The sequence below is a fragment of the Myripristis murdjan genome, chromosome 8, assembly GCF_902150065.1.
Source record: "Myripristis murdjan chromosome 8, fMyrMur1.1, whole genome shotgun sequence".
NCBI classification, from domain to species: Eukaryota; Metazoa; Chordata; class Actinopteri; order Holocentriformes; family Holocentridae; genus Myripristis; species Myripristis murdjan.
In genome coordinates this window covers 30049658-30119897 of record NC_043987.1, presented here as the reverse complement: position 1 = coordinate 30119897, position 70240 = coordinate 30049658, and the positions used below count along the sequence as shown (strand labels likewise).

General features: G+C 42.1%; 4 protein-coding genes across 9 annotated transcripts; 3 read left to right on the top strand and 1 right to left on the bottom strand.

Annotated features, from left to right (window-relative positions):
- Positions 1-12214: 12214 nt before the first annotated feature.
- Positions 12215-13818, bottom strand: nupr1b (nuclear protein 1b). The gene is made up of 3 exons (XM_030058279.1): positions 13543-13818; positions 13175-13310; positions 12215-12633 (listed from the first exon to the last, which is right to left on the bottom strand). The coding sequence occupies exons 1-2, from the start codon at positions 13637-13639 to the stop codon at positions 13183-13185; spliced, it is 225 nt and encodes a 74-aa protein (XP_029914139.1). The 5' UTR covers positions 13640-13818; the 3' UTR covers positions 12215-12633; positions 13175-13182.
- Positions 13819-19243: 5425 nt separating this feature from the next.
- On the top strand, positions 19244-35112 carry sgf29 (SAGA complex associated factor 29). Of its 4 annotated transcripts, none has more exons than XM_030058968.1 (10): positions 19244-19361; positions 20223-20296; positions 20445-20520; positions 21156-21228; positions 22696-22760; positions 23358-23487; positions 27336-27482; positions 31207-31242; positions 32250-32412; positions 34858-35112. In XM_030058968.1, exons 2-10 carry the CDS (start codon positions 20231-20233, stop codon positions 34972-34974), a joined length of 873 nt encoding a protein of 290 aa, XP_029914828.1. In that variant the 5' UTR covers positions 19244-19361; positions 20223-20230; the 3' UTR covers positions 34975-35112. The 4 variants fall into 4 exon arrangements, with proteins under 4 accessions (XP_029914828.1, XP_029914831.1, XP_029914830.1 ...); XM_030058970.1 differs by having other exon boundaries at positions 19292-19361; positions 20229-20296; XM_030058969.1 differs by lacking the exon at positions 19244-19361 and adding an exon at positions 19430-19615.
- A 1225-nt stretch (positions 35113-36337) lies between these two features.
- nfatc2ip (nuclear factor of activated T cells 2 interacting protein) lies at positions 36338-49253 on the top strand. Of its 2 annotated transcripts, none has more exons than XM_030058832.1 (9): positions 36338-36432; positions 40267-40380; positions 40986-41046; positions 42023-42149; positions 43751-43834; positions 44072-44345; positions 45121-45265; positions 47812-47930; positions 48021-49253. In XM_030058832.1, exons 1-9 carry the CDS (start codon positions 36421-36423, stop codon positions 48180-48182), a joined length of 1098 nt encoding a protein of 365 aa, XP_029914692.1. In that variant the 5' UTR covers positions 36338-36420; the 3' UTR covers positions 48183-49253. The 2 variants fall into 2 exon arrangements, with proteins under 2 accessions (XP_029914692.1, XP_029914693.1); XM_030058833.1 differs by lacking the exon at positions 36338-36432 and adding an exon at positions 37144-37412.
- Positions 49254-50467: 1214 nt separating this feature from the next.
- spns1 (SPNS lysolipid transporter 1, lysophospholipid) lies at positions 50468-67258 on the top strand. Of its 2 annotated transcripts, none has more exons than XM_030058728.1 (13): positions 50468-50697; positions 53580-53792; positions 54713-54778; positions 55083-55219; positions 56112-56263; positions 58114-58180; positions 59268-59410; positions 60150-60302; positions 60852-61041; positions 62260-62325; positions 62742-62840; positions 64653-64821; positions 65758-67258. In XM_030058728.1, the coding sequence occupies exons 2-13, from the start codon at positions 53585-53587 to the stop codon at positions 65826-65828; spliced, it is 1521 nt and encodes a 506-aa protein (XP_029914588.1). In that variant the 5' UTR covers positions 50468-50697; positions 53580-53584; the 3' UTR covers positions 65829-67258. The 2 variants fall into 2 exon arrangements, with proteins under 2 accessions (XP_029914588.1, XP_029914587.1); XM_030058727.1 differs by having other exon boundaries at positions 53577-53792.
- The last annotated feature ends 2982 nt before the right edge of the window (positions 67259-70240 follow it).

The window sequence follows — 70240 nt, the reverse complement described above, 5'->3', positions numbered from 1 at the left end:
AAAGGCAGAAAAAATACCTAGAACTGTTGTCAGCCAGAACCCACATACATCCACATGTACTGTAACACTATTACAGAAGCAATTGCATTATACACTTACCGGCCACTTTATTAGGCACACCTGTTCAACTGCTCGTTAACACAAATATCTCATCAGCCAATCACATGGCAGCAACTCAGTGCGTTTAGGCATGTAGACATGGTCATGAAGATCTGCTGAAGTTCAAACCAAGCATCAGAGCGGGGAGGAAAAGTGATTTAAATGACTTTGAACATGACATGGTTGTTGGTGCAAGACAGGGTGGTCTGAATATTTCAGAAATTGGTGATCCACTGGGATTTTCACACACAACCATCTCTAAGGTTTACAGAGAACGGTCTGAAAAAGAGACGATCGCCAGCGACTGGTGGTTCTCTGAGCGAAAATGCCCTGCTGATGACGCCAGAGGTCACAGGAGAATGGCCAGACTGATTCGAGCTGACAGAAAGACAACTGTAACTCAAAACACCACTTGTTACAAATGAGGTCAGCAGAAGAGCATCTCTTTGCTTTTGAACGTACAACACGTCCAATCTTGAAGCAGATGGGATACAGCAGCAGAAGACCACACCGGCTGCCACTCCTGTCAGCTGAGAACAGGAAACTGAGGCTACAGGTCACATGGGTTCATCAATCCTGGACAACTGAAGACTGGACAAACATCACTTGGTCTCATGAGTCTTGATTTCTGATGCGACATTCGGATGTTCGGGTCAGACTTTGGGCTCTAGTTTCCCGGCGCAGCGCGGGGTGGCGCAGTGAGGCGAACCCCGCGCAGAGCTAGTTTCGACCGGCGAAACGGCAGACGCGGCAGACAGTTTCCAAGTTTCGCAGGCGGAGGTTCGCCGAGATGGGAGTGGCGGCGCATCGGGGGGAGGTGCCGACAGATTCAACTTGGCGCAGTGACAGTTTCGTGCCAAAAGGCTTCGCCGAGGTGCGCCAAAAGCTCGCCATCTGAAACCACGTCTACTTTCAGCGCAAGGCGGAGCGGAGCCGGCGCAGTGGAAGTTTGGCTGGCTGGCGCACATCACCAAAACCTCACAATCAGCATAAACGGTGCCAATCTCCTTTGATCTGACATCAGCTGTGACGGGACAGTTGATATGGAGATATATGTATGTGCTGATTGTGATCGTAGCATTGAATTGTGTTTTTTTCGGTATTTATTGCATCGTTCATCTGCCTGACATCCCGGAAGCCTGCCTGTGAGGTTTTGGTGACGTGTCCGCACTGCTCGCTGGTCTCCGCTCCACGCCTGTCTCCTGAGCTCCGCTCCGCCTGCGGCAATAGACCTCCATGTCAGCTGTGTAAACTTTCATTACGCCGTGATTCACGCAGCGCATTTTAAAGGCAAGGACAGGGGCTCATTTGATTGGTTACATGTGAATCGGCTGTGTCAAACCCACTCCACGCCTTCTCTCCTCCCCTCCGCCGGTAGGAGGGACGGCGGAGTACTTGCGCCACCGAGAACTGCGTGCCAAACTTGGAAAATCCGCCTGGCCACACCCAGTTGGCGAAGCGCATCTGCGCTACGCCCCCGCCTCGCCAGGTCTGCGAAACTAGAGCCCTTTGGCTTAAACAACATGAAAGCATGGATCCATCCTGCCTTGTACCAATGGTTCAGGCTGCTGCTGGTGGTGTAACGGTGTGGGGGAGATTTTCTTGGCACACATTAGGCCCCTCAGTACCAACTGAGCATAGTTTAAACACCACAGCTTACCTGAGTATTGTTGTTGACCATGTTTTTTTTTTTTTGACCATGTTGACAGCTACCTCCATGTCTCAAAGCTCAGATCACCTCAAACTGGCCTCTAGAACATGACAGAGAATTCACTGCACTCAAATGGCCTCTGCAGTCACCAGATGTCAGTCCAGTAGATCACCTTTGGGATGTGGTGGAGCGGGAGAATGGCATCATGGATGTGCAGCTGACAAATCTGCAGCATCTGCGTGATGCTGTCATGTCAATATGGACCAAAATCTCTGAGGAATGTCTCCAGCAGCTATTTGAATCTATGCCACGAAGAATTAAGGCGGTTCTGAAGGTAAAATGTTGTCCAACCCAGTCCTAGCAAGGTATACCTAACAAAGGCCAGTAAGTGTATATTTTAATTTTTAAGTTAATCATTAAGGTCCCAGGGAGCCAACAGAGGGACAGCAGCAACTCTGGGACCTCAAGCCAAAGAATCTTTGATTTCACACATGAATCCTTTGATATGGTCAACCCAAAGTGCAAAACATACTAGATCACCGGAGGTTCTGGAGACATCATCAATGTCTGTCAGCTTTCCCTCCTCAAGCTCAAGACCACATCCTCCAGTCAGAACTGACACCAGTAAGAAGCAGCCTAAGAGGCAACATGATGACAAGGACGATGAAAAATTGAGGAACTCCAAAGAAGGACCAACTTCTAATGCTGTCAAGAAAACTACAAGGGCCTCAAGCTTCTGAAAAATCATCCTGTGACCTCTCCTTCAGGAGCTGAACAATATCCTGCTGTTGAGTTGCGCCTCAAAGGCCTCAGGGCAGAGGACGAGCCCAGCTGCAAAACTAAAAGTGACCAAAGACAGATGACTTCTGTCACTTTGCAGCTGGGGTCTTGCTTCTAAAAATGCAGGTGGTCTTCAGCAGCCCATGGCCAAAAGTAAATATACTTTAAGACCAAAAAAAAAAGAGAGAGAGAGAGAGAGAGAGAGGTTGCATAAAAAAACAGTGACAGCTCACAGACATACCAAGGCTAGTTTCAGCTGCCAGGCGCTCAGAGGAGCTCTGGGTAATTGACACAGGTGCTGTCAAGAAAGCAGGTGTGTTCATAAATAGGTAAATTCTATGACATCAATAATCACCTGTTTTTGATAGCTGCATTTGTGAAGTAACGTGAATTTGCTCTTGGTATATTTTTTTCCCACAGATGTGTATGTGTGTGTCTCAAAAACAAACTATTTCAATATTTCTGATCAATATAAGTGCAATAATATCTATCATCATGTCTGTCATAGAGTGTCATGTGCATGTCAATCAAATGTCAGGAGGCGCCTCACAGCTACGCGAGGCAAGTGTCAGATATAAGGCGAGTTTGACAGAGTGAGAAGGAGCATTTTCTCAAACAAACAAACAAACAAACAAACAAACAAACAAACAAAAAATAGAGGATGATCAGACTACCGTTCCTCCAAAAGACTTCAAAAACTATCATGCAGAGACAATCCAGATGGATTTGCAAGGAAATGTGGTCATTTTGCATAAACTACGTTGTGTGCTAAACGGACTTGGGCTTTTTTTTTTTCCTTTCACATTGAAATGTCCTTTGTATGGTTAAATTGTGTGGGGTTTGTTTCATTTATTTTGTTTTATTAACCTATCAGAACACATTCTAATTTAGCGCGCCAGCCTGGCAAATGTTGGCACTGGCACTTTTTCATTAATCTCAGGAGAAATTCATCTCGTTAGCCCTGACTAATTTCCTAGAGAAAAAAAGTGGACATTGATCTGGTAAAGGTTAAGAAACCCTGTTCTAATGTTCTCATATTTTAATACACAAACTTGACCTGGAATGACTATTATGAATGAATGTTGTGATTTTCAGTGACTGTTAAATAGGATGAAGTGACATCACTTAATTACTGAACCACAGGACATTATTAGTTGTCAGCACTGTAATTCATCATTAATTTCTCCAGCACCGTGTTACTGGGAGGTGAATAACGAAAGCCGTGCAGAGAAAAACGTCTTTTTTCTCCAAGTGGTCACGATTCAGATGAGTGATGTTTCTGAAATCCCACTGTATCCCAGCATATGGGGATTCCTCTTTTATTCCTTATCCCTGCACATTTTATTCATGTATCACTGTGTATTTCATTGTGTTTAATGTGCTTGCTGTAAAGCACTTTGATTTTGATAAATGTTCTAAAAATAAACTGTACTATTATCGTTACTATTAGAGCTGAAAGAGTTTGGGGCGCTCAAATTATTTTAAAAAGACTTCTGTACAGCATCACTAAGGGTGTTAAATTATCCAATTATGGGCTTCAGTTTGCTAAGTGTCTGCATCTAACTGTTGTGGGATGCAGACACTTTTTCATACTGACTCAATATGCGTGAGCAAAGTGGAGTAATGACTATTGATAGAAAAAATATTATTTAGTTAGTGTGATAAATTACTGGAGATAAATCACCATGCCACAAGCTTAGAGATGAGATTTGGTCCACAAAGCTCCCTGATGACATGTTGTCCCCCTTGCGCTTTTTTCTTTTAATTTTCCACTTGAGAAGCTTCAACGTTAGAATTTTTTTTTTTTTTTTTTTTTTTTTTTTCATATAACCAGCAGATACATATTCTTTATCTGCTGGTTGCAGCGCTTTGTGAGCGAAATATTGAAAGCCACTGTGCCATTGTTTTATGGCTGCAGCATTACATGGAATAGAAAACGCCTAATATCCTTTGCATCACTTTACACACATTCTCCCAGTTATGCAGCATGGAAATATTTTGGTGTCTTTGGAAACCATGTGATCTCCACTAGAATTTAAAATAATGTTCCGTGGGTTGAAACAAAGCTCAGCCTTGCAGCATGCATTTTTAATGACAACCGCAACCAGTGGCACTGGTGAGGCTGAGAAGGTTTTGCCTCTGAATAGATTGCTGGCTTTTTTTTTGTTTTGTTTTGTTTTTCTTTAGCCTTTCTATCAGTAAAAACTACACAATCGACACGTCTGCGCTCACTCGTGGCACCTTATTATACCCAACTGATGTCGGTATCATACAGTGCACTTGTCTATCTGAAAGCCTCAGTTGCTCTGACCGGCTGAGTGATGACAGAAATGGCGAGTGTTAGTGAGTAATAGTGTGTTCGTGTCCAGCTGACTGGCTGTGGATCATCCCCCAGGGGCGGACCGGTGACAAGAAAGTGTTACTGGAGGAACGGCTGAGAGGTCAGCTGGAGGGTCTTTAATAAGCGACCTCAGAGTCTGCGAGCAAGCACTGACCCCTGTGGGACATTCCACATGAACACACACACACACACACACACACTAAAAGTCATAATACAGAGTCTGATACTGTAGGTATTGGTTGACCTGTGGGGCACATAATAAAAAATAGCAAAATATCTACACACAGGTTGTGCTGTCCAGCTTTAAAACAGCCAGCAGCAGCTATCAAATAGCAGCAGCTGTATTATCATCATCATCATCAGCTCTTCATCGCCTTCAATCAGCAGTTGTCATGCTATAAACAACTAAAATTATGTTTAGTGAAAGCATTATACAGCATGGAGACAAATTTAAAGCAAAACGCACGTTGATAGATTTAAAAGTAACAGTATTTGTTTCTGTATTTATGGTACTTGGTCACATTTTGAAGCTCAGAATCCAAGAACTGTACCTTGAACGTCCCGGGTCACCTGGTTCTGTGCAACATGATCTCAACACACACACACACACACACACACACACACACACACACACACACAAACACTCACTCAGAAAGCAACACCAACGACAAGCTCCAGGGTAGTGTGTGTAGCCATGTTGGATAATGATGTTCTTCTGGGATTTGTCGACTTGTTGCTTATTCACTGAATATTTTGTTTGGATGCCACCTTGCGATTTTTGCAGAACGTTGAACGTAAACGCCTCAGTGCGTGTTCGGATGCCTGCACGCACAAGTTTAAACAAAGCTTTAGAGAACAGCTGCTGGTTGCCATGTCTGGATGGTTTCCACTCCCATCTCACAGGCTACCCCTATCTTGTTTTTGGCTGCAAATGTAAAAAAAAAACAAAAAAACGCTCCAGTTTATAATTCTGATAACCAGATGTGAAGGCAGCTCTGTGGCACTTCATCTGAAACCTCACATGATGTGTGGACCGACTCCTCGATGCTCGCTGTATATGCTATTTATATCTCCTGAGGAGGAGCTGTTCATTTTATTGAAGAAAAATGAACACGCATGAACACACACTCTGATTGGCTGATCATATGGATCATTATGGGGACATCTGTTTATAAGAATTCAACAACACACATCAATGCAGACATATAAAAGCCTCAATGTAAGCAAACTTTAAATTAGAATTACATCATGTATTACAGTAAAATGCAAACCAATCAATATCAATGTTCATATGATGTTGAGTGAATGAGAGTTTTGAATTGAATTGTTTTGATTCAGTTTGTCACCTAGTTTATTATATAATGTTTCATATCTTATTAGTTCATCCAGCTGTAATGCTGCAGGTTGGACTTTTAGCTCTACATACATATTTCCAGTCAGTTCTGTTGAGCATTGCAATACGTTGTGATACTGACTGTATGTACCATGACCCATGTATAGTGATGCATGTTGTATCGGGACATGCCTACCTATATATACTCATTTTCTCCAACTTACCCAAACTTACACAGGATGTTTGATACCGTTTTCACCTCAACCATTTTCGCTTCCTATGGGTAGCATTTCTATTTAGCTTAGCATAAAGACTTGAAGTCTATGGGAGTCGTTAGCCTGGGTGAAAAAAATAAACCTTGCAGCTACTCCAGAGACTTATTTACACAGCATACTATGTGTTTTTGAAATGCACACTGTGGAATTAAGAAAGAAAGAAAGAAAGAAAGAAAGAAAGAAAGAAAGAAAGAAAGAGGTTAAAGTTAATTTGTGCCAGATCCTCCTATACCTTCAAATGCATTCAGCGGTTACCCAGATTTCATTGTGCAACTTGTACAATGACAATAAAGGCTATTTGATTCACAGTTCCACCATGTAACTCTTCTTAAAACGACTTTAATTTTACTTTAAAAATCACAAGAAGTACAGATACAAAAATTCCTCGGTGTGTCCCCAGCAGGGTATTGTCTCCAGTTTTCCATGCTGACACTCTGTGGACAGTAATAGCACTTGACGAGCAGGGTCTAAAATTAAGGCATGTAAAAACAGGCTATAAAATTGTCTTAGCCAAATGTGGGTAAAAAAAAAAAAAAAAGAAATAACTGTAGCAGTTATCAGAGAGACCACCAGCCGAGTCAGCGGGTGAACTTGATCAATCAGCTTCTGTACGGGCTGTAAATACGACTGCATCCCCTCGGGTCAGGGTGAAGCCACTTCTTAATTAGCAATTACCCACTCTGGTCATTAGTATTATTATTATGAACCAACTTATGACAAAATGAAGACAAAATTAGTCGTTTTCCTTAATGAGGACCATCGAAAATGTCTTCACAAGGACAGTGCTTTCTCAGAGGTTGGTGCACACAAGTATAGCCAAACAAATACACACACACACACATACACAGTAAATCATACCAGACACTCACAGGAAAAGAGGTCTGTGGTCTCTTTTGGAATTCCTGAGGACTAGTTGCTAGGCAACCAGGGGAGTTTCTAAAAGCACTGTACCACCACTGCAGAGGGGAGGGTGGGGCATGATGGGATGTGTGTGTGTGTGTGTGTGTGTGTGTGTGTGTGTGTGTGTGTGTGTGTGTGTGTGTGTGTTGGGGTTGTGGAGGTTGTTGGCAACATTGAGACAGATTAAAAAATAAATTAAAAAAAAAAAAAAAAAGAACTAATACTGTAAGCAAACCATATGGCAAAGATGATTATGTAACCGAATCCTGAGGCTGGCATGTAACATCATCTCTATAAATATGCCCAAATCCCTGCTTTCACATGGCAGCCAAATCCGATTGGCTACAGGTGTGGGGGAATACATTTGTAAAGCAGCATAACTTACATTTGGCACCGGGTTTGCTCACCAGCGCTCTGCCAAACACGGATGGGATGACATAAATGGGAGGAATAAACAAAAATAGACACGCATTCGCAGTGTTCACCTAATGGGCGTTTGTTTAAACACGACCGCGCATCAACAGTGTGAAGCATCGAAGCATCGGCGAGCGCTTGGCTGCAATCCCTGGTCCTCACTATGTGTGTATTGATTGGGCATGCCTCCAAATGTGTATGAATGTGTGTGTGTATATGTGTATGTGTGTGTGTGCGGTCGTCTCAGTAATTGGTTTTATATCAGGACTGTCTGGGGTGATCTCGAGAGGTTAATGTCCCCAAACTTCTTCCAACTAAACTCAGATGGCCCAGACGCGCTCACCACTGACCCTGAACACATCTCCAGACAAACTCCGGCGTCCATTGCATCCCTCACTTCTGAACAAGTGAAGGCTGAAGCTTGCATCTGAGAACGAGACGGCTGCCTTTGTGCGCCGGAGCCTTGAGCAGCGGCGCTGAAAAGCTATTCAGACGAGTTACCTCGTCTGCACAAAAACGCTGCAAAGATCGGCTCTGTTTAGTGTTTTGTGACTGCAGCGTTAGTCTAACTCTGAGGGTGTAAAAGTCAACTCTGTGAGTGTTTTTTTTTTTTGCACGTTCGCACCCATCAGAGTTAATTTAACACTCGGAGGATGCTCTGAGCAAAGCTGGATCGGCTCTACGAGAGGACAATTATCTAATCAGCACTTAATGTATCTGTCACTGGAAAAATCCTAACTGTGCGGACGATTTACTGTGCAAGAGCCTTATGCACATTTTTTTAATATTTATATATGTATATAATATGATCGCGCCTTCTGTAATGTATAATGTTCTCTCATCTCAAGCAACAGGACACAGCATGGCACCAGATTGCTCTCAAAACTTGCCTGTCTGGCCCACTGCTACAGCTCTAATCTTTTTAACCCTACGTGTGCTGCAGCTCTGCTTGTGATTCTTATGCAGGCCCTTCTGTTATGAATATATTACAATGTGTGTGTCTGCGTGTGTTCTTGATGCGCAATAACAGGCTGAATTTTATAATGACATTAACCCGGGCACTACAGGAAGTTTCACAGGACAGTGTGTGCTTAAAATCATGGGAGTAAAGATCTGCGTGTTCTATACATGGCTTCGTATCTTTGCAGCTCTCAATATCAATTCAGAACATTTATCTTATCTTATTTTTTGTTTTACTGTTGAGGGCTTTTTATGACAGCAAGTATCTGTCAGTTCAAAGAACAGCCAAGGCTGCTCCTTGAACTTGAGATAGAGAGACTGGGATTCAAAAGTCTCTCTCTTTCTCTCTCTTTCTCTTTCTCTGGGTGTTTTTCAGGAGGCACAGCTCCTCCACAGGCCTCCAGGTCTGTGGAGGAGGTCTGTGTAATCTGCATTGTAAATATGAATGGCATGGACGTGTCTGATAGGATCAGTCAAGGCAAAGGAGAAACAAGCAGTGCTATAAGGCTGCAGTGTGCTAGCCAGGGGTATCAAGATGGTGCAAACTACTAACCACATGGAATGCTATAATATATAATATGTTTTTCACAAAAAAGAAAGAGATTTGTGGTTTCCATGCTGTGTTTTTTGGAATGCTTAGTGGGGATTTTTGCATTGTTATTTGATGTTGGCGTGTTCGGGGCTGAGTGATGAACACAGGTTTTGTCAGGGCTGAGTGAGGGGAAGCCCCGAGGGAGACAGACCGGGCCGTCTCGAATCCTGATTGACTAAAGAAAATACAGTTTAGAGGGGGGAAAAAAATCTATAAAGTCTTATGATTTGGAAATGCAGATTTAACCTTCTGTAAATAAATGTAAAGATGTGCATTTTGCACTTTGCAGATGTGGAATTGTTTCACCGTCATCAAGACGATGGGTGGGATGATGCTGGTGGCATTTCTTTGTTCGCTGAGTCTTATTTGGTCCATTTCTGAATGTATTACATATTCCTGATTTCATAAAAGCCTGTATATGCCACTGTTCTGCATTTTCCACTGTTTTTGTTTTATTTCGTTTATTTATTCATTGAGTCTTTCATTCATTCCTGAGGCTTTATAAAGTTTTGATCTGCTCACATCAAACAGCATAGCACTGGCGGCTCCACTGTCAAAAAAACATAAATATGTAGTTAATGTATACGGATTAGACATGTAGGAATCATTTTAAACAGATATCCATATCATTTAAGAGTGATAATGGACCACTTTCTTGTTCCCATATTTTTGGATGGAAGCTGCTGGGATTTCTATCTCTTCTTCAGAAAATTTCACAACTTTTACACCAGAAAAATTCAGTGCTCCCCCTACAATTGAATTCTTGCTCGGGTGGAAAGCCCCAGGACACAATCAGACATCAGAAATCCACTGAAATCCTTTATAAAGCAGTTCAGTTGAGTAAAATCCTCTCCCACTGCACTGAAACAACGCCTCTGGTCAGACACCTGATGTAAAAAATAATAATAACATAATGATTAGCTGCAGCGAGGAGGGATCTTCTGTCATATCAGCAGCGGGTGACATGACGAGCTGGTATCTGTCAGTATATCGGTCTTCCTCTAACAAGGTCCTGTTGGAATAGTTCAAAGAGGTTTCCTGTGTGTGTGCGTGTGTGTGCGTGTGTGTGCGTGCGTGCATGTGTGTGTGTGTGTGTGTGATATGAGAGATGATTCAGTCAGGATCTTTCCAAGCTCAGCTCAGCCTCTCCTAATAAAAGCTAGCAGAACCTGTCACCTTGGGTCTCGTCACTGATGTTCACTTGGTGTGAGCTGGTCGATGAACCGGGCTTCAGGTTTACACAGCCGTCCTGAACGCTGGAATCGCAGCGCATTTAAATTCTGTCAGTGTCTGGCTGTTTATCCCGAGGGGCTGAGCGGAGGTCTTGCAGAGTGAAATGATGGGATCAGCCAGGGAACCCTCACTGGTTTGTTCATTCATACATTTTCAAATAAACACGTGAATCACATCTATCATTACACCAGCCAGTATCAATGAATGAAGCATAATGGGTGAGTTTTTGTTTTCTTGCAATCTGTTTCAGGTGCTACTTGAATCTTTTTTTACATCAATGAATTGTCATTGATTTTTCAGCACTTGAATAATCCCCGGAAACAAACGTGCCCATTCTTCAGAGGCTGCCAATTGTCTTCACCATGGGCTCCTCTGTTTACGTAATTATAGCAAGTTATCACAGTTAATTTGACATTTGTCTTTCTGTCAAATGCTGAACAAAGCGCCTTAATATGGGAACCCGAGACATTTTGAAAAGGCTTTGACAAAACTATGTCAAAGGAGCTGAGAGACTAGATTATATTCAAGAGTCTAATCTGTGACATAACACTGGACTTGCTCCATTCATAGTGGCTAATATGATTTTTTTTTTTTATGCCAAAATATGGCAGGTAGTGCAAAGAAATGTGCTATTAAGTCTTAAAGATCGTATAGTTGCAGTTTCCTTTTTCACAACAACACTAGCAGAAAGGAATGGCATTAGAGCGCTTAGGATTTAGTCATTTTCCTCTTTAAAATCTCATAATTTACTCGTATGCTTTGATTAGACCTTTCAGTTTTATCTACTCACAGAATCATGAGGAAATCTCTTGGCTCTGCAATAAGGGCTTGGTTTACAGTTATATAATAACCAGCTGCATAATTCAATTTGAAAAACTGACGTCAGTTGACAGCAAAGTATAAACTTTGCTATTATAAAACCAAAACCAACACCCCTTTAAGTCAAATATTCAGGGAAGGTTTGAAGCGCTCGGGGTTTCCAGGCTGCAGCCTGAAGGAGCAGATTGTCAAGCTGACATGAGCCTCTGTTCTTTTCATCTTGTCACATTGTGCTCTGTAAGTGCAAATATTCAAACACTATAATCCCTTAATGCCTCTAAGTCTCTTCACACTGCAGTGCTTCTGCAGACACGAATGACTTATTTTAGGAAGTCGCTGCCACCTACTGGCAGACCTGCAGCTGTGAATTTCACAAGTACAGCAAGAGCCTGAGAGCTGATATGTAGGAGCAAGGTTGTGGACTAACAGTGCTGACCAAGACCTTGCATTACAGCAGGGAACAAAGTCAGACAAATGTATTTAGGCAGTGATAGAATAGCTGCAGGTCACAAATTTAGACTCATGATAAGGGAATGTATGCCAAGTGCCAGTTTAAAGTCAGGAATATTTTTGTTGATCTCCAAGAGGACACTGAGTCCATTTGGAGTTGCTCAAATTCTCAGGAGAATATATAAGCATGAGTTAAATTACATGAAAAACTATACATATGTGCATAAAGTTTGTTTTAAACTGTGTATTAGTCCCACTTTGTAGAAAAAGGAGGTGCATTATGTAGAAATGTGCATGTGCAGTAATAAACACAAATAAGATATTGATTACCCAGTTGAGTCCAGTAAGTAAAGACAAGACCACAGACTCAGTCTTAATTTGTTTTGTTTTTATTTCAAACAATACTCTTTGCTTTAAAAAAAATCTATTGAAAAGCATGTCATCTAAGACTTAAAACATGGAGAGACAAGAGCTGCCACCATCACCAGTCAAGGTGCGCCACACGTGCTTTAAAAAGGCCATCAAGACCGCTGACAAACACACCACAGGTGAGGGGGTTTACATTGTGGTTTAAAAAAAAAACACCTCAGGCAGCGGAGCCGCACAGTGTGCTGTCCCAAACACCCCGGCCGGGTCCTGGGACGGTGCTGTCCCTCTCTGGAGCCGCAGCGTCACACCGGCGAGGCCGCGTGCCTCCTCCTCAACGTTAACCTCGTGCCGTCTGCCCATCTCGTTCTGTCGCCAAGGCGGCCATGGTCGGTTTCCAGGTTAGCCGTCCGATTTGCCCTAAAATCAGAAAGATAAAAATATTAAAAAAAAAAAAAAAAAAAAAAAAAAAAAAAAAAAAATCCTTTATTGCTTTAAGGTGATAGGTTAATAATAATAATAAATAAAAAGTTGAAAAAGTTAAAGGGAAGTTGTTGGGAGAATTGAAAGCGTGCCAATATTTGCAGTTACAAACAGAACTCTACCAAACTCCATTCAAAAATTTGGCAATTTAATGAAAACTCGTATATAGTGAAATCTCATAAAGGTATTTCACAAATTCCCTGAATCGTTAGGAGCCGTTCTTTAAATCGGCGTAACCTACAGGCCAATAAAACACACCAGGTTGCAGTTATTTTAATAAAATGATGTATTTTGCCCTGTGACTGGCTGGGTAAATAACAGGCGAACCACACTGACTGCTGAACTCAAGGACTGGCTCCTGGGGAATCCCCTATTGTTTTAAGTCATGCCTTACGATTTATTTATTTTGCCTTGGGCCTAAACTCGATAATTTGGCTAAAAACCTTGACGGTGAGGCACAAACTATCGTCAGATTTACCTCAGCTCTCATTCCTTGGCTTTCTTCTCGCTGTTTTGGAGTTTCTCCACTATCTTGCGCTCATGTCCAGCGGGGTTTGGTCTGTTGGTGTTTTCACTGGCCTCCTTCTTTGTCCTGCCTTTCCGAGCAGCGCCACCTGTACACAACACAACCATTAAAAAATATATATATATTTATTTGTTACCCAGAAAACAAAGTTTCCCACTGCCTGTTCAAGGTCTAGTTAGCGCATTTCTGAGTTTACTGACATTTATTTAGTCGAAACTGGCAGTAGGCAGCTCTAGTGAAGCATGTTCATCATGTTAAATAAAGAACCAATAAAAATACAAACATATATATATAAACATAGAAAACGCATTGTTTCTTACTTGTATATTTGTCCGACAGGTTGTAATATTCGTATTCATCGTAATACTGGTTTTCAAAACTAGTTGGCTCCAGGTTTTTCACGTCAACGAAACTCATGTCTGCTTCAAGTCGGTGGAAGTTTGCAAAGCTTTTTAAAAAAGTGTAGAAACTCAGGAGAGAGTCGGAGCAAAGTCTGAACTTTCCGTCGAGTAAAAACAGCTGGAGCAGGAGAGCCCTCTGCTGAGTGTGTGTCTGCAGGAGAAACAAAAAGCGGTGTGTGTTTTTCTCCTCAAGTTCACCGAGTGTTTTTATAGCAGATGGCCGCTCCGCCTCCGGACACTCCCCGTCAGCTCCCTGCTCTCTCCCGGCGGAAAAGTTGCATCATTTTCAGTCAACGTTTAATCAAGGCCATCCCGAAATGTCGCTGGAGCTGCAGCCCGGGGTCACATCTGTTTGCTCTGACTGCTGTTTTCCTGCATACATAATGAATCTGTCGAGCTACTTTGAGAGCATGTTTTGTATTTTTCCACCTCCGCATTTCTGCTATCACTTTCCACCAAACTTTACAAACTTAAACTGACACTTGAGGAGAGAGTGAAGGAAAAACTGCAGACTACTAACATTATCTAGTGATTAGATTTGATTTTCATTCATTTTTTTATTATTATTATTAAATTTTGGAGAGTGTTGCTTCATCAATTTTGTGCTTTAACCGTGCTCCTGTTGTTGGAGCCCACTCCTGTGTTTTATTTCACCCTGACATAAAATTAAAAGAGTCATCATCTGGGAACAATTAAATATGGAAATTTTAAACCAAATCACAACTTAACCGCCTTATTTTTTTGTTTGTGATCAGTTTGGTGTCACTCAGACCTGTAAAGTGAAGTCCTGCATTTCACGCTTTCATCGGACATTCATAATTCCAGGTCTTTCTATCTGAAACAGATTAGATTAGATTAGGGCTAATTTAGTTATTCCCCTCCTTATCACCACCTGGAGCTCACAGCTCACCCTTCTCACGTTCACCTCACCACGCGCAGCCTTGACCTGATTTACTGCCCCCCTTTTCCAAATGACCTCATTTGGACAACCCTGCTCCCTAAAATGAGACCAGAGAAGTGTGTGTGTGTGTGTGTGTGTGTGTGTGTGTGTGTGTGTGTGTGTGTGTGTGTGTGTGTGTGTGTGTGTGTGTGTGTGTGTGTGTGTGTGTGTGTGCGTGTGTGTGTGTGCATATGTGTGTGTGTGTGTGTGTGTGTGTGTGAGTGTGAGAGTGAGTGAGAGAGAGAGAGAGAGAGAGAGAGAGAGAGAGGGAGAGAGTGTGTCATTGCTGTTGATGTATCATTGCAAGTCACTTACTCATACAATCAACATGAAACATGTCATGTGATTGCTGTGTTGGACAAACTTTGTTCCAGGCCTAAACAATATGGTTTAAAAAATCAGTAGGAATGACTATTTTAGGGTCATCATTTTCATTTTCACTTAAAACTATTATAGTGATGATGATGTGATTTTTGCTAGTTTCTAAACCAAACAAACACCTGTCCTTACATCTGGAAAATATGAGTTATGGACCAAAGGGCATTTCTTCAGCACCACAACACTTTGTGATTTTATTGTACATTTTACTTTTTTTTTTTTTTATCAAAAACTGCAACTTCTACAGTTTGGATATTGCACTTGGCTCATATGGTGATGTATGAGTGCTACTTTGGATGTGCAATGTGCCAAACAAATGAGCCAAAGCTCTTTTGGTCTGTCACTAACTTAGCCATGGACCAAAATTGATGTAGGACAAAAACCTGTTTGATTTATATACAAGAGTTTCCTCAGTGGTTTCTTCAGTTAAAAGAGAATATGACCCAAAATATCACTGAGAGTAAAATGTGAAAGTAAAAGTTAGTTTGTGTACAAGAAACTGAAACTCAGCGTGACAGGAGCTTGGCCAGTGTTGCTCAAACAGAGCAATAGTCATTTTATGAGCAACTTTATTAACATTTCATTTTTGCATTGCATGACTTACATGTAGAAGCACAAAGTGTTTGCCTCGAGCACGACTGTGAAATCAAAACTGACTTTTTGGAGTGGTGAGTTGATACAACTGGAGCAGCTGCATCAGCCAAGAAAATGGGGAAGAATCACATAAAAACAGACATATTTCTGGTGTATATGTTAGTTATGGTATACATAATGATGAGTTATACACTGCCTAAACTCTGAGTCACTTTTTCACCATGTAATCCTACAATCATCTGGGGGGATTTCAAAATGTCTGAAGTCTGAGGTCACTGTAAATATGTACACATATTTGAAGAAAGTCTGACTGTGGTCGCCGCTCCACTCATTCTCACGTCACGCTGTAATTACAGGCTGCTCAAAATGTTTCCAGTGGCAGAATATAGCTCACAGGTCATCCAGTATGATCTTTTTTTTTTTTCCTTTTACTCCAAATGGCCAGGAAATTTAGGTTTTAGTGACGGGTTACAGCAGCAGCATAGTTTACAAATTTCCTAGAAACTGTGATGTTCACTGTGCTACACCTATCCAGACTGACACACACACATACCAGCTGCAGCTGAACAATAGGACAAGACATATTCAGCTGCCTGTGGCCCAGTGAGGCGCCATCATACACACTCAAAAACACTATGTATCCCCTAAAGCATCATAAGTAAATTATGAACACACTGTGATGTTTGGTATAGGCCATTATTATTATAATCCAAGTTTAATAATAGGTTTTTATCAGTTTTAGTCAATTTGACTCCAGTAATTTAAACCTCCAGAAAATAATTTTGATAAAAATTGTTACCTAAGTTTATGTGTAAGGTATTTTGTGTCTATTTGACTACCTAAATAGCTCTTAAAATAAAACATAATCTCCCCTCTGATACATAAAATTTCTGGTGGGACTCATGTTTTCCTTCCCAAATGTCACATTAACTCACTACTATGGGTGTGGTTATGTTTGTTTAGGGCCCTAAAGCAAAGAGAAGCATTTTCAAGATTATAAATGGCAGCATATAGCTCCTCAGTGTCTTCCAAAACAACTAAAACAAATTTGTGTAAAATAATTATGTTTCTAATATGTTTTATAAAGCTAAAAACAAAGCCTGGGATCAAATTGACACCAAAGAAACACTGATTAGTACCAAATGTGTTCAGGGCATTAAAAACACATCATCATGATAATTTCATTTTTACTCACTTGTTCCCATTATATTAAGAAAAGTCATGAAATATGAAGCCAAAAAAAAAAAAAAAAAGATGATATTTACACAGTTAGAGGTGTTAAACATTGAATGAGGTCAAAGATAAGGGTTAGCAAACAAAATGTGCAAAACTGTAGAGGCTTTATTACTCCTACTGCTACTATAATTGACCTATAAAGCATTAAAATGACATGCAGTTATTAGTATTGAACTGAATGTAATTTTATGATTTTATTGATAAGCATGTTGAAAGAAACGTTTATGTTTCTCATGGGTTTATGATGTGTTTATTATGATGCATTATAGCTGAGTTTGAGCTGTGTAACCATGTGCTCATACAGGGAGGGAGCACAGTGTTTTGTTTTGGAGCTGTGGCTTTCTCTTCCCAGAGTGACTCCTCCGGCAGGCTGGAATATTCCATGAGCGACCTCTGAGTTTACGTGACATCAGTGTGTGCAAGTGAGACGTGCTGGGAGCGGGCGTCCAGCGCCGAGGAAGAGTCCTGTCTCACTGACTCACCGCCTGCCACAAGCATGGCCTCCAGTCCCTCTGCCAGGCGGAGGCACAGCCAGCCAAGCACAAGGCGTTTTCAAAGCCACCTCAGTCACTGTTTCTCTGTCCTCCTCCAGGCAGTGAGTGTACTGTCATGTTGCACTGTGTTTTCCATCACTTCCTCTAGATTACCTTTGTTTTCTTAGGGATGTTTTCGTCTCTCTCTTCATCCCTCCTGGCTTTCGCCTCTCCCTCGATCTCTCTCTGGCCACACTCTCCACCACATGGGCCTCTGTACAGTAAATATTTGCTGAAATATGAGCCCGCCCTTCTGAGCTGTAACAGTGTGTTCTCAATACTGTCTGTAGCTGCACACACACACACACACACACACATACACACACACACGTTTCAAGGCTATAAAGCACCATGTACACACAACTATAAACCTGGCTGCAGATAAGAGCCATGTGTCTGTGAATATTGACCTCTGCTGTATCTCCAAGTAAACACCCTAGTCTTTGCCCTACCACACACACACACACACACACACACACACACACAAACACAACTTAGGCTTTATCTCTTCATTCATTCTTATCTGCAACCCCATTTGTAAAGTCACATTGCTTAATTTAAGATGATCAGTCTGTTTCCACATGCCTCAGCTCAATAACAACACAAAGCGATCTTACAGTCTGACTCAAGTTTATGTTTACAACAGAACTACATCCTGAATCTGCTTCCTCACAAATGTGCTGACTAGACGCCTCACTCCTAGCTCTGTTCCAGATGTGTGTTTGTGAAGTTCATCTGAGGACTGTCTTGGATGGTGAAACAGCTTTTACACGCCTTCACACTGCAGAACCACAGCTTATATCCTTGCATACAGTATTCTGAGAACTGGGCATGTTCAAAGCACAGCGGTTAATAATTAACACGCAGGATGTTTTCATTGTTAGCGGTGTCGTCTGGGTGTGTTGCAAACGCCATCCTGTTTGTGCAACTACAATGCTATTAAAACAACAGCAACGGTACCTAAATTAAGTACAAGTTGCTGGTTACATAATTATATTCTCTTTCTTCACTTCTGTATTTCATGTTAGTCCCAAATAGTCCAGTCATTTTATGAAAAAACCTAGGACAAATTGCAAGAGAAGCAAACTCAACTGATTTTGTATCCTCAGTTTGTCCTGAGTGAGGGGAAAAAAAGTCCCAGGAAATCCCATTGGTGGAAAGTTTTGAAAATCACCTATTTATGACCACATATTACAAAAAAACACTGTTTTTAACACACAGGGGAATGGGGTTCAAAATTTTACTTTCAGATATCACTATAAAAATTCATAAGTTGATTACACACACAAAGACAAGAAAAAAAGTCAATTACAAGTTCTTTGAATTATTCTGTTTACACATGCATATCACACATCATCTGATTTGATATGGGCTAATAAGGAATATAAGGAATAAATGCCAGAACAGATATTTAAACAGTGAATTAAAAGGTTACTATATATATAGTAACCTTTTAATTCACTGTTACATAGTAACCTTTTAATTCAAGGTTACTATATATATAGCAACCTTTTAATTCATTGTTTAAATGTCTCTTCTGGCATTTATTCCTTATATTCCTTATTAGCGCATATCAAATCAGATAATGTGTGATATGCATGTGTAAACAGAATAATTCAAAGAACTTGTAATTGACTTTTTTTCTTGTCTTTGTGTGTGTAATCAACTGGTGAATTTTCATAGTGATATCTGAAAATAAATTTTGAACCCTTTCCCCTGTGTGTTAAAAACAGTGTTTTTGGTATTATACGGTCATATAGAGGTGATTTTCAAAACTTTCCACCAATGGGATTTCTTGGGACTTTTTTTCCCTCACTCAGGACAAACTGAGGATACAAAATCAGTTGAGTTTGTTTCTCTTGCAATTTGTCCTAGGTTGACCCCAATTTTGGCCTAAAATTACTGGACTAAAAACACTGAAACGCGTTTCGTACCCAGGAGTTTATTTTGAAAGTTTTGACTGGAAACTCCATCGTCTTCTCCGGCTAACTTGACGCTTGTCAGTGGAAGCTAATCTAGTCTATGTAACTAGCCGACAATAAATCAAAACTTATACGGTAGGCACCTTTATGGAATATGTTTGGAGACAGACAAAGCATGTTAGTTAACGATACTAATATAGCTAATACACAGCTAACGGTTTAAGTCATACAAAAATCAGATCGGGTTCGCTAAACAAGCTAGCTAGCTAACATCCGCTAGCTGAGCGTACTGTTTGCTAACCCGCCATTCAGTTATTCATTTTTCTGGACATTTTGCGGCCTGATTTCTGCAGGAATCATAACCTTATAATAACTTAAACGACTTCAAGGTCAGTTATCCGAGAATATGCATCTCTCCTGCATCTAGCCAACTCAACGATATCTTTATTGTCGGCAGGTTGATGTAAAATTCGCGCTCCTCTCCAGCATGGAGAGAGCCTGACAACTGTTCCGTTTGAAAATCGATAATTTAAAGATTCTCTGTCTATCGCCAAATGTACATATCAGCTAGGACGTGACTTTAGACCTATCCCGAATTATTACAAGCCAGTCTTCAATTCGGCGTACACAGAGTACACCAAGCAGGTCTGTCTTCAATTAAATATCAATTTTTATATTTGGTCAGACTGCTATTTCTGTGGCGATCCTCCACCAGAATACACCACGAGGGGCGGGACCGGCCACTGTAAACAAATCCCAACATTGAGATTTTATAAGAATTTACCTGTTGCTTTGTGGACTATTTGTTGGCCGAACTCACCATTTTTTTCTAAACTTTCAGAAAAGGTTGTTAGTTGCGTTTTAGAGAGCATGCAGCTTTGCCAATAACCAGTTTAACTTTAAACTGATGGGTTTTTTAAGTAGACCAAGGCGATTGGGTATTGTAATAGGACAGAATATGAATGGCAAAACCAAACTTTGTTGCTTCATTCCTAGTTACAGACATGTCAGCTGATACCAAAATTGCAGAGCTACTGACAGAGCTGCATCAACTCATCAAACAAACTCAGGTGAGTACAGGGAAACCTTAAGGTGTCTCTGTAACTGACTAGGGTGGGTATCTACAGTATATTTAGTTTATTATTACCCAGGTATGACTTTGTACATAAATACAAAATAGACAACCAAATTCAAATAAACCCTGTTGCTCTCTTTCAGGAGGAGAGGTCACGCAGTGAACACAATCTGCTCAACATTCAGAAAACACATGAAAGGATGCAGACAGAAAACAAAAGTCAGTTGCTGTGTTTGTTACACTTTTATCTTCAAAAACTGTTGTTGCATTTGAAGTTGCATTTCTGGCCATTTGAGTGTGTGCATGGCATAGGTTTTTGATGTGACTGCCCAGCCTCACTCCAGACATTTTCCCCTCATCTCAACAGACAGACAGTTTTTTAAAGTTTGTAATATTCATTTTAATGTATTTTATCTATAATATTCTTGTTTCAACTGTTTTTCTCATCCTCTATTGTCTGTTTAGTGTATTTAGGTGAGACTCCTCTGTAAGACTCTTTTTAATTTCACTTACTTGTGTAAAACAGATGTGTTGCAGAAATTTCTGCTTCCTCAGTTATACTTTGCCTTTCCATACATTGTTATTGGGTGAACCTGTACCAAAATGCTGCATTATACAATTATCTTGCCATTTACAGTAGAGGTCAGTAGGTTTGATATTTCCAGGGTGTCTAGTGACCTTTACAACTCCACGAAATGATAATTACACCTGTAGAAAAACAAGTTCAGCACTGTTTTGCACATGTGCCTGAGTTCTATTCATTGTAACCCCCCAGTTATCACTATTATATGCCTCCAGATTTATTTATAATCACAGGTGCCTAATTACATGCACTGTTTTCGTGTTTCTTCCAGCCTCGCCGTACTACAGGACCAAGCTGAGGGGACTGTACACCACAGCTAAAGCAGATGCTGAAGCAGAGTGCAGGTGAGTGGCTGCAGAAGTCACATACAGACATTACCACTAGAGTGACATACTGTAAGCCCCGACTGAGCAGGAGTAGCGTGACTGGAGGCAGTCATGTAATAAAAATGTAACTGGTGTAATTCAGTGATTTAAATCCCCTGCAAAAGATCATTTGTATTCACTGCAGGGTGCACATCTCCAAAAGAGTTATATTTATAAGAAGAATAATGTACTGTCAACAAACCACTGAGTCCTCTGTCAGCTCCAGGGCAGTCTGGGTCGACAGTCAATGGGCCTCATTCACAAACTGTTCTTAAGGTGAAATGTCCTCTTAAAACTCACTCAAGAAGTTTTCACAAAGCTTCTGACACACCCCAGTGTTTCCTTATTTGGGATTTGGAAAAGAAAAGAATCGATGCACACTCAGGAGCACTCTTATACATCTTACATACATTTGAGTGCTGACATGTTTTTTTTTTTTTTTCAAAATAATTGGTGCATGCAGTTTCTTCACTTCTAAAGTTGTATAATATTACAGGATTTAAGTTCAAGTATTCTATTTTATAATTTATAATTTTTTAATTTTTTTTTTTTAAATCTTTATTTTACAAAGCATCATGGTTTTTACAATAAATTCAGAGATGTGAACTGCGTTAACACTTACATTCATTCAATATTTTTTTGCTTCAGATTTGAGATCAAACTTCTTTTTACTTTGTCAGTTGGGCACCATGCTCCGGATACAACATTCGCTGAATGACTAATAGCATCTCATGCATCTTATTCTTCCTGTTGCGTTATCTTCTGCTGACTCTGCCAGACATGACAGCTTGTTTGGTGTTCCCTTCCTGCAGCAGACCTCCGCATAACAACTGTTAGGTTTTTAACATTTGGAGTGTGTCTCTCTCCACTCCCGCTTTACACTTTCCTTTGGGCGTTCTTGACTTTTCGCAATCAATTCCTCTTTGCCCTGCAGTCTCATGCTCTTTTGTACTAATTAGGATCAACTGGCACGCTCGTTCAGTTTACGAGGACAGTGGATTCATCATTATAAGAACGCAAGTGCAAACATTTTATTCAGTTTTAGACCCTGTCATGAATCTTACGTGGACATTGCTCAACAGCAAATATAAGAAAATACCCATCATTAAGATGGCCTTGTGAGTTTTGTGTTTTAAAAATTTTGAAAGTGTATTTCCAAAAATGAATGGCATTGGCAATGGATGTTACTCTGGGGAATATCTGAGTATGAGATTCATCTTGTCCAGGTTGTTCACTGAAACTACTTGATGTTACATCATCCAGGCCGCTCTGTAACACTAATCCTGTCCAAACAGGGCTTTTACACCGGGGCCTCTTGTAGTCATCCCATAATCACAAAAATGTTTAGCATTTTCATTGTCGCCTGGAGCGCTGCAGCATGTTCAGGGCACCCAAGAAAAATCCCATTTGACATGTTGGCTGGTTTTTATTTCCCTGTTTTCACAGCATTCTGCGTCATGCTCTTGATAAAATCGCAGAGATCAAATCTTTATTGGAGGAGAGGCGAATAGGTACGTGTGTGTGTGTGTGTGTGTTGGTAAGGTGTTTCATATTTATGAAATCTGCCTTGTATAACTTGGTTGGGAATTGTTTTGTTGTTGTTTTTTCAAAATCTATCAAACAAGGAAAAAATGGATGGAAATAAAAAAAAAATGTACAGAAAAATGTTCCTCCTTCGTTATTGCAAAAAATAGTTGCAGTTGGTTTAGCAGATTTATTTAGATGAATTAACTATGATTCAAAAGACTCAAGATTCAACAATAAACAGCCGTGGAAATGCATCAAATGAATAATGTGTGATTGGCCCAGAAATGTCATAACTGCTGTCCCTCTCATGTATCTGGTGCCTGTTGTGGCTGTATGAAGATAAATATGACATAAGAGTTAATTATTGAGAGACTCTTTTTTTCTCTGATGAATGTTTCTCCGATATTCAAGATGCCTGTTTATTTGTTGACAGAAGTGCATTTGCATTTCCTTTTTTGTGACATTTCCAAAGTTTGTGACAAATTTGTGCATTGCAGTTGGATGGAAACAGTTTATGGTCCAATTTAAAGCGACTCCTGTGTTTTTTTTTTTCCCTCTTCTCATTGCCTGTCGTGCCCCAGCTGCTAAGATGGCAGGAGTTTACAGTGACAGCGATCCTCCCAGGAAGACGATGAGACGCGGTGTCCTGATGACTCTCCTGCAGCAGTCGGCCATGACGCTCCCTCTGTGGATCGGCAAGCCAGGGGACAGGTAGCCGTCAGGATTCATGTTTTCATGCTGAACGTCTTTAACCCCCCATGTTAGTGTTTTTGCATGCCGCTTTAAGGAAACTGCAGCTGTTAAAAGGTCATGTAAATAACAATGTATCTTTTATCAAAACACATTTAAGCAAATACTGACTGTGGCGCTTTCAAACTTTCTATATTCAACTAGGGATGCAAGATAATATCAGCACATAATCCTAATCAGCTGATATCAGCTTTGAAAATAAAAAATCTGTCGTGGCCTGAACTGAAAATCTCTGCTGAAAAATGTTACATTAAAATAAATATTACATGTTTTCGATAACCTAAGTATAAAGTAGTTTTCTTATTTTGCTCAGTTAGTGTGTACGTTTTGAAAAGCGTATTTAGGGCCCGAGCACTGGAACAGTGCGAAGCCCTATTGTTTTTGTAGTGTTTTTAGGGCCCGAGCACTGGAACAGTGCGAAGCCCTATTGTTATTGCTTCGTTTTTTTTTCTTCTTATTATTATCTCGTGTCATTAGGCCTTAATTTGACCCCCTAAACATGCTCAAAAACTCACCAAATTCGGCACGCAGGCCAGGTCTGGTGAAAAATTTGATAAAATGGACAAACGGACCCCCTAAGTGCAAAAATGGGCTCGGTAGCGCCACCTAGGCACACAAAGGCAGCCGCTGTGGCCCACAGGAATGTGATAGAAAGACCAAACCACTGCCGAAATGTAGGTCTCATCAACCCCTACAATTCACGCGCTGACACCCCCGACCTAAAACCAACAGGAAGTCCGCAATTTGCGTTTGAACATCACGTTCTCGCCCAAAATTCCGCTTTGAACAAAATCTATCTCCTCCCAGGCCGTAAATGTCAGCGGCTTGAAAATTGCACAGATGACAGAGGACAGAGTGCTGAACAAAAGTTCTGAAGGATTTCGTCATTACTCGATTCGTTTGGATGTGATAACACCTCCAAGTCGGAGGGGCCAGAACCAAAATCTCATTTTTTCCCATGGACTTTGGTGTGAAGAGGCTGACTTTTGGCACTAATTAGGCCCCTGCAGTGTAAAGTAAAAGTCTGACGGCTTTGAAAACTATGCAGATGGAAAGAGGACGGAAATTCCTACAAAAATATGAAGTTTTGATGTGGATTGGACCAAGTTTGTGGGAGCTATGAAGAGTTTTCAAACATTTTTGACTCTGGTGTGCTCTGCTCTGCACTCTGCCTGGACATGTGACTCACTCTAGCTGCCTCAGGAATGCGCAATACACACCCATTGTAAAAGCTCAGAGGGAGCAGAAAACACTCTCAAACTAAAACTGCCATAACTAAAAAACGGTAAAAGATAGCAAAATCATGTAAATGGGAGATTTATAGATCCGAGTCTCGTGACTCGTTTAAGCTTTGAATCAAGTCTGTAACTCAAACGGTGACCGAGCTGTGACACCTCAAACAGGGGTGGGTTTTCTGGATTTCTCCACTGGATTGAATGAGGATTTCTCTGTCTGCCTGCATTTTGGTGTGATCATGCCACAGCTGCCAGTACTCAAGTCAGTCACACACTAGGACATGCTAAGGGCGCCATCTGCTGGTGGGGCGCTGCTCGTGGCCAGAGGGACACCAGCAGCGAATGTACTACCAGTGGGTTTTTGTTGGCGTCGTGTGTGTGTGTGTGCACGTGTGTGTGTGTGTGCACGTGTGTGTGTGTGCACGTGTGTATGTGTGTGTGTGTGTGTGTTTGTGTGTGTTTGTGTGAGTGAGTGAGTGAGTGAGTGAGTGAGTGAGTGAGTGTGTGTGCCTGCATTTTGGTGTGATCATGCAGCAGCTGCCAGTAGTCCTGTCGGTCACACACTAGGACTTCCGCGGCCTTTCAAAATAAAAGCCCAAAACTCTTTCACAATAAAAGCACCGAAAAATACCCTTAAAACTGGAACACACGGACGAATTGTCTGCGCTTCGACACGCGCGGCGTCCCCGACGTGCAGGGGGGGGCGAGGGCCCGTCCAACGCTGCTTGCAGCTTTAATTTTCTTCTCCTTCTCCTTTCTTATTATTATTACGTCTAAGTAACCCTTAATTTGACCCCCTAAACATGCTCAAAAACTCACCAAATTCGGCACGCAGGCCAGGTCTGGCGAAAAATTTGATAAAATGGACAAACGGACCCCCTAAGTGCAAAAATGGGCTCGGTAGCGCCACCTAGGCACACAAAGGCAGCCGCTGCGGGCCACAGGAATGTGATACAAACACCAAACCAACGCCGAAATGTAGGTCTCATCAAGCCCTACAAATCACGCGCTGACACCCCCGACCTAAAACCAACAGGAAGTCCGCAATTTCCATTGGAATGTTCACGTTCACACCCAAAATTCCGCTTTGAACAAAATCTTTCTCCTCCCAGGGCGTAAATGTCAGCGGCTTGAAAATTTAACAGATGACAGAGGACACAGTGCTTAACAAAAGTTGCTAAAGACTTGTTATTAATTCAAATCGTTTGGATTTTATAAGCCCTCCAAGTCGGAGTGGCCAGAGCCAAAACCTCATTTTTTCCCATGGAGTTTGGTATGAACAGGCTGACTTTTGGCACTAATTAAGCCCCTGGAGTCTAAAGTAAAAGTCTGACGGCTTTGAAAACTATGCAGATGGAAAGAGGACAAAAATTCCTACAAAAATATATAGTTTTGATGTGGATTGGACCAAGTTTGTGGGAGCTGTGAAGAGTTTTCAAACATTTTTGACTCTGGTGTGCTCTGCTCTGCACTCTGCCTGGACATGTGACTCACTCTAGCTGCCTCAGGAATGCGCAATACACACCCATTGTAAGAGCTCAGAGGGAGCAGAAAACACTCTCAAACTAAAACTGCCATAACTCAAAAACGGTAAAAGATAGCAAAATCATGTCAATGGGAGATTTATAGATCCGAGTCTCGTGACTCGTTTAAGCTTTGAATCAAGTCTGTAACTCAAACGGTGACCGAGCTGTGACACCTCAAACAGGGGTGGGTTTTCTGGATTTCTCCACTGGATTGAATGAGGATTTCTCTGTCTGCCTGCATTTTGGTGTGATCATGCCACAGCTGCCAGTACTCAAGTCAGTCACACACTAGGACATGCTAAGGGCGCCATCTGCTGGAGGGGCGCTGCTAGTGGCCAGAGGGGCACCAGCAGTGAATGTACTACCAGTGGGTTTTTGTTGGCGTCGTGTGTGTGTGTGTGTGTGTGTGTGTGTGTGTGTGTGTGTGTGTGTGTGTGCGCACGTGTGTGTGTGTGTGTGCACGTGCGTATGTGTGTGTGTGTGTGTGTGTGTGTGTTTGTGTGAGTGAGTGAGTGACTGAGTGAGTGAGTGAGTGTGTGTGCCTGCATTTTGGTGTGATCATGCAGCAGCTGCCAGTAGTCCTGTCGGTCACACACTAGGACTTCCGCGGCCTTTCAAAATAAAAGCCCAAAACTCTTTCACAATAAAAGTACCGAAAAATACCCTTAAAACTGGCACAAACGGACGAATTGTCTATGCTTCGACACGCGCGCCGTCCCCGACGTGCACGGGGGGGCGAGGGCCCGTCCAACGCTGCTTGCAGCTTTAATTTATGTCTGCATCTGCCAGTGGGCCTTCACAATAAAGCATAATAATATGTTAATTTCACTACAGGAGAGACTTGATGTGGTGGAAAAAAATGAGCATATATTGCTATTGGCATTGGCAATCGACCAAAAGAGCTGGGAAATATCAGCATATCTCATATTGGGAAAAAAAAAAACAGTATTGTGCATTATCCTATTCTCAACCGTACAGCTATTTCTCTTTATCTTCTTCACTTTCTCCCTTATGATTCCTTCTGTTAAATGCTCTCTCTGACCCCCAGTCCTCCTCCCCTGTGCGGAGCGACGCCAGCCAGCAGCGACTATGTGGCCAAGCAGGGGGATAAGGTCGCGGCGAGAGTGAAGGCTGTGGACGGAGACGAGCAGTGGATCCTGGCTGAGGTCGTCAGCTACAGCCACTCCACCAACAAGTACGCTTTTAAAAATAACCACCAAAAAAACTCCTGTGGACTCGATTAGAATAAAAGAGTCAGAAAGTCCTGATTCAGACTTGGATTTTGAGATATTATTCTTTTTATCATGCAGAAAATAGGCCATTGTGGAAAAGACATAATGTGACACCAGTTTGGATTTGGTGGGAAATCTGCCGAATCGCTTTATAGCACAATACAGGAAGAGCGCACCATTCCTCCATAGCAAATGCAGAAAAAGTTTCAGAGTTTCTGGAAGCTTCTGGCTGAGGGTGGAAGGAGTGAAACATGCTGATCCTTTTCAGCAGAGACCAAGAGAAAACCTTTGACCACAAAAAAGCAAACTGAGCAACAGGAAGCACCAGGGTTTACTAGAAATGTGTTTATTTTGAGAAACAGTTGTACAAACACCACCGCTGACATGAAGTAGACGTCAGCAGACCTTTTTAGGGCCCGAGCACTGGAACAGTGCGAAGCCCTATTGTTATTGTAGTGTTTTTTTCTTTTTCTTTTTCTTCTCCTTTCTTATTAGGGCCCGAGCACTGGAACAGTGCGAAGCCCTATTGTTATTGTAGTGTTTTTTTCTTTTTCTTTTTCTTCTCCTTTCTTATTATTATTACGTCTAAATAACCCTTAATTTGACCCCCTAAACATGCTCCAAAACTCACCAAATTCGGCACGCAGGCCAGGTCTGGTGAAAAATTTGATAAAATGGACAAACGGACCCCCTAAGTGCAAAAATGGGCTCGGTAGCGCCACCTAGGCACACAAAGGCAGCCACTGCGGCCCACAGGAATGTGATAGAAACACCAAACCAATGCCGAAATGTAGGTCTCATCAAGCCCTACAAATCACGCGCTGACACCCCTGACCTAAAACCAACAGGAAGTCCAGAATTTGCGTTGGAATGTTCACGTTCTCGCCCAAAATTCCGCTTTGAACAAAATCTCTCTCCTCCCAGGCCGTAAATGTCAGCAGCTTGAAAATTTAACAGATGACAGAGGACACAGTGCTGAACAAAAGTTGCTAAAGACTCCGTCATTACTCGATTCGTTTGGATTTTATAAGCCCTCAAAGTCGGAGTGGCCAGAGCCAAAACCTCATTTTTTCCCATGGAGTTTGGTGTGAAGGGCTGACACTTGGCACTAATTAAGCCCCTGGAGTCTAAAGTAAAAGTCTGACGGCTTTGAAAACTATGCAGATGGAAAGAGGACAAAAATTCCTACAAAAATATGTAGTTTTGATGTGGATTGGACCAAGTTTGTGGAAGCTGTGAAGAGTTTTCAAACATTTTTGACTCTGGTGTGCTCTGCTCTGCACTCTGCCTGGACATGTGACTCACTCTAGCTGCCTCAGGAATGCGCAATACACACCCATTGTAAGAGCTCAGAGGGAGCAGAAAACACTCTCAAACTAAAACTGCCATAACTCAAAAACGGTAAAAGATAGCAAAATCATGTAAATGGGAGATTTATAGATCCAAGTCTCGTGCCTCGTTTAAACTTTGAATCAAGTCTGTCACTTAAACGGTGACCGAGCTGTGACACCTCAAAAAGGGGTGGGTTTTCTGGATTTCTCCACTGGATTGAATGAGGATTTCTCTGTCTGCCTGCATTTTGGTGTGATCATGCAGCAGCTGCCAGTACTCAAGTCAGTCACACACTAGGACATGCTAAGGGCGCCATCTGCTGGAGGGGCGCTGCTAGTGGCCAGAGGGGCACCAGCAGCGAATGTACTACCAGTGGGTTTTTTGTTGGCGTTGTGTGTTTGTGTGTGTGTGTGTGTGTGTGTGTGTGTGTGTGTGTGTGCACGTGTGCGTATGTGTGTGTGTGTGTGTGTTTCTGTGAGTGAGTGAGTGAGTGAGTGAGTGAGTGAGTGTGTGTGCCTGCATTTTGGTGTGATCATGCAGCAGCTGCCAGTAGTCCTGTCGGTCACACACTAGGACTTCCGCGGCCTTTCAAAATAAAAGTCCAAAACTCTTTCAAAATAAAAGCACCGAAAAATACCCTCAAAACTGGCACAAACGGACGAATTGTCTACACTTCGACACGCGCGCCGTCCCCGACGTGCACGGGGGGGCGAGGGCCCGTCCAACGCTGCTTGCAGCTTTAATTATTATTACGTCTAAATAACCCTTAATTTGACCCCCTAAACATGCTCCAAAACTCACCAAATTCGGCACGCAGGCCAGGTCTGGTGAAAAATTTGATAAAATGGACAAACGGACCCCCTAAGTGCAAAAATGGGCTCGGTAGCGCCACCTAGGCACACAAAGGCAGCCACTGCGGCCCACAGGAATGTGATAGAAACACCAAACCAATGCCGAAATGTAGGTCTCATCAAGCCCTACAAATCACGCGCTGACACCCCTGACCTAAAACCAACAGGAAGTCCAGAATTTGCGTTGGAATGTTCACGTTCTCGCCCAAAATTCCGCTTTGAACAAAATCTCTCTCCTCCCAGGCCGTAAATGTCAGCAGCTTGAAAATTTAACAGATGACAGAGGACACAGTGCTGAACAAAAGTTGCTAAAGACTCCGTCATTACTCGATTCGTTTGGATTTTATAAGCCCTCAAAGTCGGAGTGGCCAGAGCCAAAACCTCATTTTTTCCCATGGAGTTTGGTGTGAAGGGCTGACACTTGGCACTAATTAAGCCCCTGGAGTCTAAAGTAAAAGTCTGACGGCTTTGAAAACTATGCAGATGGAAAGAGGACAAAAATTCCTACAAAAATATGTAGTTTTGATGTGGATTGGACCAAGTTTGTGGAAGCTGTGAAGAGTTTTCAAACATTTTTGACTCTGGTGTGCTCTGCTCTGCACTCTGCCTGGACATGTGACTCACTCTAGCTGCCTCAGGAATGCGCAATACACACCCATTGTAAGAGCTCAGAGGGAGCAGAAAACACTCTCAAACTAAAACTGCCATAACTCAAAAACGGTAAAAGATAGCAAAATCATGTAAATGGGAGATTTATAGATCCAAGTCTCGTGCCTCGTTTAAACTTTGAATCAAGTCTGTCACTTAAACGGTGACCGAGCTGTGACACCTCAAAAAGGGGTGGGTTTTCTGGATTTCTCCACTGGATTGAATGAGGATTTCTCTGTCTGCCTGCATTTTGGTGTGATCATGCAGCAGCTGCCAGTACTCAAGTCAGTCACACACTAGGACATGCTAAGGGCGCCATCTGCTGGAGGGGCGCTGCTAGTGGCCAGAGGGGCACCAGCAGCGAATGTACTACCAGTGGGTTTTTTGTTGGCGTTGTGTGTTTGTGTGTGTGTGTGTGTGTGTGTGTGTGTGTGTGTGTGTGTGTGTGTGTGTGTGCACGTGTGCGTATGTGTGTGTGTGTGTGTGTTTCTGTGAGTGAGTGAGTGAGTGAGTGAGTGAGTGAGTGTGTGTGCCTGCATTTTGGTGTGATCATGCAGCAGCTGCCAGTAGTCCTGTCGGTCACACACTAGGACTTCCGCGGCCTTTCAAAATAAAAGTCCAAAACTCTTTCAAAATAAAAGCACCGAAAAATACCCTCAAAACTGGCACAAACGGACGAATTGTCTACACTTCGACACGCGCGCCGTCCCCGACGTGCACGGGGGGGCGAGGGCCCGTCCAACGCTGCTTGCAGCTTTAATTACCATTTGTTTTTGATAATTGCACCAAGGTGTCACAATTATTTTCATTGTCAGACAGTTTCAAAAATGACTTCTTGTGTCTTTCCTTCTTCTAGATATGAAGTGGATGATATTGATGAAGAAGGCAAAGAGTGAGTCAGCTTTAATCATTTCATATTCTCCATTTCCAACCGCTCATCATTACTGACATCTGTTCTGTACTCTTGATGTTCAGTCATTTCTTTTTTTCCCCTTTCTGTTTTCTGTCTCTCAGTGTTTATCCTCCTGCCTTTATCCACAACATCCTTTCTTCCAGTTTCCCACTCCCTCCTTCGTGTGGTTTCCCTCTCTGTCTCCGTTACCCTGTCAGTCTCTTTGGGTCACATTTTCAGTTAACCATTTCTTGTTGGAATAAACTGATGTATTTGCTGTTTGCTGCTGGCCTCTTAATTAGAAAGCTAAAAATGTCCAGTCGTCCACTTCTGATATGATGGAGGTTCCTCCTTCACCATAGCTCTGAAATAATGTATATTTTTATTTTTCTGTCAGACAGCTGACTAGAGAAGTCAGTCATGTGGTGTGGGAAAAGCCCACAGAGCTGCTCACTCTGTCTGAAAGAATTTGACTGCTCTGGGTTTCCATGAAGAGCTTTGGTATCCCATGGTGGTCTAAACCACTGATTCCCAAACCAGTCCTCAAGGACCTCTTGTCATGTAGGTTTTTGTTTCAGCTCTTCTCTGTCACACTTGATCCATTTAAGGGCTTCATGCTGATTGGTTGAAACAGATCTGTCTGAACAAGGCGTGTATGAAGGTGTGAGGGCCTTAACTGAATCAGGCGTGCAAGAGTAGAGCTGGAATAAAAAACCTGCAGGGAGTCCTTGAGGGCTGGTTTGGGAGCCACTGGTCTAAATGACGATACAGAGGCCTTTTTATTCTGGCAAAACTAAAATTGTCGGGAAACACTTGAAATTTGCAGAACAAAAATAGTCAAATGTAAAGATACTGAAAATTGGCACAAAATATTAGCACTGCTGTCAGCCTCCAAAAGCCCATATCAGTCAAACCTTTAACCCTCTGGTCTCACACTCAGGCTGAATAAACACTGTCGCTCCAGAAATATCTGTGGCTGAAATGTGTTTGTGGTTGTATTTGATCAGGAGACACACTCTGAGCAGGAGGCGCATCATCCCGCTCCCCCAGTGGAAGGCCAACCCAGAGACGGACCCCGAGGCCCTGTTCAGTAAAGACCAGCTGGTGCTGGCCCTCTACCCCCAGACCACCTGCTTCTACCGGGCCCTCATCCACACTCCGCCACACAGGGTGAGACCCACCAGCCCACATTACAGCAGTAAATTTAGCTGTGACGCCCAGCCGGAGCAGAGGCTCTGAGGTTGCATCACAAGTCTCCTAGCAACCACGTCTAGCGCCATCATGGAGGTCAGCTAGAGAACTGGCTCAGTGCAAAAAAAAATAAATACATGTATATCAGCCGAGCAAGGAAAGAGAGAGAGATTAAAAGTACTGTGGTGGTGAGGCTCTTTTCTGTTATGTAAATCAGATTTTACAGTAAGGCTGCGTTTCTAACTTGTGTTACTATTGAGAGACATACAGCAAAAAACAGGGTGTCTGCATGTCCTCAAAAAGTCTTAAAATGTCTTTAAGTCAATTTAGAAAATATTAGACCTTAAAAGTCATTAAACAGTCTTACATTTGAATTTATTAAGTCTTAAATTCCACTTAAACATGTTATCTAATTTAATTTATAATTATTTTTTCAGAAATTGTCAAGATTTCCTGCATGAAAATTAACATTTTTGATACTACCACTGAACTTTATTTTTACTTTCTTACTATTGACATGCTACACTTAACTTGCCTGTTGCAGATTACTCCCTTTATTCTTACTCTCGTACACTGCATTTATATGCACATAAGAAACCAAAATATTATATCTGTAGAGAGAAATCCACAGATATCCTTGGATTTACTGTTTGAAAAAAAATCCTAATTTCATTTTCTCTACCAGCTGCAGTTGACGTCACCTGAAAGAAAATGACCTCGGCACAAGACCAAATATATTGTACTTACCTTTACACTTACCTGAAGTGCTCATTTGAATAAGAAAAGGATGCTTTTTTTCCAGTTTGATCTTGGAATGGTCTTGACAAGCGTTAAATTTAATACTCTGATTCCTGTAGACTCCCTGAAAAATCAGGCTCCAGATGAACTCAGTGGTGTAACTGAGCCATCTTGGCAGAAAGATGCTTTTTGGGTTGAAAACACACTTTAGTCTATTAGCTTTGCTGCTACAGGTTGTGTTTTCTCTGCTCCTCTCTCCTCACTCCGTCCCTGTCCATCTGTTGCACTTACAAGTCGACTCTGGTTAATGAAGCCTAAATAAGGTCGGCTGGTGGAAGGAAAAAAAAAATCTGTTTCAGAATCACTCCACATCTCAAAATCTGGAAAATAGGTGGCTATTGCCAGTCGTTTTACGAATATAAGGCTAGAATCGGCAATAAATCATCTGTCACTTGTCCTCGCGTCCCTTTTGAAAACCGCCAGGGAACATTCATCAGTACAGAACAAATATTCACTTTCTTTTTGAATTTGAAACACTCAGACTTCAGTTCATTGTAAGATCATATAACACGTTACATGATTATAGCGGGCTACTTAGGGAAAAAAGCCCTTTTGTTGCGTTGATGAGCTCCTGGCCCAGAAAATTTGTTCTGTGTCGACTGCTGTTCCCTCAGGGTCTGCTTTCAAAAAGAGTTTCATCTTGTATTTCTTTCTTTTTTCTATTTTTTTTTTTTTTTAAATCTTGGTTAAATGACTCAGAATGGCTACCTATGCTCCAGATTTTGAAGTCAGTGCAGTCTATTATGATTTGGTTGGCCAACATGAAGTGGAGTCCAGCGATTTGGAACTGAGAGATGAGAGCAGACGAAGGAGAGAGAAGCAGAGGAGAGAGGACCTGCAGCAGTGAGGTCAGCGGACTAAGGACCACACATTTTGAATCCAGAAGGGACATTTATGGGCCTTTTTCAGTGCTGCTTTCTTAATGGGTCAGTTGCCCCTTATAGCTCAATTTTAGCCTGATTTTTAGCAGTACTTTTTTTTTCCAATACTAAAACACTGTTGTAGTCACTGATATAAACCATGGCAGTGAAGTCAGAAATACTGAAATTGTCCTGGTCAGATAAACACAAAATCAGTTCACACTTTAAATGCTGCTTAGGCAGTTGAGTCCTAATTTTAGAAACGGTGTCAGCCATTCTTAGCCGCTGTTGTCCAAATGCTGAGGACCTCCAATATGGCTTCCAGATGGTTTGGGTTGTGACTGAAAGCCTTGTGTTGTACTCTGTAGCTTTTTTATTTAGGACAGGGCAAGTGCAACACTGACTCGTCAAATTAAAGTAATCAGATGTGAGGTGTAGATGACTTACTAATTATGTTCTTACTGTTAGAAATCTCTGATTGCTCTCTAAGAACTGATGAGGTTTGAGTTTTGTTTGGAACTGGATACATGCAGAGGCGGTGGAAAATATACCTCTCTCTAAAACAGATTAAATACCAGTTGAGCCACTAGAGGAGGATGACAGAGTGACACACAGCAAAGCTAACAGTTTTGACTATCTTACTGTAGCATCTGCAGGTAAATCAGCTCTCTTCTAGCCATGTTCCTGTCGCCTCGGCAACTAATCCAGCAGTGATGCCACCAAACCTGTAGAGTATGATCTAACCAGAGCACCTGTGTGTTTGCAGCCTCAGGACGACTACTCGGTGCTATTTGAGGACACGTCGTATGCCGACGGCTACTCCCCTCCGCTCAACGTGGCCCAGCGCTACGTGGTGGCCTGCAAGGAGAACAAGAAGAAGTGACCAAAGAACGGAAACCGAGACCGGAGGAGACCAAGAGACAACGACAATGAAACCTGCTTTGGGAACATCCGCGCTTCAGAATAACACTAATTTCCATTTCATCTGAACAGGGTTAGAGGAACATCTGTCAAAAAAAAACTCAAACTGGTTGAAACACACATCAGACAATGCTGACAAAGCATTTGAACCCAAAGTTGAGACAGACTTTCCAGCTCCCGTCATGTTTTTTTTTGTTTTTTGTTTTTTTTTGGACACATTTTTGGAAATTATCTGCGCTGAAGGACACGATCAGTGAAGGTTTGCTGTATTTTGGAATCCAGGTGTGGGTTATTGATTTTTTTACATATTTCTTATGTCATTATAATGTCAGATGTTACACAGCTTTGCACTGCACCGCTGTGGTTGCATCTTTTGTTGACTAGTTGATGTTCTGCCTTGCGTGTTGATGTGACAGTCAAAACTGCCTTTTTTTTTTTTTAGATGTCAAAGATGTGAAAGATTTTGTAATAAATAAATAAATAAATAAAGCTTTGTCCCATGAGGAGTTTTGTATCAGTGACGTGGATCACATAACCCATGTTTATTCTTGTGGTCTGATCTCTGTCCACAGACATTTAAATAGGCCTGTCTGCTGGGACATTTGTGGTTACTGTTCCCCTCCTGCGGCTCTTTCAGCAAGTGAATATTCAATCAGAACTTCTGATTGGTGGAACTTGTGGTTGGTCTTCCCTCGGGCCAATCACAAACCGGATAACGCATGAATTTTGTGGTGCGTTCAAGTTCTCGTAAGCTCCGACTTCTGAGCTCTAGCGGAACAAAAATCAGCAGAAGCTAGAATTACCAATTTTACAGTATCGTGTACACTCCTAACTATTAAATGACGAATCCGGGAGTGACAACGAAAAAAAAAGCTGAACAACTAAAAATATAAACATAGGATACAGCATTTCTCTACATAAGTGAAATATGACTGTAATTGTAAAGTAACCCAATTTTACCATCCATTGGTAACATAGTTTCCATTTACCCACGAGCCGATATCGTCGTTACATTTAATGTGTATGTTTACATTTTAGGATTTCCATTAATTTATTTGATGAACGTGTTTTACACAATATATCATTCTCACTCATATTACTGATATTTACACCGTGTGCAAATGTAGTGCACGTCTTGTACTTTTCACACTACTTCTCCCAAGTTTTGTAGCAGTTGATTTAATATTTTATGTATACTGCTTCCTTGTGTTGTGCCCTGTTGCTAGTCGCTAGATTCGCCTGGCATCATTTAGTTTCACCACATCCTCTATTTAGGTTCAACGCCGAATTTTGAGATCTTGCATATTCGAAAATTCAGTGTTTGCGCCACTGTGTTTTGGTTCGTTTGTGCGTGTACGAATTTTCCCACAGTGTTTGAACGCAGCAGCGGAGCGCGGAAAAAACGACTATGGCCGAAGCGGTGAGTGTTGTGACAGATTTTGCAGCGTTTAAACGGTTAAACTTCATCAGTGATACGCTGTCAGGGTTATTGGACACTATGAGTTATAATAACTAAGTCTGCGACCGGCGGAAATAGCACTTTGGCACAGACAAACCACAGAAATCGCATTTAGTCTGGCCACAACCTGACGCGACATTAAAGTGAAACCACGGCCTCGCAAATTTACGCACGCTTCCGGTCTGCACACTACAAAATAAAAGTCTGCAATGCGGCTGATTGCATGTCTAACTCGTATTAAATACAAATAATTTCTGCTGTTTTGACTTGAAATCACCAATCAATCCCCAACCCATCTGACTGATTTTATAATCGACTCGCTAACCATAAAACCATAATAGTTTAAATGAATTAAATTATTACACGGCTGAGTGGGAGTACTTGATTCTGATTGGACTGTAGCTGCCGAGCTACCAGCGTTTTTCATTGCTTTTTATTTGTATTTCGTTTTAAATTTTTGTTTTTAATCCAATTTAGTTTCAGTTAGTTTTCAAGGTGTGTTTGCTCGTTTCAGTTTTGTTTTAATGTTTAGTTTCAGTGTAGTTTTTATTAGTTTCAGTATTAGATGTTATATTACAACATGGGGGGTTTCAGGGTCAATATTTAATAAGTTCAGAGTAGGTACTATAATACAAACCCAACACAATGTAAGGGTGGTTTACTCGTAGTCATGTAGCCATCCGAGGCGCCGCGGCCTCTTCACAGAACCTGTTCGTGCCAAATCAATGCGCTTCAGGACGAAAAGAGGCCTGTACTGCTCTGCCTTGCTTAAAAACGTAACAGGAATAAGTATTTTCATTTGTTGACTGCAGGCACTCAGTTTCAGAGACGGTACGACCGTTTTATTTTCAGTAACTAGCTGGCTAAATTACCGAGCTCCAACACTGCAGACACGGTAAAGTGGAGCGTTTCCCTCCTGATAGTCCCAGCGACAGCAGCAGGTGAGCGCCTCCTCTTGCTAGCTAGCTTTCTAACGGTCTTAACCGTTAACGTACCGACTATCTTGAGGCACAAAAACCGTCTGTCCTCTTAAAAAGGATATGTTTTATTTTACTTCACTTTTAATAGTGACGTTGGTTGGAAAACACACTAACGGTTGGTCATTATTTTTCGCTTTTACACTGTCATTGTTGATTATCGCATCCCGTATCCTGTGGTTGTCAAAATCGGGTACGCTTACCCCTAGTGGCAGGTTGGAGTACTGCAGGGGGGGCGTGGGACGTTTTTAAACGTTAATTAAAACAAATCTATCAATCATGATTAATCCCTGAAATAATTAGCAAAAACAGAGCCAACAAAACATTGTCTGTACTAGGTTGTTGTTTCAGACACTCATGTCGCGGCGTTAGACCTCCTTATAAAGACTGCTTTCTTACTAATTTTGTTTTTTTTGCACTGGTCGGGGATGCTTGGCCAAAAAAAAAAAAAAAAATCAAATTCAAAACATTATTGAAAAAGAGTTTAAGAACCACTGCCTTATCACAGTTAGCTGAAAAACCTCCGCTAATGTAGTTTTGTTAATATACCAGAGACAGGCAGTTTTTATGTTGTTTAGTTTAGGTAGAATCAGATTTAACGGACGCTTTACAAAATATATAGCTTTATATGCTATGTATCGTACATATGCCTATGTATACAAGGTCATATTGAGAAAATACTACCACATCAATACAGAGATTTGCCAGCAAATACTTGACATCTTCAGTTATTTGTAATAAGGGTTGAATGTTGCTGTATTTTTTAGTAAAGTTGTCAGTTGCGGTTGAAAACAACAGTGGAGCTGAGAAAGTAAAAGGTATCTGTTAAATGTGGCATATTAACATATGAAACGTCTGTTAGGGACATGCAAAATGTTATGTTGAAGTATAGGTGCAAAGTTATTACAATGCCCTGCTTTATAATTATTTCACACAATTTTGAAAAGCAAACGGCTAAGCCGGAAAGGGAAGTTGTTCAACTGGCTGATAAATTGACACAGATGCGTCTTTTGCTAACAGCTATGCTAATGCCAGATAATGCTAACCAGATAAAGATAGAAAAGCTGCAGTCGGCAAAAGTCCGGGTGTCTATCAATGATATGCCGGTGCAGCCACGGCTGTTAGGAACTTTAATTATATCTGACACATCTCGGTTTCCTATGTAAGGCAGTTAGATATGAATTGAGTCTGTCAAAACATAGCGTGAAACAGCTGGGGCATTCTCCTACTCGAGAAAAAAAAAAAACATGAGGAAATAGAGCAAAAGTGTAATGTTAAGATGAGGATGATATTGCGTTGATGCCCTCGTCTGATGGTTTAGAATCAGACATACTTTTTTGAACCCCCGAGGGGAAATTGGGTCAGTTGCAGTTGCTCAGATTCTCAAAAGGAGAATTAAATTATAAGAATTAGAGATATTAAAACATGTGCCTTTAGAAATTTGCGTGTGTGCATCAATACTACTTGTGCATTAATTGTAATTGTTAAAAAAAAAAAAAAAAAGTATTAAAGTAGAATTGTGTGTAAATTGCACTGTTGAATTGTTGTCAGGTCCTACTGCCTTAAATTATTGCACAGTTAAATTGATAGTGTGTACAGTCATGCAGACCATTAACTACCAGTGTGATCAACTGCAAATGGGTATCCCACAATGCAGGATGAGCAAATTATACACAAACCTTGACAGAAGTCAGTGTTTCCCCTAGGATTCTGGCTTTGGAGAGGGGTCCCCGTGTTCCCATGCCCATTTTACTTGGACTGGGAACACACTCATCTTCATGATGATGAGTCGACTTGAGCAGCCTGTCAGGGGGCTACCGCTTTGCTCTGAACTCGTACCTGTGGCTGTAGTGCTTGGAACGCCCGTGTGGATGTCCATTTGACTTGGACCAGGGACCGGAGGAGTGCAAATACACTCATCTTTGCCACTGGTGGTCGACTCAGGCTGTTGTACCATGCATTTAAAAAACGCTGATATTTTCGCCTGTTTTTCAGGCAGCTGGAGCCGACATGACATCAGTTATTTATTTCACTTACGGGGGTACAAGTGTTGATTCTCCTCTGTTCTCCTCCTCTCTCTGTCTGCTCGTGGATGGGTGCGGGTATAGAAACGTGACATAAAATTATTTCTGTTGTGATTTTATTTATATTTTAATTTGAAAATAAATCAATTTAGCGTGACATTCAGGCGAGGTAGGACGCTCCGTTGGCGAGGTACTGCGCCCCGCCAGCAGAATGGCAGCACATCTGTTTGTAGTGTTCAGAAAGGTTGCACTCAGGTTTGTTGGGGAAAAAAACATAGACACTTAGAAATTGAAGTATTGAATCTTGAATTGAAGTGAACCCACTTGGTTTCTATGGAAGGAGAACTCTGCCAGTTCCCAAAAACTGAAATCTCAGAGGTGTGATTGGCAGATTCAAGATGTAAGGAGACTGAAGACTTTCCCTTTGGGATTCACGATAATATCAGCACATCATTGGTATCGATATTGGCTTTAAACTGAAATAGTATAGTATTGATCAGTCTTACTATAATTATGTAATTTGTGAAACTGGATCATAATTCCATCATATCAGCGGTGTCTGAAACAGACTGGCTGATATCAGTTTTATTAGAGGACCAGTACCTGCTCCATAAATTGATCTAAGCCCTAGTCAAAACAAACGAATGAAAGAAGTCCTTCAAAATGTCAGTGTCACCCCATCAGAAACCAAACTTAGATAATATCACAAACGTGTTTGTTAATGTTTCTGGAAAATGTTTAATCACAACACCACGTTGAACAAATCAACACCGTGTCTGTCTGTGTTGTTGTAGATATCTGACAGTGACAGTGACCTCGAGGTTGTCGCCCCTGTGATGCCACCACCCAAACGCCGCCGCATCATCGACCCGGCCGCTGTCCCCTCAGTGTCGATCTACTCCAACAAGGTAAAGTCCAAATACTCAACCTGTCAGTCAAAGAAATCTGATTTGGCTTGAAAGAACTTTAAGGAGCCACTGGTAAAAAACACTGTCTTTAAAAAAAGGAAACAAATGTAACACTTGGTCACAAAATAATGAATGTTGTATTGCACTGAAAACTGTAGACTGATGATATATAAGAATATGATAGTATTCAAGTTTTGTTTGTTTTTTTTCCCCCTGCTTACAGTTCATAGGAACTCGATTCATGTTGGTGGATCTCAGTTCATCACATGAAGTTCACCAAAGTCCCTTTGTATTTATATATTTATTGTAAGGGGCAGCAGAAGGGTTTGAGCCTCATATGATTTCTCAGTATTGACGTCCTTAAATTTTAAAAGATTAGTTCTTCCCCCTAAGGTGCAGAGTTGTGCAGTGCTGCTTTAACACATTCTGGTGTGGAAATTTGGGAGCGGAAAATGGCCCCACTCCTGTATTATTTATTTTCTCCTTTTCTTTGCTGTTTCTAAGTGCTGTTTTCAACTGAAATCACCCAGCTTCCTCATAGGGATCATAAAATTTTAATTTTATCTGAAGTGTGTTGTGGATTACATCTGTGTTTGTGTCTTTAGGTGAACTCATGTTTGCAGATGAAGCCAACACTCAACATCCTTGCTGAGAAGGAGAGCGCTGGTAGGGACACTGCATTAGGACTGGGTGATACATTTATACTGATATTACTTTAATATCATCTGTGATTTTTGGATATGACTATTGTTTTATGGCATAAGTGTTGTCTGTGTTGTAGCTGTTCTGTTATTTGCTTTACCTGCTTCCACATGAAGCATCAGTCATCATCTCTACAGTACACCCCTGATCAAAATCTTAAGACCAGTTGAGAAATTGCAAGAATTTACATTTTTCACTGTTGGATCTTAAAAAGGTTCTAAGTAGAGCTTCAAAAAAAGAAATGGGAGTGAGACAAAAAGTTTGGCTTAATTTGGGCCGAGGATCGTCCCATGTCTTGACGGACAGCCAATTGGATCCTCTGGCTCAGGGCCGGTGAAATTTTTTTGGGTCTATCACTTGACTTTTTTGTTCCATAACCCTCAGGATCTTTTAGTAAGTTTAAAATGACTGTCTTACTGCGGCCAACCTCAGCTGCAATGGCACGCTGTGAGGGCCTTGTTGTTGGGCCTTGCTTATAGAGCTCAACAATCCAACCGCGTTCAAAGAGAGAAAGCTTTTTTGCCTTTGCCATCAGGAGGTCATGACAGTGTGGATACCTGACAGATAAAATGATACTGAATCCACATTTTTGCCAAGATTTGGGCTTTTAAAGGCAGTGGTCTTAAACTTTTGATCAGCTGATGAACAGCCTATTTCAGTTTAATGGTTGTTTGCAATAAATTGCTTGCCCTTTTTTTTTGTCTCACTCCCATTTCTTCTTTTTGCATTTTGAAGCTTAACTTAGAACCTTCTAAGATCCAACAGTGCAAAATGTAAATTCTTGCAATTTCTCAACTGGTCTTAAGATTTTGATCAGGAGTGTATTGTCACAATATTGATATCAAGGTCAAAGACATTGTGATATATGATTTTGTCCGTACCGGAAAGCTATTTTGCTCAGTTTTGCTAGATTTAAAAGGCTACAAATGTTGTTGTCTAGGCGACAGTGAAGAAGCCAGTTTGTGGTCGGTGTCCCCACCACCTCCAGCAAAAAAGAGCCCAGTCAGCTACACCCTCACTGACTCTGAGGAGGATGAACCAGAACATATGGAGAAGAATGAAGTGCAGTAAGTATTAAAGCTCAGTTTGAGGTCAAATTCCAGAGAAACTCCATCTAAAATATCCTCAGACCCATGACGCACTCGTAACAACCAGGAATTAAAGAGGCATGATTTTCTGAAGCAATCCACATGAAAATCTTAAACTCAGAAATAGGTTCCTGTGACAGACAAGCTTATCCCATCATTATCAAAGCAGTTAAAGATAAAGGAAGTAAGTCCACAATGAGTATCACTGAAATTATGTCCTGGGTGAACCATTTGTTAATGCTGACATTTTAGCTGCTCGCAGGGTGTGAAATCTGTTGTAAATGTTTCAGTATTTCAGACACACTGAACTTAGATATCACCCACTTTAAATAACTAGGTTTACCTTTCATACAAGGGCAGCAGTCAGTTAAAATACAATATGTGAAATTATCACCGTATATGTAAAAACTCAAAATGGACAATGTTTTTATAGGCCCAAAACAAAGCTTTTATTGTAGTGGCTCAATCACTGAAAAAGCTAACACTTTTCAACCCCTGTGGGTCTTCATCAGGCTGTTAGAGGTAAGTTAGAGAAAGTATCACACAAGACAAATTGTTGAAACTGAATGCATTTGTGCCAAGAAATTAACTGTCAAGAGGCACGACACTATATCCATGTGACCCCCAGCATCCAGACTGCTGGAAGACACCCAGACAAAACAGTCCATGGCAGATTGAAATTTATTAAGTGATCTTTGGCTTAAGTTAACAAGCCTGGCTAGTTTGTTTCTTGTTTAGCCTCTACAGAGCTTATAATATCACATAACTTAGCAAGCTTCTTCATTTAGGCTGAACTTAAATCATATCATGATAAACCTGACTAGCATGTTCATTCTGAAGCCTCTCTAAACCGTATGTATAACTATATTTAATATAGCAGGAAAAACTACATTGCTCTACATGTCCAGATTTGTAATATTAGCAATTTTCACCAGCATTAACACATTACAAGGTTGGAAAATGTGGGGAATAACTCTTCCACCACTAAAGCACTCTGTGACAGTCCCACTCAATAGGATGTTGTATGAAATGTATCGAAAATGAAAAGCATTTGTGCCATTTCCTTTTGAGCATATGTTCTAATGAGGCTATTATGTGTGCTGGTAGTGGATTGAATGTACCATAAATACATCAAAGTGGACTGAACATCCAGGAGTGATTTAATAGTCGAATATATAGCTGAGCGATATGAACAAAATCAAATATCACAATATCTTTGACTGAACATCTTGATATCAATACTGTGATATAATATTGAAAGGATGACTAGTGGTGCTTTCATAGGATATTTAAACAAGAATTTTCTGATAAGCAGTCATTAGTGATGTTGATATGATAATGGGACAACTAGAGCGGTCCAGTAAGTTCAGAAAATTGCAACCCTTTATGTTAATGAAGACTTTAAAACTCGGAAAGGACAACTTTTACGTGTCACATATCACAATCTTACGATATCCAAAATCCATAGACGATGTCGACTCTTATATCCTGATATTGCTATAATAATATGTCCCCAGCCTTAGTGAAATGTGCACATTGAAAAATTTTTTGATTATATTCTCTCTTTATCTGTATTTTAGGGAAGACAGGGGCTCCCCCTCTCCTCCACCGCCTGTAGGCAGTCCAGTTGCCAAAGTGTCCCAGCGGGTCACCCGAAAGATCCAGTGAGTCTGAGGCTTTGGCTCACATCCACTTCAATGATCTGTTAACTTGTGATGCAGGGGACGGGTGTCACCTTATAGTGATTGGGCGCAGCGTTAACATGAGTCTGATTCAGCTGAAAAGGGGTTAGGGGTTAGAATTATAATCTTATAATTAATCATTACACCCCAATAACATTGTGACTGATGAATAACCCACCTGCACGCGTGGGTGTGTGTCTGTGTGCGCACCTCTGTCAGTGAGTTCAACAGAAAGCTGGATGCAGTCAGCTCCTTACTCCACTCTCCACCTCAAGAGCCCAGGCGGAGGCGGACCAAACGAAACCTGCCTCCGCCACCGCAGGAGAAGGAGTGCAGTGACAACTTTGATGACGATGATGACATCATTATTGTGACTCCCAACACCCGGCCTCAGGCTACATGTGCAGACAGTGGGGAGAGCCCCCTGACAGTTCGGACGATCCCCCTCAAGGTCCGCTGTCGAGCAGATCTCCACAAGATCCCTGTGCTGTCGGTATGTATGCAGAGATACCTCACCTTTTTCAATTTCAATGTGTTTTTTCAGTTCAGGTCATATGAAAATGTCAATACCTGTCTGTTATCTGAAACTCACCACACTCCTGCAGCCTCCTGCTTGAGTTCAACACAATCCAGTAAGACATTTGTTTGCAGCCTCAAATAACATTTTAAATGCCCTTTCTGAAAACAGGAAAATCACAACACAGGCATACATCCTGAAATTGTCCATCCAAAAATGGCTGCAAATGGATCTTTCTAACAGGCTAGAATACTAAAATGCTAAGCTTTAAATGAGTTGATGGAGTTAAGAATTACAGTGCCAGAATGTGCCAGTACCACAGATGCGACATACATACAGATTGAGACCAGGAAACCAGAAAAACTGTAAAAACACACATCTATACACTACACATATCTTTCTAACATATATAACATGTCAGAAAGATATGAGAATACTAAGAGGGCAGTGTTGCCCTGCGATGGACTGGCGACCTGTCCAGGGTGTTTCACTGCCTTCGCCCTATGAGCGCTGGGATAGGCTCCAGCACCCCCCCGCGACCCTAGTGAGGATAAGCAGTTTAAAAGATGAATGAATGAATGAATGAAGAGGGCAGTGTGTGTTGTTAATTTGGGACATGGTAATTGTTATAACATTTTGGATCTGCTTCAGTCTCTGATGTTTCTAACTTGAGATTTGTCTGCACATTGACTACAGTCTGTATTTCTTTTCTCTTTTTTTCATTATTATACATTATGGTTTGCATCTTCAGTCGGTACCATTAAGCAAGGTAGTGGATGAACTGTCTGTCAAGCTTAAAGTCCCGCCTTCTCGTATCATGTTGCTGAGGAAAGAAATGGAGCTTCCCACACACCTAACGGCCAATGAGCTTGGCCTCAGCATCGCTGATATCATAGGTGAGTCACATGACATTAAGCCAAAAGGAACCTCAAGTGTTTTCACCTTAAGAAAAAAAAAATACAAACTTTTCCTCTTCCCTCCCATAAGAATAAAGCTGGGTGGCCTGAGAGTGGCGCTGCCACACAGATTGAAGGAAGCAGAACAGTCGGTGTCATTCAGATCAGTGTTCCATGACTGTTCAGTGTCCACAAGGTGCTTATCAGGCTAAGCCAACTTCTCACAAGTCGCTGACTCTCTTGAGACAAAGCGGATTGCAGCAAGTGCTGTGGCAAGGCATCTTGTACCGCTTCTTGGCAACCTTTCTAACATTGCAGCTGAAATACGTTTTCACTATTGCCAGCACTAAGTGATTGTCTTTTACAACTTGCTGCCCTCTTTTAAAAATATAGGATAAATCCAATGGTTTTGACATCTTTGCACAGGTGAATAGAAGTGATTGTAGTTATCATAGCACCAGGGGCCCTATCTTGCGCCAGACTCCCTAAACCCGTTATTTGCGGATTTAGGGTTGCGCAAGAGGCGTTCCTCCGTAAAAGTTGCTATCTTGTGCACCTCCCGCTATCCGCAAAACACCTGCGCTACCCGCTATATTATGCATAGGCGTGTTTTGGGCGTTACGCCAGTTAAACCAATCAGTGTGCCAGATGCCATTGCCTTTAAGGGCAGGCTGCGCTATCCTAAATCCTAAATCCTAAACCCACAACCCGCGATGGAGAGAGGGAGGTAGATTTTCTCAGGGGTTCTACTGAGGCTAAAGCAAGTTGGCTTTATATGTATACACATATTATATATTATATTATAGGCGAGTTAATTCGGGAGGTGGAGCCACATGTGTCCAAGTGGACGTGTCACAAGGTTGTACTGATTGAGTAAAATCCCCGGGTCACACCACACACACACAAGAGGCAGAGGTGGAACTATTGCCCCTCTTCCACTAGTACCTACTCAGCTCGACTCGGCTCAACTCTACTCGGTTTAAGAGCTTTTCCATTAGGTGGTAGTGCCTGCTAGCAGGTCCCATTTTGGGACCTACTCAGCCAGGGTTCCAAGCGAGCTGAGTCACGCTGAGTCGAGCTGAAAATGTGACGTAAACGCCATGCAGGCAACTGATTGGACAGGGAGTGACGAGAGCGACTCCTGCACAAAAACAAAACCCGACATTAAAAAAAAAAAAAAAAAAACGGCAACAGCACATTGATCATCAGTGAAGTTGTCAAAGTCGGAAAATGGCAAGCAAACCGCTACCGCAGTCAAATAAAGACGTGGAGACTTTTCTGAGCTTGGTGGCGGCCCAAAGAATCCAGAGGGAGCTGGACGGTGCGCCGCCTTGCTAACGACTCCACCCACGGCGAGGTGCTACTCAGTTGTAATGGAAAACCACCTAAACCGTGTCGAGGCGAGTAGTCAAGCCGTGTAGATACTAATGGAAAAGGGCCATAAGAGTAAACTAATTTATTGACAAGGTAGATTGGGCAAATAAAATATTAAAAATAAAAATATAGCACAGCTGCTGGCTTATGATAAAACAATAAAACGTGCTGGCGTCAGTGTCCAATTAAAACAGTCTTTCCTCTAAACAGTCTATATGAGTAATAGACTCAGTCCATTCCGCCAGGCGGCCCAGTATCAGTCCGACCATGTGCGTGGCGAGGCTCCGTCGGGGCGTGCATTGAAGCCGCCTGGGCGCGCTCTTATAACAGCCCAAACTTTAAGTTTGGGCTGTTACGAGAGCGTAAGTAACTTAAAGTGTGTGAGCGTAAGTAACTTAAAGTGTGTGCGCAAGATAGCAATTTTAGGGATAGCGCATGAAACACGGACACACCTCCGGCGCAAATGACGGAGTCGGCATAACGGATAGCGCGGGCGCAAGATACCGTTTAGGGATAGCGGAAGTTCCTAAATCCGCAATTTGCGGGTAGCAGGTAGTGGCAGCGGATAGCGGGTGGCACAAGATAGGGCCCCAGATGTTTAAAGTTAATGAACACTTCTCTTCTTCACTAAAATTTGGATAAAACTCATCGTAGTAGCATGTAAGGGGTTATATTAAGTCAAAGATATGTTTGATGATGATGGTGATGCCTACCAACTCTGGAAGGTTTGCTAGTCAGCAGATGGAGGAGCTAGCAAGTGAAGCGTAATCTTTGATAATGTAAAACTAATCTTACTGTTGATGTCATATTTCATTTGATTTTCTTACAGCTGTCTAAGCACTCATGCAAGGCAGCAGGACACACAGATAAAAATGTTCACAATTCTTTTATTTATCTGTTTTTTGGCTAGAGCCACCATTGTAACCATAGTAACAATCCATAATCGTTACTTTATTGTGTACCACTGTTGTACCACTGTCTCTATGATTGGTCCTCTCCATACAAATTCTGTTTGTGCTACAATTATAGGTCACAACTACATGACAGATTGGTAACCAATTGGCCCAGGGGAGAATTGCCTTTTTCATTTGGGATGGCATGGTTACTGTTGCATTTAAAACAATTAACTAATCTGAAATGTATTCTTTTTTTTCTTGGTCTGTTCTGTGTAGATTGCGTTGTCATGGCTGCAGATGACAAACAGGAAGCTGAGGAAGATAGCAGCAGCGTTATTACTGTGCGACTACAGGGCAAAGAAAAAGGCTCAGCCCAGGAATACACCCTGGACAGAGTGCGTACCTCCACCACAGCAGCTTTACGTTTGTCTCAGCTGTTTGACACAAACTCTCACACTGCCTTGTTTCATTTCTGTGTCGGTCAGGATGCGCCGCTGGGCTCCGTGCTCTCCCAGTACCTGTCCAGCATACCTGTGAGCTCCAGGTGCAAGGTGCAGTTTCACTTTGACGGTTCCAAGATCACGCACAGCCAGACGCCGTCTCAACTGGACATGGAGGATGGTGATGTGATCGAAGTATGGACATGAGAATTTCTCACATCACAGGAACGAGGAGGGCTAAATTGCTGCAGTTTTTTAAACCCAGGGCTCACTCTCCATTAAGACATAATCATATCAGTTCATGAGGCTCAGCTCATTAAGCCCTCCATACAAATTCGTGGACAGGTGGCTTTTGACAGTGATGCAAATTACACACTATCACAACTTTGTACATATATTCAGGGATTGGGTGATCTGTCGGGGCCTTCACAATGTCTGGAAACTCCTTGAAAGGCAAATATAAAGTATATTTTTGAAAAATTTCAATGCACTTTGGAGACATCTCAGTGATTCAGATATTTTGGTGTTGTGTGAAACCCCTGACTTTGAAATCAGTTCAAAGCTGCACTAGCTGTACATTTCATGTACATTTCATGATAACTTTTTAATTTTCATTTTTCAGTTTCGATTTTAAAAATTGAAACTGATGAGTAAAATCCAAGCTGTTTCCTATACAGTAGTTAAATCCTCTGCTCATTATTAGATGTTTTACCTCACTCTTTTCTTTATCTTTTGGTGTATAACATCATAGACTAGCCTGTTTGTGTGCAGCTTACTGATGTCCCCTCTGGATTTTTTGAGTTTTAAAACAGCTCTTACAATGTAGCCTAGCTTTGTGAAGCTGTAATTCATGAAATTATAGCATTCTATCCCAGCAGTGCAGATTTAGTCATTAGAAACTGCTGTTGAAAAGCTGTCCCAGCACTAGTATAAAAGAAGTACTCATCCAAAGATTCAACCCTTTTGCTCACAGGTGTTCTGTATTTTTAAACTGCACTCTCTGAACTTTCATCCTGAGATTTCATCCTCACATAGTTTAACCATGTAGACTCCAGTTAACTATTTAACTTGTTAAGTCTGTCAAAATACACCATTCTGTTATAATTATTTAGTTGTTTTTCATTTCCACCTGTGTCTGCTCTCTCAGGTTGGGAAGGTTGATACCTCCCTGAAGGATGTCCTAAAGTCACACTTGGTGTGACTGGGCACTTCCAAACGTTTAATTTGCTGTTGTAAAACTGTAAAATATAAATAAACTTTTGATATTCAATAACCTTATTTAAGTCATATTTCTTGTCATGTTTTTGTCAAACTGGGTGACAGCTTTACCTAACATTAGTATTAAACAGGTTGGGAGTAAATGGCCAAGTAAGAGAATGTTTTATGAATCCTTGGGGAAACAAATACTTCACCTGCCGTTCAGATTCACTTTCTCAGGCATTTTCTAAAGGATATCATGTCGCTATGAGGGAGAAAATGAGCCATAGGGTGACATGCATCAAACTGACATGCATGTATGGCAGAAGAATTAAATTCAAAAGACAGATATGCAATTTATATACTTTTATCTTCCAGCTTCAAATAATGTAATATTTTTGGACCATACATCCTATCCATTCTGACAGGGTGTTATTTTTAGTTATTTGGAGAATGTGTCCAATAATAAATGCTTCACATGTGGGCTTTGGTATGATAGATAGATAATTGAATGGGAAGGATTGTGCTAAACTTGCTGTATTTCAAAGAAAGGATGCTAATTACCATGGTGACGCCACAAAGCTGAAGGCTGACTTAAAAAGAGTTTCCTAATGTCACGTGACCTGATAAACGGTTGCAGGGTTGCCAAGGCCGCGTTTTTTCCGCCAAATTGGGCTACTTTTTAAGTGTTGCCGCGGGTAACAAAGTTTGCCCGCGGGTTGGGCTTGGGCAGACCTGTGGCATACAGATGATGAATAATGCCTATGAATAAAGATTCATATTTTGAATGACTAATGAAACCTGCTGCCGCGAGTTTGAGCCCAGCAGAGAGATGCTGGCCTTGTTCAATACAGTTCTGTATGACAGGGACCAGGGCGAGGGATCTCAACATGTCTAAAAAGAAACTGGACAACGCTGTAAATAGTTCAAGTTCATGGAGTTTTTTCCTGTTCTTTTTTATGCTGGAGACAGCCAGCAGTTTAACAGGTGAGCTGAAATGATTTTCAATTGCCTTTGCCTGGGAAATTGCCTTTAATGTTTATGATGTTATTTTATAGATATTATAGTGCATTTTGCAATTATAGCAATTCTGTTGGACTTATAGCATATATGGATTTTTATGGGCATATTTTTAGTTCTGGTATTGGGCTGATTTTTGGGCCGTTTTTATACCCGGTTGGGCGGGTTTGGGCTGGTTTTGAGTTGCTGTTTGGCTGCTTTTGTCTCACAGATCTGGCAACCCTGAACTGTTGATTACCAATAAAGTCATGTGAGCCGCTGACCGGAAGTTTGCGTAAATCCAACATGGCGGCAGCGCCGAAAGGAGGGCATATATACAGTTCACTACATTAAACAAAGCACTTTTTATACGTATAATGACCGGCAAGTGTTATGTGGAAACGTTTTTAGGAAACAACATCGTCATGGGTTTTTAATAGAGGTCAAAACACTGCGTGACAACGACACTGGATTTAGAAAGGCGACAGAAAGTCTACGAAGCGCCCGTCCTGACTCATCCTCCAAGGTAAACAACTAACAACAACACAGCTCTGCTAGCTCACTGCTCAGACGACTTGCTGACACCAGGTAAATTAACACTACATGTCACACCTGAAGCCGGTTAAAGAAGATCAACAGCCATCTGCTCTGACGGAGGTCCGTAAACCCAAAGCAAAGGAAGCGCCGCGCCGAGCTCAGTGTCAATTCTGGCTGTGTGATGTTTCACTGGTCGTTTGCAAACAATATTTCACTTGTAAAACATGGTTGAAGACCTTAAACGAACCGGTAGGAACCGCTGACAAATTCGGCAAGCAGGTTGAATTCACTTTGTGTAACAAAATCATAAACCAGGTAGATTTGTTTGGGTTTTTTTCCCCTGCTATCTCCATTCATCAGTGTTATCTAACAGCTACAGAGCACCGGGGCCGTATCAGCCTCTGTAATGCAGCCCGTAGCCTTCCTGTTTCCTTCAAATCTATTAACCTTTTTATCAGTTAGAGTCAGTTTGACACCAGTAATTTAAAAAGCTCTTTAAATAAAATATAATCTCAACGCTTATACCTCAAAGTTCTGGTGGGAATCATGTTTTTCCTTCCCAAATGTCACTTTAATGGTTATGTTTGGTTATGGACCTAAAGCAGAGGGAAGTTTTTTTTAAAGATTATAAATGGCATGTTATAGTTCCTCCGTGTCATCCAAAACAAATTTATGAAAAATGGCGATATTTCTTCTCCTTCTTCTTCTATTTCTTCTTGTTTTATACAGCTAACAAAAAAAAAAAAAAAAAAAATGTCCAGGACCTTGAACACTTATCATGATGTTCATTTTTCATTTACCCACTTGTCCCCATTAAATTAGGTAAAATCGTTAAATATGAAGCCAAAAAAAAGTATGTTAATTGTGTATTTAGAGATGTTAAACAGTGAATGGGGTAAAATTGGCCCCATAGATAACAGGAGGGTTAAAGTTGAGAGTTTTTATTGGTTTATTATTGCATTATCTGGTGTTAATGTTACATGTCGATGTTGGAAGACTACAAGATATGTATAAACACACATTGGCCGATAAGCAAGAGTACATTCAGTTGTCAAGCTTCTACATGGAGGTTGGCTTCCTGTTCTTCCCATACGAGAATGAGCAGCAGCCAGCTATCGACCATTATTAAAAAAGCAATATCTGTAATCCTCTGAAAAGTGTCCAGATGACTTTTTAGCACAGATATTGTCTTTCTACCTTTTTTCTATTATGTCAAATTATGAGCAATAAGCTGACATTATCTTTTTGTTAAAAACAACGTAATTATCTTGAGGCATGGCCGTCTGCAAAGCTGAGCCTGTTTTGCTCCTGTCATCAGCCTTTATTGGTGGGAAGATATTGGCCTCTAAAAAAAAAAAAAAGAGCATATTGTTCCATCCCTAATGAACAGCACTAGTGTTGAGAGGACAGTAAGGCTGCTGAAGTCCTCAATTTGGTTATCTACTGATAATTAAGTAAGCTGTGTTTGGGAAAAGAGCAAGGTTCATCCCAGCTGAGTGGTGTCGGGACTGGCTCAGGTTGCAGGGAACTGCAGCCAAGTCCTGCTCCGGCTCCGCTGTTGCATAAGAATAAATCCAAGTGCTCAGCAGACCCTCTCCTGAGAGGACAGACACACATCCTCTGCCTGGGTTTTGTGTGTCCAAAAAAAAAAAAAGCCTTGCATCCATTCTTTCATTTCCACAGAGATTGCCCATGTGCTACCACTCACATGACTGTGGTTTCATTAAGTCATGTCCTGCGTCCAATGCTATTTTGACTTCTCTTTTCTCTCCACAAACTACATTATCTGTACTCAGCCTTCTTATTGTGTTATCTCCTGTTGGCCTGTTGCATGCAGCAGAAGAGCCAGATACAAAGCCTTCATGTTTTCTTCTTCCTTCAGGCAGCAAATTTGTTTTATGGGCGATTTGTGTTTGACTTTTCTTCAACCACATTAAAAGCATATTGCTATCCAGTGAAGTTTTATTGACTTTAGTGCTGTGTGCAGTTGTTCTGCAAGTGTCTGTCTTTCAACATATCCTGCTTTGTGCTGTCCTGGTGCGTTATTTATCAATGTAGTAGAAACGTTTGTGTTAGTTAGTTAGTGTGTGTAAGGTCTTACCATAGTAAACTTGTATAATAGTGGCATAAGCTATACACTAAATATGTAATTGATCTGCATCCTGTCATACCAGATGTTACACTGACTGGCCGATATCAGTCAGCCTCGTAACAAAAAGGCATTCAGGAGAACACAGGCGTTTCCCACGGTCATAACTGGAATATATGACCTGGTTGGTGATAAACCACACCGCTTTCCGGCAATACTGTTGGCACAGGACACACTCCTCTCTGGCAGTCAGCAGGGGAAGTGCTGCCTCGAGCCATAACCAGCCTCCTTGCCGGGTTTGGTGATGAAATGTGTTTGTATTTGGAAACTGTGGCTCTGTTTGTCTGCTGACCTGGAGTGTGCATCCACTCCCTTCTTTCCAGTTATTATCGTACTGGTCGGCTGGCACCTCATCAGTGTTTAGTGTGTGCCGCCCTTTTCTACTAAAAAGTTACTTCCTTCTTCACTGGTCCTTAACAAACCTTTCCACCGAGTTTTGTGCAAACCTGTCCCGCAGTTTTTCACCTGCAGTGCTGGTAGATGGACAAAGTCGATCACATTACCCCCTGCTGAGGGTTTCACCTCCTGATAATAAATAAATTAAAGACTTATATAGATGCCCCAAAATACTTGGAAACCGTTGTTGGTCTATTCTCCTTTCTGATTGTTAAGTTGACGATGAAGCCCTGTGCTGTCGACTTTTAAATTGCTGTGGTTACAGGATGTGGCAGCTTTTTCCCAGGTGGACTGACGGTTGTTTTTGTTTGCTCACCTCCCAGCAGCGGCCATGTCTGTGGGAGAGCCCACCTCGGACTCTGCGCCCTTCTTCTCCGATGACAGCGAGGCGGAGGGTACAGAGGAGCTGGACGGGGCGCCGGGCCAGCGGCCGGACGACCTGTCGCCCAGCGGAGTGTCCAGAGTCAGATCGGTGCTGACCGTCAGCATCCTCTGCTACATCAACCTCCTCAACTACATGGACAGGTTCACTGTGGCTGGTACGTACCACCGAGGTGTTTTCCAGACTGGGAATTTCAGGGAAATTGATAAATGCTCTTTGGAAGGAGGGGAATAGTTGTCAGTAGGGCTGAACAATTAATTGCAATGTTATAAAAACTGCAGTATGAAACAGTGCAATATCCAGATCACCGGATGTGCGATTTCTTGATAGTTAAAATGTGTGACAGAATTATAAATGGAAGTATTGTGGTGTTAGAGAGACGTCCTGCCCTATAGCATACTCTCCAGGTGTGGGAAAATGTTTTTTGTGGTACAGAGCACAGCAAAAATCACATCTTTTTTTCATTGAAAATGAAAATGAAAAATGAAAATGATACTGAAATGATCATTCCCAATACAGTCGTGAATTATATTACAATCCCATTATATGTTAAAGTAATTGTGGGAACATATTCAGCCCTAGTTGCCAGCTTTGTTTCTCAATTGGATTTTATTAGATACCCAGATGTAACCTCTGAACAACAACTATCCAAGGCAGGAGAGCATTTTTAGGTGAATGAATGACTTTTTATGGAAACACAGTGAATATTACGTCACAGCCACAGCCGGAGCTCTGTCATGACTGTCTGGTGTGGGTCCAGGTGCTATTCTGAGTTGGATTCGCTCTGCCTGTGCAATTAAACTAATCAGCTCAACTCGAGTGTGTAACATCTGCCCCAGTTGCACTCAAGGAAAGGCAACGCACTCGCTCAGGAGGTGAAAAATAGTTTTAGTAGCACAGGACTCAGGCCTCGTCCAGCGGAAAAGGAATCCAAAAGCAGTATTCTACCTGGGAGTAAATACTCCCACAATCTTTGAATTATAGGAATTTTGTATGTTTAAGTGCGTTATGCATGCATTTGTCTAAATGTGGTTTGTTCTGAAAGGATAATAAATACAACATGGTTCTCCCCACCAGGTGTTCTTCCTGACATTGAGCGGTATTTCAGGATTGACGATGGGAAATCCGGCTTGCTCCAAACAGGTATGGCGACATTTAAAAAAGAGCCTACACCGACACACAAATCACACACATCACAAATGAAACTGCCTATTTGAAGTTCCTTTTCCAGTCTGCTAATACAGTAACTGTGATAGTATCACCAGTCAGCTGAGACTAATCATGTCGTCTCTGTTGTTATCTGAAGAGATAAACCAGCCTCTCAGTCTGGACAAGTTATTTTTCTGCAGGATTAATGTTGGATTTATAATAAGTGCAAGGGTTTTGTTGATTTTTTTTTTTTTTAAGCCCGTGTGATTCAGGTGTGTGCACGCTTGTTTCCCTCCAGTTTTCATTTGCAGTTACATGTTCCTGGCTCCGTTTTTCGGCTACTTGGGCGACAGGTACAACAGGAAGCTGATCATGAGTGTTGGTATCAGCTTCTGGTCTCTGGTGACACTCGCCAGCTCCTACACCCCGAAGGAAGTGAGTCAAGTGTTGCCTTTCAAACTTTCCCTTGGTATGACTCAGACTGATTGTCCTAAACTTTACCTCCTAATTCATCCCAGGGCTTCCCCGATACTGAATACAGGAGTTTGTGTGTCTAAATGCTGTTTCAGAGTTTCCTTGCTGATGAGAATTAAAATCTGAACACTGAATACTTGTCTTTTTTTTTTTTTTTTGGCATGAGAGTTGTCAAATTTAAAGATTGAATACCGGCACAAAGCAGTGGCTGTTTTCAAAAGATTAGTCTAACCTGATATGAACCTCTCCTGCTTTCTTTCTTAGAATTTACTTACTTAGAGTATTTTTGGAGGTTTCATTCATGGTTAACTGAAATAACTAACTTAAATTGTAACCCTTTTCCTGTAAATAGGTTCTGCCTTCTGGCTTATTATGTCTAATTTGAGTTAACAGTAAAATGGTGACCTTAAAATGTAAGATAATCTCTAAAATGTGTCATCAATTGAATGAATTTAGAAGCTGGTCTCCATGACATTGAGTGGTTGTTTAAAAAAAAAAAAAACAACAAATTTGAGAACTTCACTTTCAAGAATCAGATTTGTAAGTTTTTCTTTTTATCTTGAACAAACAAAATACTCAAGTTTAGAAAATGCATGCGAACCAGAGCCTCCAGGAGCTTCACAGCACCTGCATTGTTAAAACAGGAAAATGAAAATGACTATTACCAACGTTTTGCAACTATTTAAAGACTAAACCTAAAGAAAACTTTAAGCACTGAAGACATTTTCCACCAAGACGTCTTTGTGATTGTCCAGGTATCATCAGGACAGACATAGTCCTGTTAGCCGGCTGCTCTCTGCTGTGTCATGAACTTTCTAATCATAATAAACCCTCCCTCCCTCCGTCGCTCCAGTATTTCTGGGCTCTGCTGTTGACGCGCGGCCTGGTCGGCGTCGGGGAGGCCAGCTACTCCACCATCGCTCCCACCATCATCGCTGACCTGTACGTCAAGGAGAAGAGGACCCAGATGCTCTCCATCTTCTACTTTGCCATCCCAGTCGGCAGGTAGGAATAACACTAAGAGGCCACTCACACTGGCAAGTTTGATCCGCGCCCAAGCACGATTGCCCTTAAAATCCGGATTCTTTGACCAGTGTGATCGCTCCGTATCGTGCTTGAATACAGCACACTTCCCCCGCTCTGGCACGGTTGGAAGGGGTGTGCTTCTGCACGGTACGGGCGCGTACATGAGCACATGCACGGTCACGCACGCAGTGCGCGGACGTAAATCATGCAACTTTCCTCCTGCCTCTGCAAAACTGTTTAATGTGCACAGCGCGATTACCGGCGAATGGCCGCGTTGCGCAATCAATAATCAACCATGTTGTCTGTGTTACTGTCCGTTGTGCTGCTGCAACCGCGTATAAACAAAAGTCGGTTTATAATGAAAGTACAGCAGTCTGTGTGCGGCGATCCGGCAGACCTGGTGCTAGCCGGCACCGCGTCGGCACCGGCCGGCACTGGCCGCGGCACCGCGCGGTGTGCGGCCACCCGGTCACCCGGTCTGCCGGATCTGACAGGTGCCGCTCCGGCTGTCAGTTGGACCTTTCTGAAGAAGGAGGAAGTTACCTCCGAAACTGTCAAGGTAAATAAACATCCCATGTCTGATTAAAAGGACCAAAAACGTTTTTTAGTTAAAAGGAAGACATGATGTATTTGAACTACATTGATTTATAATGACGTCGGGCCATGCCTGTTGTCGTATTTCAACGTGATGACGTGCACACCGGGGGCAATCGTGCTTGGGCGCGTTTGGGAAAAAGGTAATGTGAGTGCAGGCCAGCCGGGGACTGGGGAGGGGGGGATTTTGGCTTTAGCACGATACGGGCTCAAACTTGCCAATGTGAGTGGGCCCTAAAACGCAGCGACGCCCCACCTTCTGAAAAAACTGATGTAAGCAGGTCCTTACAAACCTTTACTTTTTACTGAACACTAGAGTTATTCCATTAAGCCTCTGCAACCTAAATGAAATCCTCTTTCTTTTTTTATTATAAAGTCTCTATTTTGGGCTATGAAGATGCATTTAATCTGAAAGCTCTAATCTGAATGACTACATACATTCCAGTGCTGCAGCAGTTGTTGTTTTTGTTTCCCAGTTTTGTAGACCAAAGCAGTGATTTTCAAATACTTGTAAAAGATTTGATAATTTTTTTTTTGTAATATGCATTTTATTACATTTACTTATTTGTTCATTCATTCTTTCATTCATTCATTCTGTTGTTTGTGTATTTATTTATATATTTATTTATTTATTTATTTTAGATGAGAGTCCATGCTTTCCAACCTCTGGAGACCAAAATAGTGACTTTTGAATTTGTTTTTATTTTTCGGGGAATTTTGTATGCCAGTGACACAGTGACAGCTTTCTGAGGGTTACATCGTGCTCACTGGACCAAAAATTTATTAATTTTTTTTATCCTACAGTGGAAAAAAAATCTTGTGCTCTTTTTTGAAGCTTCCTACTGTACAAGCCTGTTAAACAGGTTATTTGAATTTCAGGAACATCATGTAGTGTAGATGTTTATTTCAGACTGGACAAGTCAGGGAATTTCCTCAGAAGTCTGGAAATACCTGAAGATTTTACAGATTAGTCAGTTTATCGAGACAGAGGCAGAATATTTTCCAAATTACTTCACACGTTTTGCATGACCTTAAATTTATACATCATGAAAACACTGCAGCGTTGGAGTGTTGCAGTTGAGGAAAACTCACTGAATTTCATATTGGGGCGACTCCGGCACACCCTCTTTTGGTATTGTTTTTCAGGATTGGCTTTGGGTCAGTTTTAGGATTAGAGCATCTCAAAAGTGAATGTTTCTGGCGGCTCACTTGTCAGTGTGATTTCTTTTCGTCAGCGGTCTCGGCTACATCGTGGGGTCGAAGGTGGATTACGCAGCAAAGGACTGGCACTGGGCGCTGCGGGTAAGATGAAGATTTATTCTTTTGATTTAGGCTGAATTTGCTCTCCAGAATTTACACACCACTTCATCAGAGGAAAGAGGGTGACTTTTTTATTACTTTTTGTGTTTCCTGCTGCAGAGAATTTTTTTAGACCTTGTTTTTCCTCTTTCAGTACACACACTTCCTGTTTTCTTGAGATCGGCCACCTAACACCTCTACCTACAGCTGTACAAGCCCGCTCTTTATGCCTTATTCTTTATTCTTTATTTAGAGCTTCCAGAAAGTGGCACGCAAATAGTGACCTACAGTGAAAACAAAACAAAATTGTCATACTACATTATTTACACACAACTACAAAAGGCCTGAGAAAACTCCCACCCTCAGCATCGCCTGCCAAATCCTCAATAAAACCAGACATTTACACGCCTGCAGCAGGAAATTATCCCTAGGATGCTCATTAACTGTAATCTACATAGCACATGCTGGTTTGAGATTATAATTGCTCGATGGAAAATCTAAATCTAACATCAGGCTATATCAGACAAATCCATCAAAAAAAAATGCTAGAATTAAGTTTAAATGCCACTTAAGCAAAGTCTCTCATCAATTCATGCCTTTAGACACACATATAACCAATACCCCCATTCATTCATTTATTCATTCATTCATTTTCCAAGCTGCTTATCTTAATTAGGGTCACAGGGCACTGGAGCCTATCCCAGTGCTAACTGGACAGAAGGTGGGGAGACGCCCTTGACCAGACCATCACAGGGCAGAGACACCGACAGACACAGTCACACCTCGGGGCAATTTAGTGTCTCCAATTCACCTGATCAAGTATTAAATGTTGAAATAAGGTGGAAAAATGTAAAATTTAAAATCCGGAGCAAAAACTCTGACTCGGCATAGCCTGTATAAACAAAATGTCTGTCCTGTTTGAGGCTGACCTGCCCAGACAGGAGCATTCAGGTCCCATCAGGCTCAGACGCTCATCTCCACCTCTAGTTGGAATGAAAACCTGCAAACACACACGTTTCTCTTGATGTTGTTTGAGCTCCTCACACACACCTGCCGGGTTCTGTGTGCTGACGGTGTCGCACCTCGGCAGGTAACTCCCGGCTTGGGGCTGATCGCCGTGGTCCTGCTGCTGCTGGTGGTCCAGGAGCCCAAGAGAGGAGCGGTGGAGGCCCGACCCGAGCATCACCTCCACCAGACCAGCTGGGTGGCCGACGTCAAGGCCCTGAGCAAGAAGTAGGTTCACACACCTCTCCTGTAGCTGTAGCTGCTTTCCTGCCGTCACTTTGTATGTGGTGTCATGGTATGGTAATGCAAACCTGTCCTTGGTTGGCCTCAAAGAATTTAAAAAGGAGAAGTAAAACAAGGATTTTTTTTTTCAACAGCTGCATGATTAAAATAGTCGCATCTCCTAGGCAGGTATTCAGTTTGTTTGACTCAGTCTTTTTGATTTGAAATCATTTTGTTCTTGTCCTGAATTTTGTTCTAATAGAGCTTGCAGCACTGAAACTAAAGTTAGATTTGATTGTTTTCACAGTGGATCACACAGAGGTTTTTAATCTCACTTGCACAATCTTTGTCTTTTGTTTATCTTATTTGTAAGGCTTACAAGAAGAAGAAGATGTTCAACAGATAAGAAAAAAACAGTAGCTAAAAGAACAGAATGGATAAAATGTCATTAAAAATTGATATTTCAAAATAAAGTAACAAGCAACAACTATAGCAATCTTACTGGGACTATTTAGTCAGCATTTAATCTTTGCCCTTTTTTTACGTATTGATAAGTTCAGTCATTTCAAACATAGTTATATTTTTTTGTGAAATGAATGAAAATCTAGCTGAACAATGAGCAAAGTGTCCCCATGTTTTCTCTAGCAGTTGTTGTTTTACTGCTATGTCAGTGTAATAGTGGAGTGGTATAACAGTGTACCAAGGAAACGCTGTTAAGCTGTTTTTCTCTCTGTTGTCGCCGCAGCCGCAGCTTCGTGTTGTCCACCTTCGGCTTCACGGCGGTGGCCTTCGTCACCGGCTCTCTGGCGCTCTGGGCTCCGGCTTTCCTCTTCAGAGCCGCCGTCTTCACCGGGGAGAAATCTCCCTGTGTGCAGGAACCGTGCGACACTTCGGACAGGTAATGAGCCCAGTGCCCAGTCAGTGAACAGTGACCTTTATGCAAATCAGGCGGAGGGATCTAGTGATCCTGCATGCGATCCTGCATACAATGAGAGCAGCAGAAAAATAAATATAGAACATGATGAAGCTGCCGTTATGTTTGTGATTATTCAGTGCTGTGCAGCTCTGACGCTGCATTTGGTTTTGGAGACGAAACTGACAAAAGGCTGAAAATGAGGATCCAAGAAAAGTAAGAGCTGAACAGAGGAAACTGCTCTTACATAAAGAGAGTAAATGGGAATCAGCTGTGACATTACGTGCAGTCGCAAACAGAAACTTTCAGTTCTGGTTTTCTCTCATTTACAATCCAAATGTTCACCTGATTGAACAATCTGTCTGGGAATCTACCAGTGGGCCAAAAAACAGATATTTGATCTTGTTCACATTTGCAGAACTTGTCACCGTCTGCATCATCGCACGTTTCCTCTGACCTCGTTGTCAGTGCGCTGGCTCTCTGAGTCCCGGCAGCATCTGATGCCTGCTCTGTTGGTGTTTTTGCTCCCGACAGTCTCTACTTTGGCATCATCACCTGTGTGACGGGCGTGCTGGGCGTGGCCAGCGGCGTGGAGGCCAGCCGGCGGCTGAGGAAGAGGACGCCCAGGGCCGACCCCCTGGTCTGCGCCACCGGCCTGCTCCTCTCAGCGCCCTTCCTCTACCTGGCCATCGTCTTCGCCCAGGCCAGCACCATCGCCACCTATGTGAGTTCTCAGGCTTGTCGACGTTTAAGGCCCCAAAAAACTCCCCATGTTTGGAAAAATAACTCATTTTCACACTGCTACAGCAAACTCCAACAAACCAGACTAGCTCACTGGCAAAAACATGGATCACCTGTTTTTAATGCCACATGTACTCTGAGGTGATCTACTTCCTATCTTAAATGGGATTTTATCCTCGGAAACATTTCCTTTTAATTCCAGCGTGAACTGTGCTCTATCTTTATTTTAACAAAACATTTTAAAAAGCTTTAAATTTGAGATCCCACATCATAATGCCCTGTTATTTTCAATGTTGAAAAAAGAGAAATTGTGATTTAAAGTGAGCGAAGCAGCGGGGAAAGGACTTCCACGAGGACCAGGACAGAATCACAAAAAATGAAAGAGATAAGAAGTAAAAAAAATGAAATATATATTCCAGCTGTTACTGCGCCAAAAACAGCAAAAAGCTCTTGAAAGGCTGCGACGAATTTGTAATGATTATATAAACATGCAGGTGCTCTTCTTGTTCCTGATAAATAATAAATAAGGAGTAAATCTTTCATTTCTTTTTGCAAGGTGTATCCAGTCTCCTTTGGGTTTTTTTTTTGACTGTTTGTCAAAGTGGAGGCTGTAATTGAGTCCTAGTCTCGCTGGTAGTGACCTGCCTCAGACTCGCTGGAAAATCATATCAGACTGCTCAAACATTTGACAGCAAACACAGATTGAACACGGTCATTCGGTGAAAACAGACGCCGTCGGGCTTAACACAGTCGAACAGAAGAGCTGGTGGGTGTTTGTTGGTGTTTGTTTAGATGTTTTTAAAAAAAAAAAAAGTTGTGAGTGCAGTCATAGCACGAGTTCAAACTCCAAGATCAAAAATACCACAAGCCACCAGTAAAGCAAATGGGGTTTTGAAGGCTGATGTGTCTAATTTATTTAGGTCAAAACTTTATTTAGGTCACTTTTTTTTTTTTTTTTAAAATTCGTCCAATTTGATGCCAAAACTTTACAGAAAACGCACGGTATGACGCGTTTCCCTCCCTTATGTGGTAGAAAGGTGTTTGAAACAGTGTTCAGACCACAGGACATTAAAAAACATCATATAGAAGCAGCTACAGGTGCAACGCATTATTAATTTAAGCAGCTAGATGTGATGTTTTGCTGTTACCTAGTTGATGAGATTATAAGTATGATGTCTTTTTTTTTCTTGTGTCTGCTCAGGTCTTCATTTTCCTGGGTGAGACCTTCCTGTCGATGAACTGGGCGATAGTGGCTGACATTCTGCTGGTGAGGACTTTCTTTTGGTTTATCGTGTTTCGCTCGTGTTCGTTCACGTAAGTCTGTGTCCGCTTGTCTGTGTTTCTGTGGACAAACAGGATGTGCTGGCTCTCCGAAACGTTTTTTTTTTTTTTTTATGCCGCTGACCCTCCGTTGATATTCGCTTTGAGTTTATCGCAGCGACCTACAGTACACGAGAAGATTTTAGTTGATTTCATGTGATGATTTAGTCCAAAATACAGACAGTCGTGGGAAAAATATGAACCTGTAGCGACATGAAGCAGCTCCTCATTTTGCCAGTTCAAACCTCCTTTGACAACCACCGGTCTGAGAAGATTCAGGAGGCTTACGTTGAATTTTAAGGGGTTTTGTTTGTTTGTTTGTTTGTTTTTTTAATTCATTCTCAATCCGTGCCTCCCTCTCAGTACGTGGTGGTTCCCACTCGCCGCTCCACAGCCGAGGCTTTCCAGATCGTTCTCTCTCACCTGCTTGGAGACGCAGGAAGTCCGTACCTCATTGGAGTGGTATGTCGTGTTTGCACACACACACACACACACACACACACACACACACACACACACACACACTCACTATCCGACTCTGTTCCTTATCAGAATCAGAAAAAATGTTATCTATCATCAGGTGAGACTGTAGAGGAGTTTTTTTTTTTTTGCCTTATCAGCAGTGTGTGTGACATTTCACTGATATTTCACAGAGCTGCAAGTGCAAAGACACGAGGCGAGCCGTGCCACCAACACACACACACATGTGGTCGATATTAAGTTTATACACCCTCCCCAAACCGGTTTTGTTCTTGCATCTAAATTCAAGTGGAAGAGCTCTGTTTTAAAATCAGCATTTATATTCAGATAAATGCCTGTTTTTCTCCTCTGGTGCTGATTGATGCAACACAACAGGAAACAGGAAATTTGTTAGTGAGGGTGGCAGTGGTTAATGAGGTGAAGGGCACCAGGGTTTGTCGTTACAGAGGTTTGCCAGACATGCTGTTTGACTCTTTCCAGCGAAATGAGGCACTAGAGAGTTTCCTGTGTCCTTAAACTTGACTTCTGTCATTGACTTTGGATTTCTTAGTTTACATGGCGGGCTCGGGTGGGGGTTTCTTTACTCAAGGAAACCTGCCTTCACTGTGAAGAACTGGGAAAACTGGGTGATTCAAGTTGTGTCGAGTTCATTAAAGCTTTTTACATTTGATTTTTCTTGGTTAAAAGTCTTTTGTTGTGCAGGAAGTCGTGTTATAATTTTCTGGTTTGTCTGGAATAAACCGAAAAAGAAGAACTGGGTAGTGATAGCCACCGATGATGTTACCTCTCAGCCCACAAGCTGACACGTAACATTATCCTCAGTCAGAGAGAAGTGATTCCCACGTGAATATTTTTTTTTTCATTTCCACCAGTGTCTCGCTATTGCCTCTGAAAAGCGTTACAGGATTCCCATGGGCCTTGTAATCCTTCAAGGTTGTGGATTTGAACGAAATAAGATAGGGTTCGATGTTTTCGCAAGATTAAAATCTAGCATATAGCAGCTCTCTGCACCTCTCTTGGTGTTTCCTCTTCTGTGTTTATTCAGCAGTTGTGCACGACCACAGCAGGAGAAAGTGTTAAATCAAAGTAGAGACTGTAATTTAACCTTCATGTTACCTAAAACTAAACTAAGTGTAGTGCAGAGGCTTTAGAGGTATTGATAATATTTAAAACAGTTTTAACACTAGAGCCTCATCAGCCTCAGTGACTTGGGCTCAAACAGTGACTGGCTAAAGCGCCACAGCTGTGTTCAAGTTACAGAGGAAACACTCTCTCTTCCTCATGATCTCCTGAACAGATCAGAGAGCTGTGATTCATATCCAGCAGCAGCAGCAGGTTTAACACGACTGATTTCACCATGTTGTTTAATGTTGGTGTTTAAATAAGCATGGTTTCTGGCTTTAGCTCAGTTTGTGCTGGAAGAACAGCGCCCTCTTCCTGTGTGCTGCTGTACATGACAGATGTGCAGCAAAATGTGACTTTCCAGGTTCAACATCTCACTTCCTCCTTCAGATGTCGAGTGAAATGTAAATCGTCCATGTAAACATTTCAGTTCCACAATTTTTGTTTTTATTATTTCATTTCTGGGTGTGACCTCCACTTGTATCAAAGCTTCATTTTTGGGGCTCAGTATAAACCGATGCGTCATCAGTTTGAGCCTGTTGAGCGTTTGTTGCCATGGCAGCAGAGGAAAATGAGCACACCTCTAGTATCATGAGGTCGCTTCAGTTTTGGTTAACCCTCCCCGTGCGTGTCCCTGTCCTCCCGTCCTCCTGTCCTCCTGTCCTCCTCCAGGTGTCTGACTCCCTGAGGAAGACCGACTCGTACCTCTGGCAGTTCCGCTCGCTGCAGCTCTCGTTGCTGCTCTGCGCCTTCGTGGCGGTGGGGGGCGGAGCTTTCTTCCTGGCCACCGCCCTCTTCATCGAAGGTGACCGTCATCGCGCCGAGAACTACGCCCCTTCAGGTGAGGCTTATTAACGTTCCGTGATCACACTGAAACAGACTGACTGGTTATTTCTCACCAGCAGGCATCATCATCAGCTACAGGGCAGCAGATCAATGACCTCACTCTCTCTCTGTCTGTCTCAATTTCAATGTAAACAGCTTTATTGGCATGACAAGGCAGTGCTTATATTGCCAAAGCAAATAGCAGTGATAATGACAATAAAATAAAAATAAAATAAAATAAAATAAAAATAAATAAATAAATAAATATAAAAATAAATAAATAAATAAAAAAAATCTCTCTCTCTCTCTCTCTCTCTCTCTCTCTCTCTCTCTCTCTCTCTTCCCCTGTCTGTCTCAATTTCAATTTAAATAGCTTTATTGGCATGACAAGGCAGTGCTTATATTGCCAAAGCAAATAGCAGTGATGACAATAAAAATAAAATAAAATAAAATAAAAATAAATAAATAAAAAAATCTGTCTCTCTCTCTGTCTCTCTCTGTCTGTCTCTGTCTCTCTCTGTCTGTCTCTCTCTCTCCCTCTCTCTCTCTCTCTCTCTCTCTCTCTCTCTCTCTGTGTCTCTGTCTCTCTCTCCCTCTTTCTCTCTCTCTCTCTGTCTCTCTCCCTCTCCCTCTCTCTCTCTCTCCCTCTCTCTCTCTCTGTGTGTCTCTGTCTCTCTCTCCCTCTTTCTCTCTCTCTTTCTCTCTCTGTCTCTGCCTTTCTCTCTCTCTCTCTCTCTCTCCCCCTGTCTGTCTCAATTTCAATTTAATTTTCTTTATCGGCATGACAAGGCGGTGCTTATATTGCCAAAGCAAATAACAGTGGTAATAATAATAATAATAATATTAATAAAATAAGCAATAATATGAACGACTTAACAACTTAAACATCTCTCTCTCTCTCTCTCTCTCTCTCTCTCTCTCTCTCTCTCTCTCTCTCCGTCTCTCTGAACAGATGATGAACCGATCGCTGTGCCCAAAAGCGGCCGAACCGCCCGGGTGCCAGTTTCCAGTGTTCTGATTTGACGAGAGAATCGTGATGTCACCGCTTCCTGTGGGAGCGCCGCATCCTGACGGGGCCCCTGCGTTCAGCACGGCCCGAGACGCAGCTGTATTTTTAGGACTGTGGACAGACTGTTCTTTTTTTTTTTTTTTTTTTTTTTTGTCCCCACGCAGAGGAATTGTCAAATAATTTATTTTTAATATGTTGCCACTGTTGCTTTTTATAACCTTCCTCTGCCCGGGGATCTGCCGGCATTTCAGGAGAAAAGTGTTTAACATCTCCACGCATTCTGGTGGACTTTTGTTTTTTGTTTGTCTTCCCTCCCCCGCCCGTTTCAAATGTGCTTACAAGGGGCTGATGGGAATTGTATGCACAGCAGGTGAGAAGTTGAAAGTGAACACTAGAGACTTTGCGAGGAGAAGCCACGTGTTGTGAAGTTACAGGAGCTCAATTCAGCACGAGAACACACACACACACACACAGCAGTACAGCCTCATCATCATGATCTCCAAACATAAAAAAAAAAACACTTTTCACGTCCCGAGACGCACGCCAAGTTAACCTTTCAGTCAGTCCCATTTCAAATGAATGAACAAGAGGACGGTCTACATCATCATGAGCTTAAGCATGTACCCAAAGAAGGTCAATGCACAGTTTGACTTTTATATAGAAAAAAAAAAAACCTAATTAATCTCTTATCATAACCAAGTTATTGTATATTTTGAATCAGTCTTTTACAGAAACACTATTCGAGTTGCAGTTTTGTTCATGCTGGGTGGAAACGACCCAGCAGCCGAGTTTGACTCTAAGAGTGAACAGCAGAATCCAAGTCTATCTGTCCGATTTCGGGAAGGGAATCCTCTTACCTCGGTTTGGTTTTTATTTACCCGTTTGTCTTTTTACTTGCATGGCCGCTGTTTTTATCCAACTGCTCTTTTTTTTTTTTTTTTTTTTTTTTTTTTTTTTTTTTTTTTTAAATGTCTCTTCAGCGGTATTTGGGTCGGACACAACAGGTGGGAATGTTTCAGGTGTTTTGAAGAGGAATAGAAGCGCTTGGTTTACGTCCGTCTTGTGGACAGAGTTGGACCAGCCATGCCTTAAGCACTTCAAAGCTTTGAAACCCTTTTGCAAACTGTTTTTTTTTTTTTTTTTTTTTTTTCCCCTCTGCTCTGTTTGGCTTTTCTTTTCCGGGCTGGAGGTAACGTCACCACCAGAAAGCTAAATCTGGTTTGACTGTCAGAGGGGAAACTAGTTAGACTTTTTCCCCAGTGAGGACAGTTACCGAACATCCCGGAAAAAAACCTCCTGTATTATAACGGTTATAAAAAAAAAAAAAAAAAAAAAACTTTTAAATGATTGTTAGTAATGAAACTCGTTTGTTAACCTCTGAACATTTTAGCTAATCTTGTTTTCTTTTTTTTTTTGTGAACCATTAAACGATGAGAATTGAACCAACTGGACGACTTGACGCCTGTGTGTGTGTGTGTGTTCGCTGTGATTGTGTGTGTCTGTGGTTCAGCTTTGCACTTGTGTTTTGTCATGGAGGCTCGTGTCATGGAAACGTCTCGCAAAAACAGAGCCTCGGCCGGGTGGCTCTGATGCGGAATAGAATGAGAAAGAAGTGTCACGATCCTCGAGGGGAAAGTGAGTCATCACAGCGGCAAAAGCAACAGGATACACCAAAGAGGGTAAGAAAAAAAAAAGATTGGGGGCATGAAACAAAGCAGCCGTGTGCATTATGTGCAGAGAGTCAAGTTCATGTGACCGGCATTTACGAGGGTGTGCAGAACACACTGGTGCAGCTTAGTGAGTGAAACACAGAGAAAACAAACAGATGGTGTCACTTTCGCATCAGCAAATGCACCGAGCCGCTCCAGCCTCTCGTCCTTTTCCAGCTCTTCCTCAGCCAGGTGAACCCGTCACCTCGCCTCCCCTCTCCTGCCACATTATCTTGGGGATTTCTTTGCCCCCCCCCTCCAAACCCTCCTTCTTCTCTCTCAGCCTTCCATCTTAACAGAAGACAAAAAGACACCGAGAGAGAGAGAGAGAGAAAGAGAGAGAGGAGGGGAGGACTTGGCTTCCTTCCCTCGGTGTGGTTTCCTGTTTGTAGGTGGGAGGATGTTGAGATGAAGCAGCCGGCTGCAGCAAACGCTCACACACTGAGCAGACCGAGCTCGGCTGTGAAGTGAGGCGTCGTGGCACAGCCTCGGCACACAGAGGTGTTTGTGCCTGATGCGTTTGACCTTTTCTTTTCTTGAGCTGCAGACCCCCTTTTTTTTTTTTTTTTTACCTTTGGCAGTCCAGTTGCCCAAAAAAGGCTCATCTGCTCACTCACACACCAGGAAACCTTAAAAAAAAATGCACCAACCTGTTCTCAGAAATGATGGCTTATCTAAGTGAGTCAACTGGTGCAGACGTTGCCAGGTTGCACCCTCAAAGATGGAAAGATGTCCTCTGTTAAGGGTTTAGTCAGTGCTTCACCCAAAACCAGAACTCTCTCCTTTTCTTGAGAGCCCCCATTATCTTCTATGTGTGTTTGCTCATGAATCTGAGAGCCTGCAGGCCCACCCTCATGGGGTGCACATGGGCCTGGTGACAAGTCAGCCCTCGCCTCTCTCAGAGGAAACGCTGAGGAAGACAGCGAAGAGATGACAGGATCTGTGGCGGGGAGGTTAAAACGAAACCCAACGTGTGAGAACGAGTCGACTCACAAAGGCTCACTGGAGGTGGTTGGGTGCAACGATGACAGAGTAGGAGAGTTTTCTGACGAGAGACAGGGTGGGGGGAAAACGCACCAAGTAGGTCGCTGACGGCAGTGAAGGTGCACAGGGCCGCCAGAGCTGAGGCAGCAGGGAGGAGACGCCAAACGACAAGGCAGAGAAAGCAAGAGAGAGCTTGGTTTTTAGCAGAAAGGGAGAGCCTCCTCAGACATGGCAGATGTTTTGTTACTGTAGGCGCCTCTGGACAGCGGAGTGGACGCAGCAGCCGGCTCTCCCAAAGGCTCTGAGACTCGACCGATCCACGTCTTCACCGGCACACATCTCTGTCTTTAAAAGTGTCATTTCTCAGCTGTAGGTGAGTCCGTTTCTTCCGTCAGGTCGGGTTCAGGGGCTCGGGGAGCGGCTTCAACCACGTTTAGCCAGACAAACCGCTCAGACTAATACCCAGCATGCATTTTGGTGGACAGCGACATGCAGGAGGTGGCCATATTCAGTGGCAACCCACTGAGGCACAACATTTTTCCCAATTTCATTTGATATCAGAAGGATGTTTAGATCCTGATTTCAGCAAACGGTGCAGAAAAATGTGAACTTTTAATTTGGTGTTTAAAGCAGCTTTCAGTGTCGGTGCAGCTCGTTGCATCAGGGATTGCTCCGATGCACGATGCAATGCCAAATTTCTTTTAGACACTGCATCAAGACGGCAAACCATCTCCATGCCACAGTTTTCTCTCCTTGAGCTTTTAACCATCACCTGTGCTTTTCTTTCTCTCTGCAACCCAAAATGTCTCGTGGTGGTTTTCTCTCCGGTCTTCCTCTCTCTTACCTGCACACCACTGACCACTGCTTTACCATGTCGCTGCATATGAACTACATGAAGGTGCATTCAGGGTTTTTTGTGAAAAAGAAAAAAACAAACAAAAAAAAACAAAACAATGCCCCATTTAATTGGAATTGAACGTGGAGACACAAGATGGCTGCCACCTACACTGTAATCTTGTGAGGGAGTGGGAAACTGCGTTCGATGCTTGTTGACGGTGCAGCTGAGGTTTCACCGTTGAAGTTGCAAAACGAGCAAAAAATATCCAGAGTTGGTCTAGAATGTGGCAAAGAAAAAGGCTCCTGGTGTGATTTTTGCACCGGAGCCAAGTGCCCGTGTGGGCTTTTCTCTCAGGCTCATGTTGAGGTTAACACGTAGACCATTTGAGGAGCGTGCAGATGCTCTCTATTACTCAAAATACAGGAAGTGTGTTTCCTGGCTTTAGTGCGGCGAAGGCAATCGGACAAGCGATTGGACAGTTGAGGAGTGAAAACCAGCTGCACCATGTGTGAAACGCTCTTCCTGTGCTATCACACTGTCCTCACAAGGGATTCGATTCGCTGTTTGTGATGCTGCTTTATGTGATGTTGTAACCGGTGGGAGAAAAGTTTCATAACCGCCAAAATATGTAAAATATCACCGGGTTTCAGTCTCAGTTTAGCTGTTTGGAATAAACATTTGCCGCCTCGCGTTCACAGCTTCATGTCAAAGAAACGAAGACGGCATGATGTAAGATGAGGTTGTTTTCTGAGTTCATTTAATGCTATTTCCAGCAAAAAAAAAAAAAAAAAAAAAAACACCAGTAGTAAGCTTTATTTATGTTTATTCTAAATAATGTCATAATCTCAATTAATTTTATCGATCTTGCTCGTAATCTAATGGCTTTTGCTGCTCG

What these genes read in the sequence shown, in the direction of transcription:
- nupr1b (XM_030058279.1), bottom strand. Translation starts at nt 13,639, where the DNA reads ATGAGTTTCGTTGACGTGAAAAACCTGGAGCCAACTAGTTTTGAAAAC. An exon ending in CCTGTCGGACAAATATACAA is followed by an intron (nt 13,311 to 13,542) that starts GTAAGAAACAAT and finishes TGTTGTGTACAG; the next exon opens with GTGGCGCTGCTCGGAAAGGC.
- sgf29 (XM_030058968.1), top strand. Translation starts at nt 20,231, where the DNA reads ATGTCAGCTGATACCAAAATTGCAGAGCTACTGACAGAGCTGCATCAA. An exon ending in ATCGGCAAGCCAGGGGACAG is followed by an intron (nt 23,488 to 27,335) that starts GTAGCCGTCAGG and finishes TCTGACCCCCAG; the next exon opens with TCCTCCTCCCCTGTGCGGAG. An exon ending in ATTGATGAAGAAGGCAAAGA is followed by an intron (nt 31,243 to 32,249) that starts GTGAGTCAGCTT and finishes GTATTTGATCAG; the next exon opens with GAGACACACTCTGAGCAGGA.
- spns1 (XM_030058728.1), top strand. Translation starts at nt 53,585, where the DNA reads ATGTCTGTGGGAGAGCCCACCTCGGACTCTGCGCCCTTCTTCTCCGAT. An exon ending in ATCCGGCTTGCTCCAAACAG is followed by an intron (nt 54,779 to 55,082) that starts GTATGGCGACAT and finishes GTTTCCCTCCAG; the next exon opens with TTTTCATTTGCAGTTACATG. An exon ending in ACTGGCACTGGGCGCTGCGG is followed by an intron (nt 58,181 to 59,267) that starts GTAAGATGAAGA and finishes GCACCTCGGCAG; the next exon opens with GTAACTCCCGGCTTGGGGCT.
- nfatc2ip (XM_030058832.1), top strand. An exon ending in TGTCGATCTACTCCAACAAG is followed by an intron (nt 40,381 to 40,985) that starts GTAAAGTCCAAA and finishes TTGTGTCTTTAG; the next exon opens with GTGAACTCATGTTTGCAGAT. An exon ending in ACAAGATCCCTGTGCTGTCG is followed by an intron (nt 44,346 to 45,120) that starts GTATGTATGCAG and finishes TTGCATCTTCAG; the next exon opens with TCGGTACCATTAAGCAAGGT.